A 72,089-nucleotide genomic window follows, 5' to 3' on the forward strand; every position below is an offset into this window, starting at 1 on the left:
TGTCTACCTACTCCTTAGCAACGTGTTCTTGCTCAACACAATCCTTCTTTGTGGCCTCCTTATTTTTCTGCGTAGCCAGGTTATGCGCAACCTTCTTAGCTGCCTCCTTCCTTTTTTGTGCAGAAGAACTTTGTGCACCTATGATTGGTCCTGCAACTAAGTATGACGGGGTGCACGAATCTGCAAGCCATCTCGCTACCACCTCCTGCACATCCTTTTCCATCACCAAATATGGAAAGTAGTGCCATTTCTACTTTGGATCCTTCCGCGCTTGGATGTATACTCTGTGGAAGTCATCCGTGAATGTTGCATAGGTTGACAATTGTCTGAACAAGGTTAAGTACAACCTTGGATGCTGGTTAATGGCCATGTAGAGATTCGTTTCCATAAGGACCCAAAATATCTTTGTTTATGTAATTCGTGCGGGATCCTTTGTAGCCCATAAGGAGGCGAATTGTGCTACCTCTAGCAATCCTTCCTCCAGTGGAGAAAATTAGTTGTCCTTCAGCAATTCCCATGCAACAAGTACAATTGAAAGAAACAACCAAGCATAGTGGAATGACTTGGTTTCATCCTAGGCCTCTCGACAACTCACTAGGAACTCATGATAGAGGTATCTTAACCAATTAAATTGTAAACCCTTCGCACACTATGTAGCCAGGGAACCTACTGGAGTCGGTACTTCATCCGCACAACATTTCCTCATTACCTTCCCTACTAAAAGTTGGGTAGCCAATTGAACTACTAGTTCTATGATAGACATAATTGAATACCCTTTCTCCCCAGTCTTTCCTCCAAACTCATTAGCGGGGTTTAGGCCTCCATATGACATGTGCGTGATTCTATGAATTAACATGTTTGTAATGGGTATAGGCCCTCCTAGCCATAGAAAGCCATCGTGCACCAATGTGAGCAGCTGGTGCACACAGATTGTGTTAATGGGGGTGCGGTGATAATGTGGCACCCATAGAAAATTGAGCAACCTTGATTGCTCGACATCATGGACCCATTCCTCTGTTTGCAGCACTGTAACATCTGTTTCTTCATAATAAACCCTCCTCATATATTTGTTCGTTGCTAAGTGTGGGAACTTAGCATGATCTGTGAGGTCCCAATCCTCCTTTTTCAATAGTGGGATCCACATGAGATGAGGACCTTCAAATGAGACCTGTTCAGGTAGGAGAGGCATGGAAATGATAAACTTTTCAGAATCTAGGTCCTTCATGACCTTTGTTTTTCCCTTCTATGAAGGGATATACTAAGGGAGCCTTGTTATGGGCTCCACTCATTTACCGTCAATTTCTTCTATTCCCTGGCCTTCTTCAACCTCTAGCTCCACTACTTTCGCTGGCTTCTTATATTTCTTCTATGTTTGTGTTGCGGTATGCTTCCTTGGGGAGGCACATACCTGCATCAACTTTTTCTTCTTCTCCTTTGTTGCAGGTTGCTTCTCTTTCATGGCAAGTTGTTTTTCTTTTACCATGGTCTGTTTCAGCCTAGGCGACTCGAAACCCTAGGCACTATAGGCATAACTTCTACTCTTGATACTTCTAGTCCTCGAGTGTCGAATACAACTACTTCCAAACTCATGGCTTCAACAGGGTTGGTGGTAGTTGTTAGAGTCAGTCTTGTCAGTCCTCCGTCAGAGATCAAAACTCTTTCTGCATTTCATTTTTAGGTGTCTCACTCCATTCACTCAGCTGAATTCTACTAGGGGCATGCCATAATCTGATGGAAAAGGTTTTGTTAGTCAGTTCCCCTCATGTCTGGCACCTGCTGGCTCAAGTCTTTTGTCAAGGTTCACTAAAGTCCATGACAGTCAATGTTCAATCTTTAAATGGACGAGAGTCATCTTCAGTCATTAGGTCTAGGGATCAGATAAATTGGTCTTCAAACATGTCCAATAAAACCATGCAGGCTAGAGGGAGGTCCTTACAAAGTTATGATTCAGAGATTTTCATCGTCATGTTGACAGATTACGACTGTTCTTCAAAACTCTGTTTTTAAGAAAAGTCAAACAGTGTGTCATTTGTGATAATTTTCAAAAAAATCTCCAATTGATTTCTTCAGGTGCAGTCATGGTTTCCTTGGCCAAATGCCATGTCATGCGACCCCTACAAAAGTGCCAAAAAATTTCATCATTTTAGCTAAAAATTCAAAGGGAAAAGTGAAATTCAGTGTTGCATTAAATCAGTGAAAAGTGTTAAAACAAAACATTATCAAAATGGGTTTTGGAGAAGCAAAAATCAAACCCATGACTTAAAATCTTTTATATACAAGTTTCCACAAGAAACAAAGTCATTGTGAACACCAAGGAAGAGAGAAACATTGCAAAGTGAGTGTGAGAGTGCAAGCGTGCATTTGGAGTGAGTTTGGAGTCGTTTTTAGGAGCGCGGCGCACACACAGAGGTGTGCGGCGCACATAGGGAGCATGGCGCACACACAAAGGGGCGCAGCGCACAGAGCGAGTGTGACGCACACACAGAAGGGCGCGGCGCACATAGGGAGCGCGGCGCAAAGAGCGCAACCTCGCAATGTAAAGTTAACACGGGCGCGATGCATATACTGAGCGCGGCGCACTGGGTTTGTTGCGCAGCGCACACCGACAGAGGCTCGAATTTGTGCCAAACTTGCAACCAATCATTTTGAAACCCTTCAAATTGATAGGTAGGCTCTATATCTTGGCTTACTCATCAAATTTTATGGAATGTAGTGATGGTTCATGGCCGTTTAGAGTTGCAATAAAACGCCTAAAACCTACCACTAGAAAACATCAAAGCCATTGTTGCTAGGGTTGCAAACTTGTGGTATTGATGCCAAGGCTCCTCTTTCACCTCTCATTTTTTCACTCCTTTCCATTGTTCCCTTCCCCCTATCCCATTTTTCCCTATTTTCCCTACCCTAAAACATTACTAAACCCATATTCCCTATCCCTCCACTCATTGGTCAATGTAAACCCCAAAACCCTACCCTATAAAATCCCCAAACCCTACTACGTATCCATAAACAAAATTTCCCCCCATAACCCCTATTCCCATCATATTATTCCCCTTCCTAACACTCCCTTTTTGCATTGTTCCCCTTGGTGGTAGATCTCACAACAACACCTAGTTTCATACCATCATCAAAGGGCAGTCCAAGCATAGTACACATACAACATTCATGGCATCTGAGCATTCATCGGAGTATGAGATGGAAACACAAAGTGATTCATCCTCGGAAGAACAGGCTCCCCGGAGACATCACAAAAGTGGCAAACATGTTAGGGATGAGCCAACGGCCCTCACTGAATTGCAGGCCTACCCTCTTGCTTTGTCATGTTTCCAGCATCTATCATGTTTTGAGTTTTGTCAAAGGGTGGCTAATGTTCGAGTTCATCATGAGTTGGCCCATCTTTTTGTGCTTCACCTACATGGAGATCACTCTATCTTGTCCGGGGTCACCTTCACACTGACACCCGAAACTATCTCATTAGCAACCGGCATACCGAATATTGGAGAACCATGGCACAAGAAACAGAAGGTTGATCGGCAGCATTATGAGCCTTACATTAAGCCCACTTTCTTGAGGCAGCTCACAAGAGTCTTTCCATTTCGATATTTGAAAGATGAATATGCTCCACTCATGAAGTTGATCATGAAGTACTTCAGCTGTGAGGGGAGGTTCTCTCATCTATATGCCTATCACATCAGGTTGCTTATGCACTTTACCAGGGTACGGATGATGAACATCCCATATTCCATTTGCAGGAACATAGAGAGGATGAACACCTTCATGCAGCACAAGACCCCTCAGCAGCAACTTAACAATGTTTATCACTTTTCTCTTATTAAGATTTTGGTGGTTCATCAGCTGGGATTGCAGGGCATTACTTGGGGTGATTTCATCTCCCGTGACCTCTTCAAAACTTCACAGGCATTATCATAGGTTAAGCATGAGGGTGAACCTTCTCGTCAGTATGAGCGCCATGAGACTGCTAGTGTGTCGGTTTTCATCACATATCAGAAAGGCACCAGACATTTATTTGCAGCGGCAAAGCGAGTGTTATCTCCACCCGGGGTGGAAGGGGCCTTGCTTCCTCCATCAGCATCACAGGAACAGGACAAAGGAAAGGAGCCAATGCAATATGAGGGGCCTTTAGGTGAGCCATTAGGTGAACGAGAGATCGAATTCGTTCTCCTTCATTATGATGATATAGATACAGAACCGACAAGTGCACAACTTAAGAGATCATCCAGGAGCAGCAAGCAAATATTCAAGCCTTGTCCCTTGATTTGGAAAGAGACAAATGGAACATGAAATATCTAGAGTAGAGGAACAAACATCTGGAGGATCAGCAAGTAATCATGGAGCTACAAAACATTCGTGAGCATCGCCAAACTGCACAAAGGAGAAGAGTTGAGCTCACGTCATTGGAGCAAGAGATTAATGAGGATTGGGAGGCCAATCTCGAGAGAGTTAATGTGCACTTGGAGAGGCTACTGGACAAGGCCAAAAAGGACCATGCATTGCTAAGACACATGGCTTTCCACTACTTGGCGCGAAACAAAGTGTGCAAGGCCCGAATCCGGAATTTGAAGGCGAAATTGAGGAAGGCCATCAAGAAGCAAAAGACGCAAAGGGAGCTCGATCGACTTCATATATTGGCCGAAGACTCTTTGACCTATCATAACACTTGATAAGGAAGCTCAAACCCAAATTTCAAGAAATTTGGGGCATTTTTGGTGTTTTTGGAAATTTTTGTGCAAAAAACAGAGTTTTTCTCCCTGTGCGTGCGCCACTGGCGCGGCGCTTAGGATTGGGACCTCCAAATCACAAATGGTTTGCATTTTTGGATTTAGCATGAAAAATTATGACTGCTGGTGCATGGACAAGAAGTTTTGGCAAGTTTTGAGTCCCCAGGAGGTCAAAAAAACTCAAAAAATGACCTCTCTACCCCTATTTTGACACACATGAAGCAGTCTTGGGAGAATGAAGTTTTGGAGAGGCAAATGAGCACCAAATTCAGAAATTCCACTTGGGTTGGAAAGTAGACAGGTAGGGCTTTCCAGAAAGCACACTTGGGCACAATTTCGACTCCAACAGGTACCTCAAAATCACCTCCAAAGTGGCACGGTGCATATAGATTTTGGCGCGATGCACAGGGACCCAAAGGCCAAAATCACTTCCGCTCCACGACATGTTGATTCACGACTTTCTCCAAGTGGGCCCGGTCATTTACACTATATTTTTCTCAGAAACTAAGGCAATGTTTAAAAAGTATTTTCACTAAAGGTGGCCTCCTATCCAAGTGGCAAAGGAAGGCGAGCAGTCACCCAAGCCATTTGTAATTTCTGTAACACTGAACCTATAACTAATGGTTGGCTTTCAGAGAATTAATGAAAGATTGCAGCTCTGGTTCATGAGATTCCTATGACATGAGTTTAGCAAATGTATCTTCTTTATGTTTCATATGTATTTCCTTATGTTTCACATTTTCATTCATATTCATTTCCAGTGAAAGCTTTCTAAGTAAAAAGGTAGAATTCAGTGTACTGCTCTGCCTTGGGATAGTTTTCACGTTCTATGTTTTCTTATGTTGAAAAGGATTCATGTATTTATGCCCTTTTCACACTCTCAAACAATCTCTCCACTCCATATTATTTCGAATCTAATTGCTAGACTTTCCGCCTGTCTTGCCTCACGAAATAATCTGTCTTTGAGTTAAATTCTCTGCTCATTCTATTCCTTGGCCCCCACACATCCTAGAAAACTCAGTCATTTTTCAAAATACCTCTGTCATATTTATTTACCTAGCCTAAAATTAGTATTCATTTTTGAGTCATCTGAGACCCTATTGTTTATTTTCCTGATTGTGACTCGGAGAGAGCCCTCTCCTGTTCTGGTAGGGCTACCTACCGGACTGAGCGTGGTTTGTGGTTACCCTGAATTTTTCCTTCCTTTAGCCTAAGGCAAATTTAGTTGCTAACATAGTGGCGACCTTACTGGGGACCGAGATTCTTTGTTTGTTAGTCTTCTCCGTTGCATAAACGACAGGCTTAACCTATGAACACCCCATACTTCTGATAATTCTAAGCTTCCGAATGATAAGTTTAGGATTTGATAGGCTGAGTAAGTTGTTCATGTCCTTCTGATTTTTTCGAAAATAGCACATTGGCTTCGAGACGATATACCAGAGCCAATCCAGATCCAGATCCTCCTCATATCTACGAAAACCCCAATTTGATTCCAAGACTCCTTCATCAAGAGAGCTCTATAACTCCCGTGTTCAAATTCCATTCATGTCCTGACATTTTTGAGTATCTTGAAGAACTTGAGTTTGATGAGTGGTTTGAAATATCATTGTTCAAGACCAAATTCGAAAGGGCTGTTGAGTATACTATCCCCAAATCCATAGTTCCTTGTAGACCTAGAAACTGAAAGGGCTAACCAGTCAATTGACAACTATATTGCGACACCGCTTCAAACTCAAATTATTAATTCCCTACAAACTGCACACACTCATCCAACACCTCCAAGACCAAATCCACCAAGAGTGATGGCTGCTCGTTTTGCACCTCTTATGCTGCCTCAAGTTCTAGATGATATTCCTGCAGATTATCAAAGCAAAATCCCTTTGTTTGATGGTGCCCCTCACAGCGTTAGCGCTCAGCAACATGTGGACAGAATCGCAGATTTCTATGACCTTCATGAGATCGATGCAGAAAATGTAGCAATGAGACTCTTTGTTCAGACATTTGCAGGTGAAGTTAGGAAATGGTTCAGAGGTTTTCCGGTTGCATGTATCGCCACCTTGGCCAAACTACAGAGACAATTTTTAGACTGCTGGGAAGTGAAAAAAAATCCTCTTCAAATTCTTGCTGAGTATGAGCAGATCAAACGAAACACTGGTGAGTCGGTCCAAGACTACTGTATTAGATTCAATTCCGTTTATAATGAAATTCCTGATCATCTAAGGGCACCTGTGGGACTAGCCATGATAAAATTTCCGGATGGCTTTGATGCTGACATGGCTTATCAACTGAGAGAGAGAGAGCCGGCCACAATGGAAGACATGCAGAAAATCGCGGTCAGCGTTGAAGCAAATCTGCTGTCCAAAAGAGCTAGAGCAAAAGCTAAAAAGAAGGTCATAGTCAAGGAAGAGTCTTCCTCGATGGATCAGTTACTCAAGAAGGTAGAGCAGATGCTTGAAAGGGTGAAACTCGAAAAACTTGAGCCACAGGTTAGAAATCCTAACTTCCATGGCTAGCAACAACCATAATATAGGATAAGGCAGAGAGATCAATGAACCCAAGATCAAACAGCACAGCAGCCAGTACAAACACCTCTTCAGCAAAATTTTGTGAATGGACCAGATTCTGATCAGGAAGGGAAGGTAATAGGGGAAGAGAACCACTTCTTTACTCCGAATGATTTGCCTACTTACATTACTGAAGAGGAGGAGTATGCGGAAAGTTCAGCTGCACACAAAGATGCAGATTTCATTCTAGCAAGTGACACAGTTTTGGAAGAAGAATCAGAGGAGTATCAAAGAGGCTATATGAATGCTCTGTCCACTCAGCAACAACAATATTCACTTAGAAACAGGGATGTGCAAGTTAACCCAATTCAGAAGAGGAATAAAGTTTTAGCATCAAAGAATGATTCTTCAGTTGCACAAAAGAAAGGCAAAGAGGCACTTGGACCTGACAGTAGTAATTCACCATCAGCAAAAAAATCAAATCAGCAAATTGTATTGAGAGGAAAGGAAAAGAAAGAAGCCCCAGTCAAAGAGGTAGAAAATACTTCCGCTTTTAGTTTAGAGAATGAAATTTCTAAATTGAAGGTATCCATTCCCTTGACTGAAATAATGAATAACAACAGTTATAGAGGGCAAGTTTCTAAAATTTTCAACTGTGATCCAATGTCTGATATGGTGAATGTCGAAGATGATCAAACCCGAAATGATCTTTGGACCAGCATTGAATGGTGAGTCTCCAGACAATGATGTGCCACCTTTTTATATCAGTTTAAGATTGCATGATTTTGTGTTACACAATGCCATGTTCGATTCCGGAGCTTCTCACAATCTCATGCCCAAGGCCATCATGGATAAGCTGGGTCTAGACGTCACCTCGAAATACCATGATCTCTATTCATTTGATTCCAGCAGAGTAATATGTATCGGGCTCATCAAAGACTTGGTTGTAAGTCTGGATCAAATCCCAGTGAAGAATGTTTTGATGGATATTGTGGTAGTGGATATTCCTCCCAGGTTTGGTATGCTTCTTTCTAGGTCTTGGGCAGCGAAATTGAAAGGGACACTACAACTAGATTTCTCCTATGCAACAATTCCTGTGATTTCTCCTATGCAACAATTCCTGTGTTTGGCCAGATGAGAAAACTGTATCGGGAACAAAAAATGAAATACATGATTACAAGCAAGGAGAAACCCATTAATCATCCAATTAATTATGTACATACAGATCTAGAGTCTTTTGTTTTGTATTCAGATAGTTTTAATGATGTAGATAGTCAGTTAGTTGAAGCAGAAAGTATTCCAGAAATAGTAGAAAATTTCAGAGAAGTTTTGAAGAAAGAAGTACAAGAGTAGCAAAATATCGTTGAGAAATCAGCTGAAGGTAGTGGACAACAAGTAGGAAAAACAGAGCCAGCAGAATTTCAGCACTTGGGAGAAGAGGAAGAAGGTTTGTGGACCATGGATTTCGATGGAGCAGTGGGAAATGATGGTGCTGAAATTGGAATTTGGGTACGCAGTCCTTTCTCTACCCCGAACAAAGTGCCTAATAATGTGCGGGTATGTTCTTACAAATTAGCTTTTGATTGTTCGAACAATGAAGCTGAGTATGAAGCTTTGATTGCTGGCCTTAAAATTCTAAGAAAGCTGAATGCTAAGAGGATTGCAGTATATGGCGACTCCGAATTGGTGATTAAGGAGGTCAGAGTCGAATATCAAGAAAAGCATCCTCGGATGCGGGCTTACCGGAATGTAGTCCTACACATCCTGAAATTATTTTCAGAATATACCTTGACATGTGTGCCTCGGGTTCAAAATAGCATTGCTAATGTTCTTGCTAAGGCAGCGAGTAGTTTGAAGATTCCAATGAGCTCCAGTAATAAATTCGAAATCCATGTCAAGCATCGTCCGACTGTCCCCGACAATCAGAGGTATTGGCAAGTTTTCCAAGATGATGAGGAGATTGATGATTTTCTGCAAAACAAAGGTAAGTTCAAAGAGACCTCAATTGATGAAGAAAATGATGATGACAAAGATGAGGTGTAGATCAATCAAATGGACGTATTGTAGCTGAAGGATAACATCATCCCTAAAGGCTTGATACCTTTAGAAGAACTCTTTGATCAAGATGACGTAGCCCGCAAACCAACAGAGAAGGGTGTTGAAGAGGTCAATATCGGAACAACTGTTAATCCTAAAAGGGTAAAACTGTCTAAAGCATTGCCACAAAAGATGAAAACCAAATATATCAATTTGTTGTCCTCATTTGCTGACTTGTTTTCTTGGGATTATTCTGACTTGAAGACATACGATACTAATATCATTCAACACACTATACCCATTAAGCCTAATTAGAAACCTTTTAGACAGAAGTTGAGAAGAATAAATCCAAAACTGCTGCCATCAATTGAAAAGGAGATAAACAGGTTGTACAAATCAGGAATCATCATTCCCATAAGATTTTCAGATTGGATCTCTAATTTGGTGCCCGTGCAGAAGAAGACAAGTCAGATTCGCTTGTGCATCGATTTTAGGAATCTCAATAAAGTTTCATTGAAAGATAACTACCCACTGCCCAAAATGGATCATATACTTCAGCGAGTAGTTGGAGCATCTCGTATGTCACTACTTGATGGTTATTCTGGATATAACCAAATTTCAGTCCATGAAGATGACTGAGACAAGACAACATTCACTACTCCATGGGGAACTTTTCATTACGCTAAAATGCCTTTCGGTTTGAAGAACGCGGGTGCCACCTTTCAGCAGGAAATGGACTTGGCTTTCACAAATGAGAAGGATGTCTTTTTGGTTGTATACCTTGATGATCTGACGGTGTTTTCCAAATCTGATGAAGAACACATGTATCATCTGAAAACTGTCTTTCAAAAGTGCAGAAAATATGGTCTATCGCTGAATCTGAAAAAGAGCTTGTTTGCCATGGAGGAGGGCAAACTACTTGGGCACATCATCTCAAAAGACGGTATTTGTATTGATCTTGCACGTGTACAAGAAATTCAACAAATCGATCTGCCCCGGAATAAGAAGGAGATTCAATCTTTCAATGGTAAGATGAATTTTATACGCCGCTTTGTACCTAATCTTGCTGAACACTTAAGAGAGATTACCAACATGCTTAAAAAGGACAGCCAAGTGAAGTGGACGGAAGAGGCGGTCAAATATTTCAACTTAGTCAAATTGGCTCTTTCCTCAGCTCCAGTTCTAATCAGCCCGGAATACACTCAGGATTTTATATTGTTTTCATTCGCTTCGGAGCATACTATGGCAGCGGTGTTGATGCAGAAAAGAGATGATCATGAAAGACCAATTGCTTTCTTCAGCCGAGCTATAAGAGATGCAGCCTTAAAGTACAACATCATTGAAAAGCAAGCCCTTGCACTTGTGAAAGCATTGAAAGATTTTCGGGTATACATTCTGCATTCTCATATTTTGGCTTATGTTCCTAATGCTACTGTCAAGGATATTTTAGTGTAGACAGATCCGGAAGGAGGACGAGGCAAGAGAATTGCAGCTTTGTTGGAATATGATGTGGAAATAAAGCCCAAAAAGCTTGTTAAAGGATAGGGATTGGCAAAGTTAATGGCCGAATCAAACTTGCACGCATTAGACATAAATTTGATCGCTACTATGTCCAATGAGAATGAGGAAGGTTCATCAATTCAGGTATCTGAAATGTTTTCTCTTTCTCCGTGGTATTCAAATATCATATATGTGCCTCAAAATTTGTCACCACCATCCGGCATGACTAGAAACAAAGCTATAACTCTCATATTAAAGGCTGCCAAGTTTTGCACTCTAAATTCTGCACTTTATTGGAAAGATCTCGGTGGTGTTCTTTTGAATTGTTTGGTGGAAGAAGAAGAAAAGCAGGTCATGGAGGATTTCCACAAAGGGGATTGTGGTGGTCACCTTTTTTGGAAAACAACAACAAATAAAGTTTTGAGAGTAGGATACTATTGGCCAACATTGTTTGTTGATGTATATAAGGTTGTCAAGCGCTGTCATAAATGCCAGATTTTTGAAGGAAGGCAGAAATTACAGCCTTTGCCGCTTAAGCCCATTGAGGTGAGTGCCCCTTTTCAACAATGGTGGTTGGATTTCATTGGTGAAATTCATCCTGCTTCATCTGGTCAGCATCGATGGGTTCTCACGGCAACATATTGCTTCATGAAATGGATCGAAGCAATTCCCACCAGACAAGCTACAGATACGGTAATTATTTCATTCCTTGAAAATAACATCTTGTCTCGCTTTGGTTTCCTGAATAAATTAATCACTAATAACGCAACAGATTTCAAATCGAAAAGGATGGTAGATTTCTGTCATAAATATCACATAATTTTGGGTCACTCAACTGCCTATCATCCGCAAGGCAATGGATTGGCGAAGTCCTCTAACAAATATTTGGTCAATATCATTAAGAAGCTGCTGGAAATCAACAAGAAGAGATGGCATAAGAAGTTGGTAAATGCACTTTGGGCAGATCGGGCAAGTCAGAAGAAATCCATTGGTATGTCCCCCTTTGAGCTTGTGTATGGAGTTGATGCCTTGTTTCCTACCTCTCTTGTAGCCCCGATGGTCAAACTCCTTCAGGAAGCCGGTAGTGAAGATGATCTTATGTAGAGAAGATTGAATCATATGATCCATTTGCAGTAGACCAGAGAAGAAGTCTTCCAAAACACATCCAAGTTGTAGGAGAAAATTAAGAAAATTTATGACAAAAAAGCAAAGGCGGACAAGTTTCAGCTAGATGATGTAGTACTGAACTGGGATGCTAGGAATGAGGAAAAGGGTAAGCACGGTAAATTCGAGAATCTCTGGAAAGGTCCCTTCAAGATTGCAGCACATCGGGGTCAGAATGCCTTTCTTCTGAAGGAAATGAACAGGGAATATTGTCCAGGAGGGCCAATCAATGGTCGGCTGCTCAAGTGGTACCACTTCTGAGTTGTTTCTACTACCTCCATTGTCACTGTAAATACCATTTTATTTCAGTTTTGGTTTGAGTTTGTCTAGTTAGACTTTGAGTCATTTTAAGTCCAAATTTGAGTCAGTCTGAATCAAGTTTCAGTCAATAAATGAGTCAAGAGTTGCATGTCATTTGTCGAAATGATGACTCCATAGCCCAATGGATGAAGGCACTGTTTGCTCTCCCAAAGATCTGCCATTCTTGGCACCTCCAAGGACCTACCATCCACATTGGAGCTAATGTTAGATTCGGTCTTGTCAGTCCTTTGTCAGAGATCAAAACTCTTTCTGCATTTCATTTTTAGGTGTCTCTCTCCATTCACTTAGCTGCATTTCACTAGGGGCATGCCATAATCTGATGGAAAAGGTCTTGTTAGTCAGTTCCCCTCATGTCTGGCACCTGCTAGCTCAAGTCTTTTGTCAAGGTTCACTAAAGTCCATGAAAGTCAATGTTCGATCTTTTAATGGACGAGATCCATTTTCAGTCATTAGGTCTACGGATCGGATAAATTGGTCTTCAAAAATGTCCAATAAAGCCATGCAGGCCAGAGGGAGGCCCTTACAAAGTTATGATTAAGAGATTTTCATGGTCATGTTGACAGATTACCACTGTTCTTCAAAACTCTGTTTTGAAGAAAAGTCAAACAGTGTGTCATTTGTGATAATTTTCAAAAAAGTCTCCGGTTGATTTCTTCAGCTGCAGTCATGGTTTCCTTGGCCAAATGCCATGTCGTGCAACCCCTGCAAAAGTGCTAAAAAATTTCATCATTTTAGCTAAAAATTCAAAGGGAAAAGTGAAATTCAGTGTTGCATCAGTGAAAAGTGTCAAAACAAGACATTATCAAAATGGGTTTTGGAGAAGCAAAAATCAAACCCATGACTTCAAAGCCTTTATATACAAGTCTCCACAAGAAACAAAGTCATTGTGAACACCAAGGAAGAGAGAAACATTGCAAAGTGAGTGTGAGAGTGCAAGCACATGTTTGGAGTGAGTTTGGAGTCGTTTTTAGGAGCGCGACGCACACACAGAGGGCACGGTGCACATAGGGAGCGCGGCGCACAGAGCGCGACCCCACAGTGTAGAGTTAACATGGGCACGATGCATATACCGAGTGTGGCGCACTGCGTTTGTTGCGCGGCGCACACCCACAGAGGCTCGAATTTGTGCCAAACTTGCAACCAATCATTTTGAAACCCTTTAAATTGATAGGTAGGCTCTATATCTTGGCTTACTCATCAAATTTTATGGAATGTAGTGATGGTTCATGGCCGTTTAGAGTTGCAATAAAAATTCCTAAAACCTACCACTAGAAAAAATCAAAGCCATTGTTGCTAGGTTTGCAAACTTGTGGTATTGATGCCAAGGCTCCTCTTTCACCTCTCATTTTTTCACTCCTTTCCATTGTTCCCTATTTTCCCTACCTAAAACATTACTAAACCCATATTCCCTATCCCTCCACTCATTGGTCAATGTAAACCCCAAAACCCTACCCTATAAAATCCCCAAACCCTACTACATATCCCTCAGAAAAATTCCCCCCCATAACCCCTATTCCCATCATATTATTCCCCTTCCTAACACTCCCTTTTTTCATTGTTCCCCTTGGTGGTAGATCTCACAACAACACCTAGTTTCATACCATCATCAAAGGGCAGTCCAAGCACAATACACATACAGCAGTCATGGCATCTGAGCATTCATCAGAGTATGATATGGAAACACAAAGTGATTCATCCTCGGAAGAACAGGCTCCCCGAAGATATCACAAAAGTAGAAAACATGTTAGGGATGAGCCAACCACCCTCACTGAATTACAGGCCTGCCCTCTTGCTATGTCATGTTTCCAACATCTATCATGTTTTGAGTTTTGTCAAAGGGTGGCTAATGTTCGAGTTCATCATGGGTTGGCCCGTCTTTTTGTGCTTCACCTACATGGAGATCACTCTATCTTGGTCGGGGTCACCTTCACACTGACACCCGAAACTGTCTCATTAGCAACCGGCATACCGAATGTTGGAGAACCATGTCACAAGAAACAGAAGGTTGATTGGCAGCATTATGAGCCTTACATTAAGGCCGCTTTCTTGAGGCATCTCACAAGAGTCTTTCCATTCCGATATTTGAAAGATGAATATGCTCCACTCATGAAGTTGATCATGAAGTACTTCAGCTGTGAGGGGAGGTTCTCTCGTCTATATGCCTATCACATCAGGTTGCTCAAGCACTTTACCAGGGTACGGATAATGAACATCCCATATTTCATTTGTAGGAACATAGAGAGGATGAACACCTTCATGTAGCACAAGACTCCTCAGTAGCAACTTAACAGTGTTTATCACTTTGCTCTTATTAAGATTTTGGTGGTTCATCAGATGGGATTGCAGGGCATTACTTGGGGTGATTTCATCTCCCGTGACCTCTTCAGCACTTCACAAGTATTATCAGAGGTTAAGCATGAGGGTGAACCTTCTCGTCGGTATGAGCGCCATGAGATTGCTACTGTGCTGGTTTTCATCACATATCAGAAAGGCATTAGACGTTTGTTTGCAGCGGCAAAGCGAGTGTTATCTCCACCCGGGGTGGAAGGGGCCTCGCTTCCTCCATCAGCATCACAGGAATAGAACAAAGACAAGGAGCCAATGCAGGATGAGGGGCCTTCAGGTGAGCCATCAGGTGAACAAGAGACCGAATTTTTTCTCCTTCATGATGATGATACAGATACAGAACCGACAAGTGCACAGCCTAAAGAGATCATCCAGGAGCAGCAAGCAGAGATTCAAGCCTTGTCCCTTGATTTGGAAAGAGCCAACTGGAACATGAAATATCTAGAGTAGAGGAACAAACATCTGGAGGATCAGCAAGCGATCATGGACCTACAAAACATTCGTGAGAATCGCCAAACTACACAAAGGAGAAGAGTTGAGCTCACGTCATTGGAGCAAGAGATTAATGAGGATCGGGAAGCCAATCTCGAGAGAATTAACATGCACTTGGAGAGGCTGATGGACAAGGCCAACAAGGACCATACATTTCTGAGACACATGGATTTCCACTACATGGCGCGAAACAAAGTGTGCAAGGCCCGAATCAGGAATTTGAAGGCGAAATTGAGGAAGGCAATCAAGAAGCAAAAGAGGCAAAGGGAGCTCAATCAACTTGAGATATTGGCCGAAGCCTCTTTGGCCCAAAATAACACTTGATAAGGAAGCTCTAGCCCAAATTTCAAGAAATTTGGGGCATTTTTGGTGTTTTTGGAATTTTTTGTGCAAAAAACAGGGTTTTTCTCCCTGTGTGCCGCGCCACTGGCGCGACGCTTAGGATTGGGAGCTCCAAATGACAAATGGTTTACATTTTTGGATTCAACATGAAAAAGTATGATTGCTGGTGCATGGAAAAGAAGTTTGGGCAAGTTTTGGGTCCCCAGGAGGTCAAAAACACTCAAAAAATGACCACTTTGTCCCTATTTTGACACACAGGAAGCAGTCTTGGGAAAATGTAGTTTGGAGGGGAAAATGAGCACCAAATTCAGAAATTTCACTTGGGTTGGAAAGTAGACAGGTAGGGCTTTCCAAAAAGCACACTTGGGAACAATTTGGACTCCACCAGGTACCTCAAAGTTACCTCCAAAGTTGCGCGGCGCATATAGCTTTTGGCGTGGTGCACAGGGACCCAAAGGCCAAAATCACTTCCGCTCCGCAACATTTTGATTCGCGACTTTCTCCAAGTGGGCCCACTCATTTACACTATATTTTTCTCGGAAACTAAGGAAATGTTTAAAAAGTATTTTCACTAAAGGTGGGCTCCTATCCAAGTGGCAAAGGAAGGCGAGCAGTCACCCAAGCCATTTGTCATTTCTGTAACACTGCACCTATAACTAATGGTTGGCTTTCCATTTCTAGTTTGTAATCATTTGAAAAACTCCCCAACTGTGGGTCATTCTATTTCCCAATGGCATAGTCTATTTATTGTATGCAACACTATTTGCAAAGGGTTGGAATTTCTGGGAAACTGTGGGAGAGACACCTAGTCACTCACTGTACATTTTGATAGAGAATTAATGAAAGATTGCAACTCTGGTTCATGAGATTCCTGTGGCGTGTGTTTAGAAAATGTATCTTCTTTATGTTTCATATGTATTTTGTTATGTTTCATATTTTCATTCATATTCATTTCCAGTGAAAGCTTTCTAAGTAAAAAGGTAGAATTCAGTGTACTGCTTTGCCTTGGGATAGTTTTCACGTTCCATGTTTTCTTCTGTTGAAAAGGAATCATTTATTTATGCCCTTTTCACACTCTCAAACAATCTCTCAAATCCATATTATTTCGAATCTAATTTCTAGACTTTCCGCCTGTCTTGCCTCACGAAATAATCTGCGTCTTTGAGTTAAATTCTCTGATCATGCTATTCCTTGGCACCCACACATCCCAGAAAACTCAGTCATTTTTCAAAATACTTCTGTCATATTTATTTACTAGCCTAAAATCAGTATTCATTTTTGAGTCATCTCAGACCTTATTTTTTATTTTCCTGAGAGTGACCCGGAGAGAGCCCTCTCCTATTCTTGTAGGGCTAGCTACCAGCCTGAGCGTGGTTTGTGGTTACCCTGAATTTTGCCTTCCTTTAGCCTAAGGCAAATTTAGGTTCTAAGTAATCCTCTCCATAAGAAACTCGTGGGCTTCAAGAAAAATGTTAGTGTGTGCTAAGAATTATTCCCAAAATGCTTGGCTCATAGGTGACAGACAACAAAATTCAGCAACAACTGTGAGAGCGCAAAGTGTTCTCTGCTGGACCATTATAGGGGGTTTTGAATTCAAATATGACCGGTCCCCCCAATTTCTGATAATAAATGTTGTTTTTGCAGTAGATCTTCAAATATTTTTTCCTTAAATTCTGCTATCCCGCTCCTCTTAACCATATTCTAGCCGTCATGTCATGAACAATGACTCCAACAGTCACTTTTCTGATGTGCTATGTGGCACCACCCTCCATGGCGCAACTTCCTGCGTTCAACTGCATAGGTTGCAACTTGGTCACTTTCCATGCACCCTACTCATTGTGTTGTCCTCTAAACTGGACAATGTAGTTTATAGTCCCACGCTCCCTTGCAACTACCTAGAGCACTAACACTATCCTGCCACCATATAGTCATTGTGCAAGATCCCCTATATACAAATTCAATTGGCTCCCATTCACTCTTCCCTGAAAAGGTTCTCCATTTAGCTTTGCGAGATGAAGTGTGCTTCCATCTGTAATTTCTTTGATAATATATGGACCTAGCCAATGCATCTGGAATTTACCTGGAAATTTGGTGAATTTATTATCGTATAACAAGACAAGATTATTTACCTTGAACATGCGAAGCTTGATGTGGTGACCGTGCCATGTGTTTTCATGTTCCTTCTATACTTGTTGATGAAATCCTACCAAAAGTTGATCCTCTTCAAGCTCCATGAGTTGTGCAAGCCATTCCTCCAAGGCCTTGCAATCTGCCATACCTGTGAGAGTTGTTATGCACACACTAGGCATAATATACTCCATCGGCATTACAACTTCTACACCATATAACAATCTGAGAGGCGTTTTCCCTGTCAGCTTCTTATAAGTAGTTTGATAAGGCCATAACACTACAGGTATGTGCACATCCTAGTCATTTTGTTGCACATTGTAAATCTTCATCAGTGCGTTCTCCAAAACCTTGTTGAAGGCTTCAACAATTCCATTGACTTGTGGGTGATACAGTGTACTCTTCTGATGGTAGACCTAGAATTCTTCATTTCAGGCACTGATCATCTCATTTAGAAAGTGTGTACCCCTGTCACTCATCAACACTTTCGGGCAGCTGAAACGAGTTAAGACATATTCAAAAAACAAAATTTCTGCCATAGCCCTCGTACATTCCTTAACCGGTTGTGATTTTTACCATATGGTTAGATATTCCTTCCCTTGATGATATAGTGCACACCAATTTTCTTTCCCGGGGGCTAAATTGGCCCAAAAAAATCAATTGCCCATTTCTCAAATGGCTACAAAGTTACTTGAGGATGTAGTTGAAATTTATCCCTTCGTGATGGTCTGCCCATTCTCTGACATGCATCGCATGCCTTACAATATGCCTCGGAATCCCTGTGCCGCATTGGCCACCATAGACCTGTGTGGAAAATATTATGCATAGTTGCCTTTCCTACATAATGACCTCCCACAGCCCCTCCATGAGCTTTAGTGAGAATGAAATCCCTCTCAAAATCTGGCACATGTCTTCGCAATATTTCATCAGCACCCATCTTATACAAATGTCCCGCAATAACTGAAAAATATGTCGCACACTACTAGTTCCTTCTTTTGCTGACTTGTATGCCCTTCCGGTGCCATCCCTGTAGTCAAGAAGTGAATAATATATGCAAACATATTATCTACTATGCACACCGCAAAGAGTTGCGCATCTAACAACCCTTCCTCCATATTATTGGGCTCTTTGCGAGTTTCAATCTATAACAGATGATCAGGTCTTGCATTTAACCTCCCTGGCTTTACAATTACTTCAAATTCATACTCCTGGAATAGTAGCAACCATCTGTAGGTCTTCCTCCCCAACACAGGCTTATTGACCAGGTATTTCAAGGTAGAATGACCTGTGTACATTTTGAAATTCCCTCCTAATAGATAGTGCCTGAATTCTACAACATGTACACCATGGCCAATCCTTCGCGCTTAGTCGTTGAGTAATTATTCTCGACCTTCGATAATTTCTTACTCGCGAAGCCTATAGGATGGTCCATTTCTCCTTCACCAACTTGCATTAACACTTCACCCAACACAATGCAAGAGGCATCCACATGTACGTGAAACTCCTTTTTCAAATCAAGGAATACCAAGATCAAAGTGGTGACCATATTTTCTTTCAATACATCTAAGTTGTGCTGACATTATTCGTCCCAGCATAATGTTGCGTCCTTCTTCAGCAGTTTCTTCATCGGCACAATAATTTTAGCATATGCTTCAATACATATTCTATAATACCTTGTATGTCCCAATTTCATGTGCAACTGCTTAACATTCCTCAAGGCCTCCAGATTCACTATCACCACAATCTTTGTAGGTTCCACCATCACCCCTTGCTTGCACACCACATGACCCAAAAAGATCCCAAAGGGAACACAAAAGATCCATTTCTTTGAATTCAGCACAATCTGGTATCTATGACACGTATCCAACATCAGGCGCAGACTGGCTACATTGTGTTTTACTAATCTGAACATCGTCCAGTCATCAAAGTACACTTCCAAGAATTTATGAATGAAATCCTTGAACGCTACGACGACTACGCAAGAAAATATCACAGGCACATTCTTGAGTCCAAATCGCATCACAGTGTACTGAAAACAACCCCATTCCATCGTGAATGTCATTTTTCTCCTATCCTTTGGCGTGATCTTAATCTGATGATACCCACAAAACCCATCAGTGAAGGAATAGGCTTCCTGCCCTCCAACATTGTCTAATACTTCGTCGGTAAATGACATTGGGAATGGGCTATGGACACATGCATCATTAAGCTTCTGTAGATCCACACAAATCCTTATCTCACCCTTCTGGTTCTTTTCCTGAACCACCACCGGGCTCACCCAATCATATTCTTTGACCAGTTCTATGATGTCCACCTCCAACATCTTATCCAACTCTAGGCGAACCTTTTCCTTGTATTTAGGATTAAGGCAATACAACCTCTATTTAATAGGATTTGCATCTCGCTTCAGAGTGATCTTCATAATGCCAAAATCTCCAATTATGCCCTTTAAATCCAAAAACTTGGTAGGGAAGAGATCCTTATATTCGTGGAGTAACTCAACGATTTTATCCACAGTAGCATCATCCCAATAGTCTCCAATATTTGCAAACTTCAGTTCTGCTTCAATACCAATGTTTACTTGCTTTGTCTTCAATGGTGCGGTGATGTCCAAGTTGTCTATTTATGGAACTTCATATTCATGATTCCCTTCTTCCCCTGGAATATTAATGTTTCTTGGATCTTCATCCTCCTCTTTAGTGGTCACATTATAGCATTCCAGTGCATGGCAAAGTTGGGTGCTCCAGTCTGGTTGGACCCATTCCATACGCTCTTGTGGCATTCAAAAGATAACTACCTTAATCTCCTATGGATCTTCATTGATTCTTGTGAAGCCATCTTTAGAGATGAAGTTCAATATGAACCCTTCACTCAATACATCCCACTCTACAGTGCCATGGCAGAGCTTCGTTTCCATATACCAGTTCATGGGAATTGTATCTAAAGTATGGAAAAATATGTGTACCCACTCTGGTTGTGGCTTTGTTCCCCATGCTTTAGTCAATTTTGCTAAATGATTGCATGGATCATCCTTCCTGTTATATCTCTCAGTCAATCGAGTGTTAGGACGCCGAAACCATAACCTCATCATTCTTCTGTGATCTCGCCATCCATCAAAACTATCTTTATGTGTATCCCACCATCATGCATGCGTAGCACATAAGGTCATGTCTAAAGCTTGGAAGTGGTGATCCTTAGGGACTTCATGCTCAAATGCATCCATAAACTTATCTACATCAGTTAAACCATCATAATAGGGTAGTTTCCTTACCTCTTACGCAACACAGCACAACAAATTTGTCATCGTATTCCATTGCAATGTAGATACTTTGTGCAAACAATTATGCTAATGCTCCAACTATTCATCTAAATCAAAAGTGTAGGAACTCTCCTGGTCCCATGCAATCCATCCATCTACCGTCAAATTGATCCAATCCTAGTCTCGCGCTGTTATTTTGTAGATTTGATCCAGTTCATCATCACTTTCTTCAAGATCGTGGACTAGTTCAATATAGTACCCCCCTTCTACTGGGTCTAATGGTACTACAACTTGAAGTGATTTCCTTTCAAATGGCATGGTCCTCTTCTTCAAATTGATGACTCCATTCATATCAATTGCCCATTCAATCCTAGTAGCACAGGGTATGGGTTACTGTCATCGACAATCTGTATAACGTCAAAGTCAACCATCATGCTCGCACCTTCTATATCAATGGTTACTGCATATAATCATCCCATAGGGATGATTTTCTATTGGTTTGCCATTCTGAGCTGAATCAGACACCACTGCAGCACAGGTCTCCCTGTTCTTTCCCATGTTTATTTTTGCAAAACGTTCGCATCAGACCCCAAGTCAAAGATGACCTGGTCCATCTCATAATCACTTATTTGTGTGGTGAGCCTCATCTCGTGCTCCATTATTGCCTTATATTTTCCAATATTTATGACCACCTGATGTCCATCAGGGACCTTCTCTTTGTTGGTGCATTTTTTTATCAACTCCTACAGGCATTCTACATCTTTTTTATCACACAACAATTTTATGCAGGTCTCCAAAAATGTAGTAAGCACAGAGGGGTCAACCTTTGGAGGTGCACTGATTTCGTGCACCTTGTCCTGACTTCCTGAGGTGGATGCCTCAATGAATATTTTCTTTTCCTCCATAAATGTTTCCTTTGTGCGATTCAGATCAAAACCCACTTCATTTTCTAGGGTCTTGTGGACCCATCCATCCTCTTCGGGTTTTTTACCTTTATCATCGCCATTTGTTATTCCACTTCTTAGCATATATTCACGCTCTGATCTGGCTTACTGGGCTCAACTCTCATCATCTGTAAGTTCTGCATAGGCTGCTGAGGTTGCACTTTCTTCTCTTGCATTTTAGCTATCAACACTAGTCATTCTTCTATAATATGGTCAAAATGGGTACAGTATTGACATGACGGGCATGTCTGATTTTGACACTCCCATGCATAGTTTCCTAGCTATCCACAGTTGTAGCAGATGACCTGACCATGGCCTCTACCCGACCCTCCTCCTCCTCGGCCCCATCCTCTTCCTTGATAACCTCTGTGTGTTCCTCTGGTGCCCTGTTCTAGAGGTCAAGTTTCATCTTGCATCTGGTATCTAGGTGTCCTCTCCATCATCAACTCATAACTGCGATAGTGGCACTCATAGTGGCCCACCGATTTGAAGAAGTTACAAAACAACTGTTGGGGTGTCTGTTTAGTCAATTTAGTGTTATCTAAATTGCTAGTATTTATTGTCAACCCGAGGCTCGTAAGCTGATGAAGTGAAGGTGTACTATATGTACTTAAGTATCCTCTTAGAGTTTTTCTTATCGTTGGGGTGTTGTTGCGGTTTAATTATGTTCCTAAATGGAATGAGAATTTATAAACAAGTGAGTGATGGTGTGTGTGTAGAGTGAATTCTAAATGAGTGGAAGTGTGTGTTGAGTGATTTCTAACTATTTGCTTGAAAGGAAATGCTTGGAATGAATAAATGAAATTGAAATGACTTGAAATAAACTTGAAAGCAAATGACCACTACCAATGGCACTAGACACCGTTCAAGTTGCTGCTAATAAAAGGAAAAAGAGTCACTTTTAAAACCCAAGAATGAAGATTATCTCTCTCTAACTCAATGCCTCAAAGCACATGTACTGTGTAAAGCACGGAAAGAAAGTAGCTTAAGTGGAATTATAAAAGTGAGAAAAATATGCTTGAAAGACTAATGATAATAATTTGCTATTTCTAATACTCCACTTCAGCCATATGTACTATGGGAAGCATGATTAGAAAGTAGTGAGGAAATAGTCTAGGAAACACTTTAAAATCAAAACTTTTACTTTAAAGACTAGTGGTAATGATTTACTCTTTCTAACTCAATACTTCAAAGCACATGTACTGTGTAAAGTAAGGAAAGAAAGTAGCTTAAGAACAGTCCAAAAAGCACCCAAACAAGCTGCAAGTTAGTGATATTTTGATCTTAAAAGATAGTAGTTTATGATGAAGATCATTCATGTATGTTAACAGCTCTTTGAGAAATAAGATTAAAAACTAACTATAAAGACAAAGGCAGCACTTGAATTGTCAACTTCAAATACCATTAGCTGTAAAGCAAACACAACACATATAAAAATAAATCCCGGGCTAAAAGAAACCTGCAAAGAAATAACACTGATCAGCTGAAAATAAAGGAAAACAAGTAAATAAAACTATACATGCTTAAGGAAACAAATGAGAAAATAATGAAATGCTGCACATGAAATACTTTACAAAGGCTGAGATGAGCAGGGGCCCTCTGTTCATTCAGCCACAAGAGAACTCAAAGATCTGGAAACTTCAAAACAGTGCTATATTGATTTCTCCATTTGCAAAAAGTTTACAAAACAAAGTGCTGGAATAGCACTAGAAAACAGAGTTCACAAACGCTTCTAAATTCAACACGAGTGCAGCAAAATACAACTAATCAAAAGTTCTTTGGGCGTACGCAGACGCATCAATTTATAGGAGCTTCTAAGTTATCCTACGCGTACAACTAGTTAACAGAAAAACAATAAAACAGTATGCGTATTAATGGTCCTTGGACACATCACGGTTGCGTGGACGAGTTCAGTGGTTCTTGTCGACATGGATAATAAATCCCCTGTTGGATTGCGTCCTCTGCCACCCGTAGATCATAGACAGATCACCATTTAAGGTGCCATGACCAAACAGCTCTCAAACACCGTTTAAACCACCTTGAGTTGACCGTGGCTAAACCAGCTTTGACCATGGGTGAAAGTGACGTGGATGGCTGGAACAAAGGGACAGGAACCTCGAGCACACTGATACCTGAGTGCCCATGTGGCCCGTCTAGCAAACTGACACGTGGATCATAGTGTTTAACAAAAAGGCTGCAGGATCTTCAGATAGCTGCGGGATTCCTGCAAGTAAGTCAAAAACTAAACAAATAGTCATCCATTAGCAAAACTTGCTTGATCATGCTTATTGACATTGAATGTAATGATCTGAGAGGTTTTATGGTGAAAATGAGGCAAAAGTGAAGGAAAGATAAGGAAAAGTGGAGGAAAATGGTAGACAACTGGGTGTAAAATAGAGGTTCTACATACCCCCACTCCGAGGGTATTGCATGTCCTCATGCAATGAAAACACAATTCGGTCCATCTGCTGGGATGCCTCAGCTAGGACATCCAACCTCCTTCTCTTCCTTTGTGTAGAAACATTAACCTTTGGCCTTTTGAACATGCATCTGAATTTCAAATTAATTAAGGCTCTGTTCAGCCTTCTGCATCTCTTCTTGAGTCTGCTATGTTTCTTCTGCCACATGCTCATGTGAAGATAGGTATTATCTTGGATTGCCTTGGCAATATCAGCTTGCTGCTTCATTTCTTCATTTCTCTGTTTAATGTGACGGTTCAGCACTTCCAGTTCATAGATTTCTTGTCTAAGTAAATCTATTTGCTGCTCATGAGGTATGACATTACTTGGGCCAGCAGTGTTTTGCTCCAATGTCTCATAATAGTTGTACACCTCTTGTTGAACTGGGTCAACAATTGGTGACCTCCTTGGACTATATTCATGCTCAATTTCAGTTTCAAACTCCGGCTGAAATGGACTGTCTTCTCTTGGAGGAGTAGCTGCCTCACGTGATGATGGACTATCCTCAAGGTCTGCTTGTGTAGCACCCTTCTCAGGTGTGCTAAGATCAACGAAGAGTGTCCTCGTGGCTTTCCTTTTATTCTGCAATCTACTACTCCTTCTTACAGTGGCAGCACTATGTGTTTCTTTTTGTGCCTTTTCCTTTGGTTTTTGAGCTTTTACTTTCTCAGAGAGGGCAGTTTTCTCATGGAGTTTAGTTATCCTCTGTGCTAAAGGCTGGTTATCTCTTTCTTCACCACTAGAATGCCCTGGGGTCTGGTCAGTTTCTCGGACTATGGATTTCCCCTTATCTTGTTTTTGTTTCTTTTTGTCCTCTCTTTTCTTTTTGGCAGCTTCCTTAGCAAGTTCAGCGAGGGTTTCCGAGATGACCTCTTGAGCACTGTCTTTAGTGGGTTCAATCTCAGGTTCAGGATGATGGACTTCTATTTCTTCTACAGTTTGTCCTTCTAAGACATCAGTCTCAGAGATACTTTCCCTTCTCTTCCTTCTGCCCTTTCTAGGTATAGAAGACTCTCCAGGCTCTGCAAAATGATTCCTTACAAGGAATTTTTCCCATGTGTCTTGTTTTTCTTTTAACTGTTCTTCTATCAATAACTTTACAAGACCATGGTGACAGAGGTAAGCTTCTACATTTCATGGATTTCGTTGAGCCATGGAACACATTTTCCTAAGGCTTTGAAATAGGAAATAAGGAAGGTTTATATCATGTTCTCCTTGAAACTGCAGCATAATTTTACCATGATAGACATACAACACTCCAAATCTCCCTTCACAGGTGAAAAACTTTTGTACTAATAACAATAGAATTTTCCATTCTTCTTTAACATGGGAAATTGGGATGCCTTTGGTAAAAACACTTGTGTCCATACCTGGGTTTTTAAAAATCCGCTTCCATTGTTGATCCTGGACTGCCCGGTTTTTGAACCAACGTTCACCGGTTTGTGGAAGAGAGGTAGCCCTTGCTATGCATCCTTCGCTGACTGTAACTGTTAAATCTCCCACCTTTGCCTGGCTGTCCTTATCCGTAAACGATCTTGCAAAGGCTTTGGTTACTTCCTTATGGTAGCCCTTAAACTTTCTGATACATTGTAACCAATTGGCTTTTTGTAGTGCCTCCTCAACCTGTGGATATGCCTCCAAGAATTTCGAACCTTCCGGTTCAGCCCTCAGAAGCTTTCCCATCGACTCTTCAGCTTTGTTTAAATACAAATTTGATGGTGACCTTACACAGTAACTCCGTAACTTCACACAGTAACTTCTCGGTCTCTGTTCAGACTCTGTGGAACAGAGGGTATACGGTGCATAAACAGTCTCAGACACCGGGAATTCACGGCTTGAATTTAGAGTTAAGCGGTGGAATTAGCGTGGACACGGTAAAAACAGTGGCTAACAATCGTAATACGACTGTATTACAGGTTTACGGCTATACGGCAGAGGGAAAACAGAGGATGGTTTATGGAGGTAATCGTAGTGAGTGAAAACGAAACAAGGGAGATAATGGAGAGGAATAGGGTGTTATAAACATAGAGGGTTTTGAAATGACGAACGGAACGGCTACATTCTCCAATTTCGGATGTGGAGTGACACATGGCTGCGGGACGAGAGCTGAGAGACGTAATGCGGTAGGTTACGTCATTAGGGTACAAGACCTTAATGACCGAAACAGCCACATGTAATTTCAAAAATCGTGGTTATTATGAGCTGGTAGACGTGGAGGATTCAGAGATTTGTAGTCGCATGGGAAAAAGAAAATGGGTAATCATTACGTTTAGTGGCCAACAAAACATAACCCAGAAAGTTCGCATAATGAAACAACCATAGGTTTAGAGTTTTGAACATACCTCGGATCACATTCGATTTGGCTTCTGATGATTTACTAACCTTTTGTTAACTTTATTGCTAGCACATGATCTTTTCTCCTTGTCTTTGATGATTTTGAACTGTAAATATTTTCTTCAGACAAACTGTGTTTCTTGTGCAGATACAGAAGGCTGCAGGATTGTCAAATGGCTGCAGAAACTGTAATGAAGTCTTCTAGCTGCATAAAATACTTTAGTTGCCTAAAAGAAAACTTTATTAATGAAGTGAAATGGAATGAATGAATGAATGAATGAGTGAAAAGCAGTGAGGTGAAGTGAAGATGGTAAGATGAAAGAAAATGGTGAGATGAAATAAATGAAATGGAAATGAAAGAAAGAGAGAGATTTTTTTTTGGAAAACATGAGGTGTCAGGTGACCCTGATTTTCACCTTATGTTCTCTGCATGAGACTGCCAATCAGAGATTGGTTTTCAGGTTCATACATTTATTCATTTTTCTCTTTTTTTTTTTCTTTTTTTTTTTTTTTTTTTTTTTTTTTATTGAAATTGAAATTGAAAGAAACAGAGATTAGGCTGATGGAGGAGAAGAATTCTTCTCCACCAACCTCATTTCAGAATCGCCTTGGAATAATTTAACAAACTCCTCTCTTGAGAGTGGCTTGTGATAGACTTTTAACCGGTGGCCATTCACAATAAAGGGAGTTTGAAGTTCATCAATAGTCTTCACTCTAACTGCTCCATTGTTAAAGACTTCATCAATCTCATATGGCCCAAGCCAATGAGTTTGAAATTTTCCTTTGAAGTCCTTAAATTTTGAATCAAACAATAGTGCCCAATCACCCTTTTGAAACTTCTTTTCTTTGATATGTCGATCATGCCATTTGCTTCTTTGGTGCTGAACTAGATCGGTTCTTAGAATTGCATCTTGTCTCATTTCATCTAGTTCATTTAACTGGTCCATTCTGTGCTTCTGGGCTTCTGTTAAGCTCATCCCCAATTGAACTGCTGTCTTGAAGGTCTTGATTTGGAACTCAATGGGGAACAGGACTTCCTTCCCATAAACAAGTTCATAGGGAGAATGTCCTGTAGTGTTCCTCCATGTAGTTCTATAGGCCCATAAGGCTTCAGGAAGCCTTTCTGCCCAATCTCTTCTATGAAGATGAACAGTCTTTGTGATGATGCTTTCAAGAACTTTATTTGTAGATTCTACTTGACCATTCGCTTGCGGATGGTATGGAGTAGATGTTCTATGCTTAATCTTATATTCCTCCATCAGCTTTTCCACCATCCTTGATGTAAACTGGCTTCCCTGATCTGTTACAATTTCTCTTGGGACACCAAAACGAGTGAAAATATCCTTGAAAAGAAATTGAACAACTGAATTTTCAGTAGCAGAAGTTAATGCTATAGCTTCTACCCACTTGGTAACATAATCAGTACAAACCAGTATATATCTATTTTGCTTGGATGGCGGATTAATTGGTCCAACAAAATCTAGAGCCCATTTCTCGAAAGGTTCGATGCATACCTGTGGCTGTAGTGGCATTTCATTTGAAAGAGTTGGTCTCCCAGTTCTCTGACAACTGTCACACCTTTTAACATATTGCTTTGCATCCTTAAAGAGAGAAGGCCAATAATATCCTGATGAAAGGATTTTATAGGCAGTCCTCTTATCAGAAAAATGTCCGCCACAAGGTTCATCATGACATGCTTTAAGGATGTCAGGCATCTCATCCTCTCGTACACATCTTCTGATCATCAAATCTGGCCCTGTTCTGAACAATTCATTAGAAATCCAAGAATAAAGTGAACTATCCTGAATGATTTTCCTTTTCTCATTAGGAAATAAATGTAAAGGTAATTTTCCAGTAACTAAATAATTAGCAATATCAGCATACCAAGGAGTCTTGGTAGTTACTGCAAACAAATACTCATCTGGAAATTTGTCCTCTACCGGAGAGTCCTCATTAGTGTTTTGGATTCTGGACAAGAAGTCAGCTACTGTGTTCTGCTTACCTGGTCGATCTAACACAGTTATGTTGAATTCTTGTAAAAGCAAAAGCCATCTTGTAACTCTACCATTAGTGACTGGTTTGTTCATGAGGTATCTAATGGCGGAGTGATCAGTGTGGACAAAGGTTTCATAGCCGGTTATATAGTGTCTAAACTTGTTTATAGCATGAACAACGGCTAGAAACTCCTTTTCAGTAACAGTATAATTTAACTCAGTAGGAGTCAAATTCTTACTCGTATAATAAATGGCATAAGGGATCAAATCCTTTTGTCCCAAAACAGCTCCTAAAGCTGTATCTGAAGCATCAGTAGAAATGTGGAAAGGGAGTTTCCAATTTGGACCCCTTAAAATGGGTGCTTCAGATATTCTAGACTTTAAAGCTTCAAAGGCAGATTGACATTCAGGATCCCACTTAAATTCACAATCTTTGGTAAGTAATTTGAAAAGAGGGGATGCTATCTTTGTGAAGTTTTCAATAAATCTTCTGTAATAACCAGTAAACCCAAGAAAACTTCTAACATCTCTTTGGCAATTTGGAACAGGTAACTTAGAGATGACTTCTACTTTAGATCTATCAACTTTGATTCCATCTCCTGAAATATGATGTCCTAAAACAATCCCTTCAGTAAACATCATAAAACACTTTTCATGACTTAAAGAAAGATTTGTTTCCTTACATCTTACCAGTACTTTTTCCAAATTTGCCAAAGCTTCTTCAAATGTATTACCATAGACTGTGAAATCGTCCATGTAAACCTCTACACAATCATGAATCAGATCTGAGAAAATTCCTAGTACAGCCCTTTGAAATGTGGCTGGTGCATTGCATAAACCAAAAGGGAGTACTCGATAGGCAAAAGTCCCCCAAGGACAAGTAAAGGTGGTTTTGTCTTGATCTTCAGGTGCTACCTGAATCTGATTGTAACCACTAAAACCATCCAAGAATGAGAAATATTTTTTACCTGCTAAAGTGTCTAATACCTGATCAATAAAAGGTAGAGGAAAATGATCCTTTAAGGTTGCCTTGTTCAATTCTCGATAGTCAATGCAAACTCTCCATTTACCATTCTTTTTGGGCACTATAACCAAGGGAGAAACCCATTGGCTATCTGAAATGGGGTAAATGAAGTTTACCTTGAGCAATTTCTGAAGTTCTTCTTTCACAATTTCCCTAAGATTTGGATTCATCCGTCTTTGTGGCTGCCTAATAGGTCTGCTGTTTTCTTCAATGTAAATATGATGAATACAAGTCTTAGGGTCGATTCCTTTCATGTCGGTATATTCCCATGCAAAGGCAGTGGAATGTTTTTGCAACAGTTTAGTTAATTCTTCTTGTTGTAGTCTTTCCAAGTTTTTGTTAATGTTTAATGTTTTTTCTGGAAAGATTTCAACTGTAGAACTACCAAACTCTTCCATTGAGAAGAGAGACATTTGTCTAGAGGAGAGATATTCAATATCTGCATCTAACTGGAATTGTGAAGAGTCATATTCTAAAGGTGCCTCAAAATTTTCTAATGTATTTAGAATTTGACTGTCCTCACTGATTTCAGAGATGGTTAGAACAGGTTGAAGAGTTTCCTCATCATTAATCCACTCATCTTCTCCTATTTCTGTTATTGCCTTTGCGGGAGGATACAAGTTGAATTTCTTGGTAGAATTACCATCTGATATATACATGTCTCCCGACCTACAACTTATGAAAGCATCAGCTGTGGCCAGCCAAGGTCTTCCTAAAATAAGAGGATGTCCTCCTAGATTGTTCTTGGGAGTTAAAATCATAAAATCAACTGGATACTCCCAAGAGTCTAGTGAGACTGGAATGTCTTCCAATACACCATCAGGTTTAATGATTGATCTGTCTGCAAGTTGCAGCAAAGTAGGTGTAAAGAGAAGATTAGGAAGTTTTAACTGATCCATGGTCTGTCTACTCATAATGTTGATAGCGGCTCCTAAGTCAATCAAAGTATTTGGGATTTCAACCCCATTAATATGAGTTTTAACAATAGGGCTACCGGGATCTACATATTTTTGCATGGTAATTTTACCCATCATAATGTCTGCAATTTTTCCAACTAGATGTATCCTTTTTGTGTCTCTGGTTCTTTTTATCGTTTTTTTCAAACTCATCTCCTTTATTGTCTTTGCTAGAATGGGAATCTCCTTAATGGCTGTTAACAAGGGGATCTTGATACAGACATTTTTTAATTCATCTAGAAAGCTATAGTCAGGCAACCAAATCTGCTTCTCCACTCCTTTATCAATTTGCAATCTTTCAGGAAAAGGAGGAATAGCTGAAGATGTAGGTTGCTCTACTAAGGGAGTTGATTCTTTTTCTTTTTCTTTAATGCTTGGGTTTTGAAGGGATACTTCAGAACCTTTATTGGCTTTGAGAGATTCTTCCTCAGAGATGCTTGGTTGTTGAGTACTTGTAGAAGGTTGGTCTAAGATTCTACCTGATCTGAGTTGGACCTCATTGAGAGGGACAACCATATAGGTAGGGAATGGTTGACCTTCCATAAGTGGTTGACCTTCCATCACATAAGCATTTTGAGGATTCCTATTATTGGGGTTTGGTTGAGGTTGAGAGGGAAGTTGATTTGGCCTCTGCTGAGATTGTAACAAGAGTTGAGAATTTTGATTTTGTGGAGGAGGTTGTTGTTGAGGGAATGGTAATGACAATTGTTGACCTTGATTTGGAAGTTGGGGAGCTTGCTGATTCTGAAAGGATTGAGGATATTGATAGAATTGGGCAAATCTCCCATAAGGATTTTGCATTTGCATGCTTTGCAACCATGCTTGGAAAGGATTTTGTGGTTGTGACCAAGGTTGTTGCCAAGGATTCCAATTTGGTGGGGGCTGGAAATTCATAGAGTTGTTAAACCCTTGATTTTGCTGCCCCTGCCAAGGTTTCCTTGCAACAAAACAAAGAGATTCAAGCGTACTTGGATCTTCTTGAAAGACTGCTTTGAGGCCAGGGATTGAAGGACATTCCTTGGTCTCATGGGTTTCTGAGCAAATTACACAGGTTTCCACAACTTGTGCTTCCAAGGGACATTCCCTTAAAGCATGCTTCTTTCTACACTTCGGGCAAAAAATGGTCATGGCCTCGGCTTCTGCCTTTTGTTTATTCTGAATCTTAAGGGTATCAATTTGTTCACTAAGACTCCCTAAGATGTCAGTTTTAAATTCATCTAGCATATTACCGATTTCAGCCCTACTCACTGATCCTGTTGCAGATTTATTTGCCCTAAGGAGAGAAGGATCTCTAGGCCCTTTTTGAGTTTTTGATTTGCCTCTTGAGAGATGGGTACATAGTTCTGCTATATCACTGAGAGGAAGTTGAGAAATATCCCCTTTCCCCATCATGTTTAAGATATCTATCCACTCATCCCTAATGGCTTTTAATAAGAGGGCTTTTAAGGTCTCTTCATCCAAGGTGCTCATTTTTGCTCTTTTTAAATTATATTGAAATCTCTCAAGTAAATCTTCTAAGCTCTCATCTTCTTTTTGCATCATTTTAAAAACTTCACCCTTATGATCAGTAGGCATACAATAGTCCAAATACCTATCCAAAAAGGTTTGTTTCATTTCATCCCAGGTCCTAATGGACTGAGTAACTAATCCCATGAACCATTTCAAAGCTTGATCTTTTAATGTTGATGGGAACAGTTTGAGTTTCTGAGTATCATCCAGATAGTCATAAGTTCGACACACAACTTCAAATTCAAACAAGAATGTTTCAGGGTCCTCAGTTCTTAATCCATGAAAATTTGGGAGAACAGATGGTGATATGTTTTTCATAGTGGCTCGGGAGTCCTCATCAACAATGGGAAACCCAAATGTGTTATCCCCATCTCTATTTCCTCCAATGGGGCCTCTACCTCCTCCATTGTTATTGTTATTTCCTCCTCCTCCTCTACCTCTACCTCTACCGCCTCCTTCTTCCTCTGCCATGATGATTCTCCTAGGGATTTCAAAATCTTCTGGTTCTTCTACAAGGGGTGAATGAGAAGAGATTTCTCCTTCCTCTTCAGGTGAGTCTATTTCCTCAATTACAATTGGTTGTCTGGTAGGAGAAAGAGAAGAGTCTCTTCCTAGTTCGAACTCAATAGAAGGTATAGGAGAGTCAACTCTTGGTTCTTGAATTTCAGGACTAGGAGTTTCGGTTGGAGATAAGGGAGGTATCTCTTGTTTATCTCTTGAAGCAGATGGACTTGTAAAAATTGAACTTCGAGCTCTAGCTAAAAACCTTCCCCTAGAATCTCTAGCTCTATGCATGTCATTTTTATTTTATCCTCAAGTTAAGTTAAATAGTTCTTTTTCTGATCTTCCAGTTCACTCTAGGTGCAAGAAGAGAGCATACTTAAGAAACTATTAGATTAATAACTTTCTCCTTTCTGATCCTCCAGATCACTTCAAAGTGCAAGAGGAGAGCATACTTAGATAGGTTATTAACTTCTTTTCTTGAAGTTGTTGTTTTTTTTTTTATATTTTTTTTTCTTCTAAGAATATGGCTACTTAATTTCACTTCCCCGGCAACGGCGCCAAAATGTTTAGTCAATTTAGTGTTATCTAAATTGCTAGTATTTATTGTCAACCCGGGGCTCGTAAGCTGATGAAGTGAAGGTGTACTATATGTACTTAAGTATCCTCTTAGAGTTTTTCTTATCGTTGGGGGTGTTGTTGCGGTTTAATTATGTTCCTAAATGGAATGAGAATTTATAAACAAGTGAGTGATGGTGTGTGTGTAGAGTGAATTCTAAATGAGTGGAAGTGTGTGTTGAGTGATTTCTAACTATTTGCTTGAAAGGAAATGCTTGGAATGAATAAATGAAATTGAAATGACTTGAAATAAACTTGAAAGCAAATGACCACTACCAATGGCACTAGACACCGTTCAAGTTGCTGCTAATAAAAGGAAAAAGAGTCACTTTTAAAACCCAAGAATGAAGATTATCTCTCTCTAACTCAATGCCTCAAAGCACATGTACTGTGTAAAGCACAGAAAGAAAGTAGCTTAAGTGGAATTATAAAAGTGAGAAAAATATGCTTGAAAGACTAATGATAATAATTTGCTATTTCTAATACTCCACTTCAGCCATATGTACTATGGGAAGCATGATTAGAAAGTAGTGAGGAAATAGTCTAGGAAACACTTTAAAATCAAAACTTTTACTTTAAAGACTAGTGGTAATGATTTACTCTTTCTAACTCAATACTTCAAAGCACATGTACTGTGTAAAGTAAGGAAAGAAAGTAGCTTAAGAACAGTCCAAAAAGCACCCAAACAAGCTGCAAGTTAGTGATATTTTGATCTTAAAAGATAGTAGTTTATGATGAAGATCATTCATGTATGTTAACAGCTCTTTGAGAAATAAGATTAAAAACTAACTATAAAGACAAAGGCAGCACTTGAATTGTCAACTTCAAATACCATTAGCTGTAAAGCAAACACAACACATATAAAAATAAATCCCGGGCTAAAAGAAACCTGCAAAGAAATAACACTGATCAGCTGAAAATAAAGGAAAACAAGTAAATAAAACTATACATGCTTAAGGAAACAAATGAGAAAATAATGAAATGCTGCACATGAAATACTTTACAAAGGCTGAGATGAGCAGGGGCCCTCTGTTCATTCAGCCACAAGAGAACTCAAAGATCTGGAAACTTCAAAACAGTGCTATATTGATTTCTCCATTTGCAAAAAGTTTACAAAACAGAGTGCTGGAATAGCACTAGAAAACAGAGTTCACAAACGCTTCTAAATTCAACACGAGTGCAGCAAAATACAACTAATCAAAATTTCTTTGGGCGTACGCAGACGCATCAATTTATAGGAGCTTCTAAGTTATCCTACGCGTACAACTAGTTAACAGAAAAACAATAAAACAGTATGCGTATTAATGGTCCTTGGACACATCACGGTTGCGTGGACGAGTTCAGTGGTTCTTGTCGACATGGATAATAAATCCCCTGTTGGATTGCGTCCTCTGCCACCCGTAGATCATAGACAGATCACCATTTAAGGTGCCGTGACCAAACAGCTCTCAAACACCGTTTAAACCACCTTGAGTTGACCGTGGCTAAACCAGCTTTGACCATGGGTGAAAGTGACGTGGATGGCTGGAACAAAGGGACAGGAACCTCGAGCACACTGATACCTGAGTGCCCATGTGGCCCATCTAGCAAACTGACACGTGGATCATAGTGTTTAACAAAAAGGCTGCAGGATCTTCAGATAGCTGCGGGATTCCTGCAAGTAAGTCAAAAACTAAACAAATAGTCATCCATTAGCAAAACTTGCTTGATCATGCTTATTGACACTGAATGTAATGATCTGAGAGGTTTTATGGTGAAAATGAGGCAAAAGTGAAGGAAAGATAAGGAAAAGTGGAGGAAAATGGTAGACAACTGGGTGTAAAATAGAGGTTCTACAGTGTCTGGATGAACTTTTGAAGTAAATGACAATTATTCATCACATGCTGTCAAGCAACTTGACAAATAGCGCACCATAAGGCAGCCCCCACGCTTAGTCCTGCTAGGGCTTCTGGCTTTAGGGGAATTAGTCCCCCTCCTGTAATATAATTTCTCTAATATAATTTGAGTACATGGGATAGTGGTCTTTATTGTTCCCCTGGATTTTTCACTTCAGACACCAGACTCTTGCATGCACTTTTAGTTTAGTCTCCTTGTCTTTGTTCAAACCTTTTATTTCTAGGTGTAGGTTTTGCAACTGGGAGTGGATTTGCTATACCCCTAAGGTCACATCCTGAATATGTGTTGCATGCAACCTCATCGCAATTTCCAAGGCTTCTGCGTGTGTTCCTATCTTCTATTGCGATAGAGAAATTATCAAGTGGGGTAGCAACGAAGCTATAAACCATTCGTGATGCTAACTATCTATGAGTTGCATGTTAGCTTCTCGAATATGACACATCAATATTTGATCCAATTCCCAAGGCATATCATCAACCCTCATCATAATTTCCTTGAATCCAATTAATGACTATTAGTTAGACTTAGGTTTACTAAATTCCTTATTTAAATATTCCTTAGTCTCTGCTGGTGATGCAAGAGGATTATCATAACAATACTTGATATACCAAGTTAGCGCATGATCCGACAGAGCAATAACTAATTGTGCCTTCTTTATATTGTCATTAGTAATCTGTTGTGTAGTCCAAACAAGATTTGCAACAAACCATAACTTATTTGTATCTTCACTCCCTATGCCATTGAAAATCAACAACTTCATCGTGTTCGCCATGTTGAATGGTGGTGGTGGGGGTGGCGGTGTGGGCGAAGGTGTATGCAGTGGAGGTGGAGGTGGAGGCAAAGTGGATGGATGATGTGTTCATGGAAAACCCTACATTATTAGCTAGACAATACTTCTTTGTGAAGCCTACACCACTACTTTTTCATCACTTGAAGGAATTCCGATTAATGGACTATATTCAGGAACTGATCTCTCTTGATCTCTAAAGAGTCTTCCGCTTCGCGTAGCTATGAACAATAAGGCAATGGAATAACCTGTTTTCACATAACAACATTTTAATCCAAGTATTCAATGATCTTAAATACTTACCTCATGGTCCTTTGAAAAATCTTCACTCTACTTCATTGTAGTTGGCTAAGGTATCAATTACGAATTTTGTAACAAATCCTCCTAGAATTCGATCGAGCCAATGATCAACAATGTGCGCGATCTTGCTTTTAGAAGCTTCTAATCGTCGTACTAGTTTTGGAGTCCACACTATAGGACTATCAAGCTTCCACCTTCCTTAGCTCTCTGTCAATTTAGCCAACCATTGATACATCTCAATGGTGAAGGTGCAAAAGAATATCTCGTGTATCTCTGTATACAAATACATGTTCAACCATTTTTCTCTTGACAAGCGCAAATTCCTATTTTCTTGTGCCGCGAACTCATGAATCTTCTGATCCAACTACTTTTCAATTTCCTTCTTGGTTAGATTCCAATGATGTGACTTCACACATCTCTTCAAGTAGATCCCGATCTCGGCAACAGAACCATTTGTTGGCTTACGAGGTCCTCACCTAGGTTTAGAGCTAGTTGTGCCAACCAAAAAATCCCTACACTACTGGCCCTTTCGGAAACAACCCGCATTGTGCAAGCTGTAGCCTCACCCAAAGTAATATGGGGGGATGCAAGAACCAAGTTTCTGCATCTAGATACTAGTGTGATGTCTTTCAGTTCCTTAGATATGCCTTCACGCAGATCAATACTCTCCTAGGGCTCACTACTGCAACTCTGTCAAAATGGTATTTAGACCTTCGTGAAGGTCTACGATTAGTCTTTGCAGACCTTTAACAATCAATCTATCTACTTACGCGCATCAAAAAGTAGTCCTGAATTAGGGTTTGCTCTGATTTACTTAAGTTATTAGTAAACATCAGAGTCTTCACAAAAATACATAAATTGATTTGTGTACATCATTAATAGTTATTACACATAATTGTGTAACATTCAATCAATAATCCATAAAATAGATTATTCATAGACAACATATATCATTAATGGAAAAAGAGATAAAATAGATATACAAAAGAATTCTTCAGTAACTATCTTTATTGATCTTGAATTAAGGATTACAGACTCAAAACTACCCTACGCACTCAACTACAGGGGTCCGTGTACTCAGTTACGGACTCTACTTAGGCCTCTGCACACTTAGCTGCAGAGCCTTTCTTCTCCTATCTGACACACTTCTCTTCACTATCACTTCTCAGCCATCATCTATATCACATGCCTTAGACTCTCTAAGACACATGTATTTATAGCCTTTTGCATACAATACCATGTTCTGTGGACGATTGGTGGATCTCAAAACTGACTCAATCTTTACATAAAACAAGGGGGTAAACCACTTTGAATCCTAATAATCTATGCACTCCTCATCCACAAATCATGGAGACTTTACTTTAATTACAAAAATGTATCAAAAATTGGGTTATCTTAACCCCAAAACTGACCTACGGGACCCCATCCCAACTTCTTTAGGGAAGAAGCAGAAGAATGCGTCGGTCTCATCTATGTACAAAAATCCCTACAACCACTGCTCCTTGGATAATTTAGGGCTCCTATTTTTCTGAGCCATGAATGCGTGTGATTTCCAATCAATCCACTTATCAAGCTCTTTCTTCATAGGAAACTGTTTATCACACATCTCTCATATTGATCCCGGTCCCAGCAATGGAACCATTTGTTGGCTTAAAAGGGCCTAACCCAGGTTCAGACTTGTTTGTGCCAACCAGAAAAACCCTAATTGCTAGCCCTTTTGGGAACAACTGTTGGGTAGCGGAGGCCCCACGTAACAGTTTTGGGGCTCAAAGCCCACAATTTTGGGTAAAAGTATGGCAAAGGCTTTGCGAGGTTCACAGAGTGTGAACTGTAATGAGTCAAGTCAAAGGGTTGTCCGCCCAAAAATAATGTAAGAAAATAGAAAGTGAGTCGGACTGCCGATGGTCCGCGGACCATGGAAATGTATAAATAGAGCAAGTCTCTATGGTTAGAAGTTAGTTTTTTGGTTTTGATCTTGAATGTTATGGATTTATGAAGGCTATATCCTCTCTGTGTCTGTAAGTCTGAGTCAAGGGTGTTGGTAGATAGATAGAGGCTCTTCAGTTGTGTGCGCAGAGGCTTGGTAGAGTCCGTAGCTGTGTGCACGGACCCGTGCAGTTGAGTGCACAGTGCGGATCTGGTTGTATTGATAGAAGATAAATAAAGATAATAATTTTTGAATCATTATGTGCTTTATCGCGAATCTATATGTTGCTTATGTTATAAATTTATGCACTGTCTTTAAGAATTATGATTGTGCGCACTGGGTTTTATTGTTAAATGTTTGCTTAAAGACTGTAAGAAGAAGATAAGATCTATAATAAATTCATTAATAAGAAAGCGCATCTGTGTGGATCTACACGAGAGCCGGGTAGCAGTACAGAGTGGCACGAGGCCGCAGAACAGTTCGCGACCCCTCCAGACCACATCAAGACATCCAAAGGGTGCGGAAACCTAGTTCCAACACCCTCCCCTACTACCTTGGGTGAGACTTTAGTCCATGCTCTATAGACTATTGCCGAAAGGGCCGGTAGTGTGGGATTTGTTTGGCTAATAACTCTTCCGAACTTGGGTTAGGCCCCAACAAGCCAACAAATGGTTCTGTTGTCGTGATTGGGATCTGCTTAAGGGATGTTTGATGTTGGAACACTAGAACCCTACGAAGAGAGAACTTGAAGATTGGTTGGATCAGCAGCTTCATGAGTTCGTGGTACAGGAAAACAGAAATCCATGGATATCTGAGGAAAGGTGGCTGGATTGCTACTTATACACAGAGATCCACGAGATCTTCTTCGCATCCTTCTCGACAGAACTATATGAAAGGACTGCGGGGTAAGTACATCAAATCATTGAATTCTTGGATTAAAATTTTGTTATGTGAAAAACGGTTGATGCGCATCCATTGATGCCTGGGGTAACGAGGAGTGGAAGAGGCTACCGAGGGACCAAAGGATTAGAAAATAGTCCTCTGATTTCAATTTTGCAAGAAAGCAAGGAGGAGCTCACAGGGTTCTCTCTGAGAAGTGCAGTCTGATTGATAAAGCGGCACATTCCACTGATACCACCATCGTCCACGCCATCACCTATTTCACCTACATCAAATCCATCTTCACCTACCCCACCTCCGTGACCACCAAGGGTTGGAATGGCGAGTGCGATCAAGTTTCTGGTATTTAGAGGTGTCAAAAATGAGGAACCAGATTAGTTTTAGTTTCTGGTAAAGGCTGTATGGGAAGCCCAAGGTGTAACGGATGATAACATAAAAAGGCTACTCTGGTAAGTGCACTATATGACCGCGCATTGACGTGGTATATAAAGTACTAGAGCGATCACTCGAATGCAGGAATAGCGGTGATCTAGGATGCATTAAACAAAGAATTTAGCTGGCCAAAATTAGAAATATAGTTGATCATCGGGTTCAAGGAGATCATGATGCTACCTGGTGAAACCCCATGGGATCTGGATCAGAGATTGAAGAGTACAATCTGCGAGGCTAACATGACGCTGATGGATGCATAGCACTGCGCGTGGTTTGTGGTGTCTTTGACACCACATCTGAGGATGGCGCTGTCACAACAAAAGATCTCAACCCAAGCTAAAGCATTAGAGACAGCCATGAGGTTGCATGAAACTCCAATATACGATCCAAGGTTGGGATTTCAACAAATCCATGCACAACTACAAAACCTATGCTTAGAGATGCAAAGTTTGAAACAAGATGAGGCACCCTGGTCAGAGGCACGTGAAGAGGTGTGGTGCATAAAATGTAAGGCCTAGGGCCATGATAAGGATCATTTCCCAATGTTCATGAATTATCTGGTGGGGGGGACCAATTCTATTGTGACCAGAGGCACAAGGGGGGCCAAGGTCGGCGCCTACACTCTAGTGCATGATCTGTCAGGTGGGAGGAAAGCATGCCATGGACAATTGTCATCTATTGCAGAAACTAATAAAACCCCCTTAGCAGCTATTTTTCAATTTTTGTAGATTGATGGGAAATGATGAATGAAATTGTTGATGGATCGGAAATCTGCATACAGGATGCAGACTGAGGTACGAGGTCATGATCCAGTTGTAGCAATAGCGCATGGTGGATACTAGGGACGCGGATGGGGATGAGGAGGAATGGGACCTAGACGAGGGCGTGGACAATTAATTTTCTACAATTGTGGAGGACTGGGGCACTACGCGCATGATTGCATGAACCTGACCAGAACATGTTTCCCGTACTGTTACCAATTTGACCATGAAGCAGTAGATTTCCCCACACTAATTGAAGAAATGTGCAAAAAAGGGGTGCTTCAGACTACTCCCACCCAGAACGTCCAAGATGAAGGCTGACCCGCTCGAAGAGGACCCTAACGTGAACATGGTGCTTAGAATTGGTGCCACTACAGGAGAAGATAAGGGGAAGCAACCTGAGGAGGATACATGGGTTCGCAAGGCCCCTATAAAGCAACCTGAGTTTGATTTGGAATGCATGAAGGAAACATTTATTGAGGCTAAGAAGAGCTTCACGGAGGCTTCTACTTTAGGTATCAAGGATCAAGCTGAGATGGAAATGGATCCTTCTATGTTAACTATATTTTTAGAGACATGCATGAAGCTACTATGAGACAATAAAGTAGTTAAGGGATTGCAAGAGTTGATAAATAGGTGCACAGGGTCGGCTGAACCATGCATGGTCTAGAAACTAGGCAAGCATGCTTTGAGCACTGGGTAGGAAATGTCGTTAAGTGCCCAAATTGGTGACTGTGAGATGGATCAGGTTGTTCTAGATTTGGGGTCAGATGCGAATGTGCTACCTAAATAGACCTGGGAGCGTATGGGCAGGCCCGCACTACAATGGTCTCCTATTCAATTACAGATGGCAAACCAACATAAGATCTTGCCTATGGGGAGACTGCAAGGAGTCACAGTAGATATTGAAGGTGCGAGCACACAAACATATTTTGAGGTAATAGAAATTGTGGATGATAGTAACCCATATCCTGCATTGTTAGGGATAGACTAGGCCATGGATATGAATGGGGTCATCAACCTAAAGCGACGAAAAATGATATTCGAGAAAAAGTCTCTCCATGTAGTGGTTTTGCTGGACCCAGCCGAAGGGGCGCGCTACACTAAGCCTGTGCACGATGTGGACAGTGACGATGAACTAGATTATATTTACCAGATCACAGCGCAAGATTAGGATTGGGTGAATTCAACAGCGGGTGGATGAATATCATGGGAAAGGGATAGTTCCTGTACATTGGACTTAGATGAAGAGATTGAGCGATGGCAGAATTGACTACATGAGGTAACAACACTAAATTGTAATATGATGGTTAGATCACTACGCCGTGTAACAATAGAAGCAAGGGAGCTGCCAACAAATGGGGATGCAATGAAAGCGCAAGAACTTATCGACCACTACAAAATGGCAAGATTGGAACAGAAGCAGTGGGGTGCACAAACAGGGGTGCTGGGCGCCACAACTGCACTAAGGTGAAATACACGCCAAAAGATTAGAAGAAAGTGGCACGAATGTAGAATAAAGGCACACATATGGTTTTAAGGACAAAGCGGGGTGAGCGTCCATCAGTGACGTAGGGTGTAGGTGGATGTGGTGCAAATGCCTAAACGATTAAAAATCAAATATCTAAATTCAATGTAGTGATGCAGGCTGCCAACTGTTCATGACAAAACCAGCAGGAAAATAGGGGGGAGAAAGAATAGTGTCCACCTAATAAGACGACCCACTAGGAATCTGCGGATACCAAGGGTTCGATGGGCCTATGAGACCATTAGTAGAAGAAGGGGGAGAATGTGATTTTATCAGTGGTAAGACAAGAGAGAACCAAGAATGAGTGCGATAGCAACAAGCTTCGCAAAATCGATGAAGAATGGGCATGGCTAAGAAGGAAAAGCGTGAGGTTGGAGGAAGAAATCAGCAAAATGCAAATTGGCGTCACACAAGTAGGCCGCGTGAATCTGCAAATAAGGAAGCCATTCCTATCCAGGTCTACCGCAGTACTAGAACGAGTTGCGATCCTGCTATCATGGCTGCGACCACACCAACAATGGAGGGTACCATATACACAGTGAACAAGGGACTAACAGATGTGAAAGCACTCAAAAGGTGCCCACAGCCCAGGCTAGGAAGGAAGCTGAAATCTTGCACCTGGGGTGTGACCACCTGACTAGCTGTGGAAAGCACAGTCTCAATGGCCCAAGCAGTTGTTTTGGCCAGATAAATCAATCTTGCGGACAAGACCGATCTCCCTAGTATCACAAGATAATCTAGCAACAAACAGACAAATAAATCTATCTTTCTCTAGACATATGCAATTTACAAATAAAGACTATAGAGGTGTTACGATCCTACCTTAGATCCAATGCTTGTTCATTGTAGTCATCCCTCGATCATCCGAAAGAGTTATCCTTTAAAGACCTGCAAACACAAACAAGCAAACATCAAATAGCACCTGCATAGCAAATATCATAAATCATGTCTATTATGGTGATCAAGGAATCCATAAAATAAACCATAAATGAACAGCTTATTGAGAAAAACAAACTTATTTGTATTAACTTTGAAGTAGAAGAACCTTACAACCTTTTCAGCCTTGATGTTGAACAAGCTCTTCCTGGGGTCCGAAATAAGAATTTCCTTTACTTTGACAAGCCTTGCACTCTTCCAAATGAGATCTTAGAGGTATGTAATCTCTCCTCATAAAAGCTCAACTAAGAAGACTAAGTTCTAGCAGCATTTCACCTCAAAAATATTCATCTTTCAACCTCCCAAGTAACCAACCCAATGCTTCATTTTATAGTGTAGAGGAGGAGGTTACAAGTCCACCTATGAAGGGATAGAGTCCTTCTTCAAAGGGATAAGCTCCTCACATCAAGGGGTTAGCTCCTTAAGGTATGGGATGCATGAACCTTAAGAGAGTGAACTTGCCACCTCAAGATTCCTTCTAGAAGCTTCTAGAAATGATTGAAAGTGAGTTTTTTTAGAATATACTCACGCCTTTTAACTTTTACAGGGGTCCACACCCATAGCACAGAGACAGAGCGGTCAGGTGCGCAGGAGACATGACCATTAGGTGCGGGACCACAGGTAATGCAAAGAGAAAGTGTGGAATCAGAGTTTTAGAGACTTTTGAGGGCATTCTCTTATTTTCAAGGCTTGATATGAGGAACTGAGGCTTAAGACTTGTAAAGGAGGAAAGTATGAGTGATAATGGACTCACACAGATTGCTGAATTCCAAGGTGACAATTTTTAGTGCAACAGATTTCCCCCTAAAGTGCGAAGTCTGTAATAGATGAAGATAGAGTTTGTCATCTATGAAGAGTGAAGTACTTTATCATTTCAAGGATCATCCTGCAGACACCCCAGTCAGAACCTGTAAAAACATTTAATGCGAAATATATATATGTAGACATATCATCACTGAGGTAGGAATTCCCATACTCAGATCAAAATTGACTAGAAAACTAACTAAACTGTTCTGATACAGGAATGATTTTGTAATACATCAAGAATATAGACTTGTGTAAACAAAATATGGATGCAGCCATCTCTTTTAGTCCACAGTATAATGAGTAGCAAAATTCCTCGCAGCCTGGATGGTAGAAACTAGATCTAGGTTCTTGATTTCTGCTTCTCGAGCTAGTACGATTCTATCCATGTGAATGAATGTGTTGAAGTTGAACATGGTAGAAACCACTTGATTACCAATCAATGATGTGAACTATTAACAAGTGCGAGAGAAACCACCAGTAATGTCAATGGCTCTCAAAGTACCCAGTACAATCTATGAAATGTGATAAATGAGCTGAGGTTGAACATGTCATAGAATCATTTGATCGAAGGTCAATGATGCAACCTATCATCGAAGGTGAGAAAACTGCCATTAGGGCATGCAGTTTTTAAGGTACTGATGATTTCTAGATCAACTTCCTAGATAATGAACTGATGTCCATAGAAAGTGATCTGTCATAGACAAGCCCATAACACGAAATCATAGATCAAGTTTTGAAGAAATATATTGGCAAGGACTGACTCAGGGATGGTAAAAAATGGATGACAGATATTTTTTCAAACGAAATGGTTTATTTGAACTGACCTCTTGAGCACATAACGACACTGCAGATGGTTTGGTGACAATTGACCCAAAGCTAATACCTAAAAACTGACTGAAGACTTTCAATATGGTTTGATTAACTGTTAGGCAAAGGATTTCCCAACCTAGGTGAACAAAAGTGTCATGTTCAAGAGTGGTTAATGACTTTTCTAAAACACAAAGTGTAACAAACAGGTTCATTTTTCTCTCCTCTCCCAAACCATTTCTAGCAAGTACATCTTTATTTTTGACAAGCTTGAGGAGGATAACATTTGTTTGTTTATAAGCTCATCCTTCAGATGAGTCCAACTTAGTTTAAAAATTGAACCCTAAGAAGGAGTGGTTCATTCCCGTTTAAAATTGAACAGGTCCTTTACTGTTAAATTTTAACGAGTCCAGTATAGGAAAAAATCAGTGTTTTTCAATTTTAGGGAGTCAGAAGAAAAACTTTAGAAAACTCCATGGGTGTCCTTTTTCGTAAATTTGTGTCCCTCAAGCCCGAAAAAGTATAAAATAATACTTGAGAGAACTGCTTGACCATTACGATCAAGGAGTACTTTTCATAATTAGTGACTCCGATCCCAAAAAGTAAAAAAGTGATCGAAGACACGTCGTTTCACAACCAGTATCGAACTTGAAATGACAAAAGTCTGGCGATCTTTTCATGTTTATACGGTCAAAAAAGAGCTATAAGTGGACCACCCTTTTAATTCCGTTTAACGAGTTAAAAGGGAAAAACTCGGCAATCTTTTCATATTTTACAAGTCAGAAAAGAGCTTAAAGAGGACTCCAATGTTTCGCTTTTTCGTAAATTTTTTAAAGAGTCCGAAAAAGTGATAAAAATATACTCTTTGTTGAAAAATGATTCATTTTCCTTGAAAAATCAAATATTCTGCACAAAAACTCAAAACATTACTCATACCTGTTTAAGATAAATAAAAATGTATTTAAAAAGTTACCTTTTTAAAGTGAAAAATAAATAAATTAAAAATTCATTTATTCAAAAAATCTTATAAAAAGGGCTTTTCTAAGTTCATTTTTACCATTTGATTTCAGAGTGAGAAGTGAGAGCTTTTGGGTAAAAAAGTTCCTGTGAAGATTCTAGAAAATCCGTCTGTTGGAATCGAAAACCGTCAGCTCCAGGTAATCCACATCTTCTTTATCTTGCATTTCAACCATTTACATTTCATTTTTAGGCTTACATTTTGATTTTTGAAGGAGAATTTAGTTTAGAAAATCACTCGCGGGGGTCCGCAGGTGCAACACGCAGCCCCTGCGGACCCTGACTTTTTTCTACAAAGAAAACATTCATGGGTCCACACCTGTTGCTTACCACGTGTGCAGACCTACGCACTATCTGTAAGCAGTGGGTGTGGACCTCGTGAAATGGATTTGAAAAACCTAAAATTCTCCAATCGTGCCCAAACGTTTTTGAACTAAATTGTTCTAATATGTATTTTTTGCATTATAAAACACTCAAAATGCTTATTTGGTGGGAATGCAAACATGAGGATGTGGATCTTGCCGCAATAAATCATCCACCTACATTAAATGCATTGAGAGCATGCAGATTGTTTAAGTTCTGGGCCATACCAGGCATGAGGGCCCAAGTAGACTTCTTGCAATGGCTGGTAGACAGGTGGAACATACAGGACCAGTGTTTCGTGATTGGTGGCCACCGGCTCGAAATCGAGCTAGAGGACATATATTTTTTGACTGGTTTTCCCAAGAGAGGTGAACAATTATCTCTTTTCGGGACTAGGCCAGGTGGCCAGTCTGTCGCTAGTCTCCGATTGGAGTTTTGCAATGATCAAACAAAGGACAAACGAATTGATATTAAAACGATCGACCGTCCTAAACTTAAGGTTATTGCATTTACTATCACCAGACTATGCGGGAGTGCAGAATTGCATGTGGCTACTGGATCCCAGATGTAGATGGCTATAGACTATTATCGAGGCACCATATTCAACTGGTGCGAGGCTGTGCTGGCAAATGTGAAAGGCCAACTTACCAGAGCAAAGAACGGACAACTGAAAAACTTTGGATATGGTTTTATCATCTTCAGCTTTGCTCTAGAGAGGATCCCTATGCTAGCCCCGCAGAATATTCTTGTTAATGATGGTCTTCCTCGAGAGCCTAGGATAATGCATTGGGTTGCTTTGATGGCTCGTCATGCTTAGGAGGGTTCAGAGGTTGTTCAATTTCCGCTTGAGTATTTTCATTGAACAACCAACTTTTTGTGATTCAGGATTTTCCATACGCTGGGATGGATTATCATGGTGACCTAGACATGATTCTTCCACCAAGAGAGCAGTGGGATGATCCAGGTAAAATCATTTTCAACACTTTCTAAGTTCTATTTTTTTTTTAACTTTTTAAATTGTCCAAAACTGATAATCAAAAGTTCAAATGCAGATGTGGGTCCAGGACGACCAGTCGCTCTCCAGCCTTTCGAGAGGAGACACCCAGCTGCAGTAGCACCAGCCCCACAGGACTAATCAGCAGAGATCCTGGCCGATTTGGAGAATCATCTAAAGCACTTGATAGTAGATATTCTAGAGACTGGCATAGAAGATATTCCACTTAGGTTACAGAGATATGTGATTGGGGTCCCAGGACCTTTTAGGAGATTCCTTTGTAGGGTGGCCCGTGCAGTGGTTTCTTATCGTGATCATCACTAAGGATAGGATGATCAATTTTGTAGACTCAAACGACATTTTTGTCTTTTTGTATTATCATTTTTTGCCGATCATAAGGTGTTTTTCAACCTATGATCGAAGACTATGTATATTTTGACACACTTCTTCTACGCTATGATATATCATTATTACCGGCTTATCTTGTGTAACATGTTATTGAATGTTTTTAAATTTACTGTTTTGATTATTGCAAAGGTCTATTTATCATACAAGAAGCAACTGCATCTGCTAATGTATTTAAATGTCTTGGAATATGTTGATATTTAATGTAATCAAATTCACATTCCAAGATATGAACTCTCAAAAATAATCTTAATAACATTGGATTTCTAATGACATAAACTCTATTAAGCTATAATACAATGAGTTCAAAATCTAACCTAACAATCAAACTCCGAATCCCAAATGAGATGGATTCAGATAATAACTCAATCACTGCACTATACTTTGCAATGTTATTTGTTGTTTGACCGAGGCTTACCCCATGCATAGATACTAACTCATCAAAGGGTGAATAGATAACCCAGGCTGCAGAAGAAATGTTCCATGTATTACGACAAGCACCATCAGCAAAACCAATGTATGTTTGAAGAGATGTCAACATCTGCAATATCAAGAGTAAAATCAAGATAAGTAGGAATAGTGATAAAAACACTCTCTAAACTAGGCACACTTTTCTAATATAAAACACACCAGCTGTAAAGAAACTATTCTAACAAAAAATCTCCACCAAGAATTTAAGCATAATATCTCTTTAGATAAAGCCCATTTCTGGGTTTACCCAAAGAGACACCATCAAAATCTACCAATTCATAGGCCCCTTTTGCCAGCTTTTGCTTAACAATATAAGGACCATGCCACATAGGTACAAATTTTCCATCCCCTAGCTTATTGTTTGCTTGATCATATAGTAAAACTAGGTCTCCTTTTGAAAAATTATGAGGTGTAACATTTCGGTCGTACTGAGCTTTTATCTGTTTTGCATGAGTCTCGTTTGCTATTGCAACAGTGCGTCAATTCTCATCTAGCTGAGCTAAGTACAAGAAACGTTTCTCCTCTTCAGAAGTGGCTGGGAGTAATTCTATGGCTAATTGCAATGACGAGATTTCACATTCAATAGGTAACACTACTTCCAAACTGTAGACCAGTTGAAAAGAAGTGAAACCAGTTGATGTTTTTACTGAGGTCCGATATGCCCAAAGCACTGAAAATAACATGTTATGCCAATTCGATTTATGAATACCAATGATTCATTGGATCATAGTGACTAAAACTTTATTGATAGCTTCAACCAGACCATTACCCTGTGGGTAATACGGAGTAGAACTATCGTGACGCAGGCCAAGTTGATCTGTCAGTTCAGTCATCATGATGTTTCGAAAATGACTTCCATGATTGGTAATAATAGCTTCAGGAACACCAAATCTAGCAATTATATGATTGAATATGAAAGTTGCAGCAGTCTTGCTGTCTGTTGAAAATGTAGGCATCGCCTCGGCCCACTTAGTAAAATAATCTACCACTAGGATAATATACGCATGCCCCCCAACCGAGTGAGGGTTACATGTAATAAATTCAATACCCCACTTTGTGAAAGGATTGACAGCAATTATAGGGTGGAAAGGAGTGGGTGGAGCACACATCTTACGATAAAAAATTTGACAATTGTGGCATTTTCGGACTGCATAGATATAATCTTTGAATAAGGATGGCCAGAAATAACCAGCGCGCAATATCTTTTGGGCAGTGGCATACCCAGACATATGACCGCCACAGGCTCCACAGTGACAGTCATTCAGAACCTTTTTAGCTTATTCATGAGTTAGACAACGTCAGAAAATAGAATCTGCCCCACAACGATAGAGTGTATCACCAATAATATTGTATTGTTGGGATTGGAAACGTATTTTCTGTCGTTGAGATCATGAAATTTCAGGCCAAAAAGATTGGGTTTGGAGATAAACAATAATATCTCCATACCAAGGATCAAGAGTACTGATAAGAAACAAGGATTCATCCATAATGAGCTATTCTGCCACAGTTTCAGTATCAGTACGCGGGAAATCACACATCAGTTTGGCAAAAACCAAAGATTTCTTTGCCTTGGATTTTTCAAATTCCAAGTCAAATTCCTACAAGATAACTATCCATTTGGAATACTTGCCCCCTAGCAATTGTTTGGTCAAGATATAAATCATAGGGTTACAATCAAAAATTACCATGGTTTTGCATAATAAGATATAGTGACGAAATCTTTTGACATCTTGGACAGCTGCCAATGCCAATTTCTCCACATGCGAATATTTAAGCTCAGTCAGATGCAAAGTTCAACTGTGATAGTAAAACACATGTTCGTTGTTGAATTCATCTTCCTGAACTAAAACCTTCCCAATAGTGGAATGAGAAGTGGCAAGATATAAAAAGTAATCCTGGTTGTAATTGGGAGGATACAGTAACGACACATGGGTTAATGCGTGTTTAAGTGCAACAAAAGATTTGTCAGCTATCTCATCCCAAAAGAATGGAGTATTTTGTTTCAACAACCTGGTAAAGCCTTTCGTTATCTCGCTGTAGTTAGGAATGAAACGATGTAAAAAGTTTGCTTTCCCTTGCAAACTTTGGAGTTGGCGAAGAGTCAAAGGAGGAGGTAGATTAACGATAGCTTCAACCTTCGAGGGATTGACACGAATGCCAACTTTTGAAATGACAAATCCCAGTAAACGACCTGTTTCTACACAGAAAACACATTTGTGTGGATTCAGCCTAATTCGATAATGCCTACATCTCATAAAGATAGCTCGTAAATGAGTGAGATGATCGGCCCTACACAATGAATGGGCAGGTAAATCATCGAGATAAGGCTGCACAATATGCTTGATGTCATGAAATGCATAAGACATAGCCCTTTGAAAATTTGCTCCAGTGTTCTTCAATACAAAAGGTAATTTGCAATAAGCAAATGTTCCCCATGGACAAATGAAAGTTGTTTTAGGTTGATCAGCAGGGAGTATGTTGATTTGATTATAACTAGAAAAACCATCCATGAAGGAGAACATTTCATTGCCAGCAAAATCATCAATAATTTGATCGATATAGGGGGTTGGATAGTTGTATTTAGGACAAGCTCGATTAATATCCCTATAATCGATACATATTCTTATTGTTCCTTGCTTTTTATTAACAGTAACAATATTCAATACCCAATCAGTTAAAGGAACTGGATAAATGAAATTTACACGAAGTAATTTCTCAACTTCAGCTTTGATAGCAGTGGATTTTCTTGGATGTATCTAATGTAAACGCTACCGGACGGGTTTAGAATCTGGGTAAGTTTTAATTTCATGAAAAACTATCGATGGGTCGATTCCTGGCATTTCTTCATATGACCAGGCAAAAACGTCGCGAAATTCTTGAAATAGGGCTTTATAAGTTTGGATTTCATCGTCTGTACAAGAAGCACCTATATGAATGTTTTCAATAATTCCGGGCTTAACTGAAATGTCAATAGGAACCGTTCGAGAGATATTTTCCAAATTTAACTTAGAATTATAATGTTGCAATGGATTTTGCGGTATTTGACATAATCAGTAGTAAAAATGGATGAAAAAACATTTTCAAAATGATCATGCTCAGGTAAAAATGAAGATCGATGATGAAGATCTTCCCATGGTAAATCATCAACAGACAAAGTTCACAAATTTTCTCATCAGTATGAATAGGATCAGAAAATGTTGTTGAAGCTGAGGTTGATATCAAAAGTGATTCCCCATGGACCACATTCATTGGATCAGTTTTAGTTGAATAAGAGTCAAAAAATGACTGTACAATCTGATATGTAATTTCAAAGGGACTCAAAGGCATCGTGTCACCAATTGAATCCACCTTAGAATTGGAAGGTACGATCCAAGGATCAAATAAAGCAATAGTGTTCGTTGAAATCATATGAATAGTTGCAATAGAAGGTGATACGTTAGGAGTAGGGAAGGAAAAAGTTCCTAGTAAACCAGAATCTTTAATCAAACCTACACCAACATCCTTGTAAGGGATAGTTGTTTTACCGACGTGTTGAATACTATTCGTAGAGGCTGGGTTGGATGAGAAATAAGTCAGTTGGTTTATCGTAACGATCTTTCTGTTATGAGGAAACTTGATAATCCGAAAGACCGATGAAACAATAACAGTCATAGCATAAGACCAACTGCGACCCAGGAGAAGGTTGTAATCTAGAGGGGCATCAACCACTTCCACATCTAGATTTATGGTTTTTCCTTCAACCCCTATAGGTAAATCCTACAAAATACCAAAAGGATGGAACCCTCGGCCATCGAAAGCCTTTAGAATCGTCAGAGACTGATTGAATGTGGGAGAACCAAGCGATCTCCAACACTGGATCGACATAATACATGTAGAGGCTCCTTCACTAATTACAGTTCGAAAGCAAGGTCTATTTTTGACTAACACTGGAATTTGGAAAGCCATTTGATGAGGTAAGCAGGGTGTACTATTCTCTAAATCGAAGATTATTAGGTTCGAATCCTGAATATCGACAACTTCGATAGCAGAAAATAGTAATTTACATTGTGCTGGACACGATTGTAGCACTTCCAAAGCCGACATTGCTGAAGGGGAAATAGCTAAGTCTTCAACAATGTTATATTTCTGAGCAACTCTTGCATGTGGATTGAAAGCTGATTTCCAAAGTATACCTTAAGTAGGCAGTTTGATTACTAAGTCAGGGTTGGGTTTCTCGATTTGTAGTGGATCGGAACCAGGAGGATTTGTAGTTCATGTGTTTGAATTAGAAGATTCTGCTTCTTTACCACGAACAAGATTTTTACTACTACGATAATCTTGCGATCGCGTCACAATCCTGACATGAGACATCATCATAATGGGTTCTTCTGAGGCATTCAAGGAATAACCTATCATCTTACTATCTTGATTAGGAAATGGATCCATCAAGACAGTAGGCGTTTGAGAGCCTTTAATGATTTTCAAAATCTCTGCTCGATGTGGGCAGTTTTTGGTAAAATGATCCCCGTCGCAAATGAAACAACAATAGTGAGGTTTACGTTTTTTTTCAGTAGATTCATTTTTATCTATTCTCTCTTTTGAGTTTTGTTTTTTTTTCTTCTTCCCTTTCTTTTTATTACTGGTTTTTGATTTGGCTATAGATGATTCTACGACATGAATATCGGTAGGAATTTCAACAGAAGAATCTCCTGTCAAGGAATCAGGTAAAGTTATAATAGGAGAAAAATTATTTGAATATTTCTTCCAGCTTTTAGTACTAACTGAACCAATCATATTGTCAGTGGCATGAGACCTTAAAGGAGCTGCAGTTATTTGACCATGTTTTGGAAGATTAGGGATTTTTTCATGTAAAGTACTTGACTGCGTATAGACGAGGTCAAGGTACTGAGCCTGAGCAATGAATTTCTCTTCAATAACAACTCCTACCTTAGCTACATCTTCAGTGATTTTAGGTAACAATGATTTAACGAACCATTCTGCTAAAATTTGATCCAGAATAAAAACTTTCACCAAACGCCTTCTACATCGCCATTCATGAATATTATAAGAAATATATGTGAATGTGGATTGTTTTAGTGAATTTAACAGTTCTGTGCCATTGTCATATCTGACGGGAAACCAAAAATGAGTTAAGACAGAAGTGGCTAATTGACTGAAATTATAAAAAGAGCCTCGTGGTAACTCAATGTACCATTTGGAAGCAAGACCAATTATAGTTCGTTGAAAAAGACGTAATCAAATTGAATCATCAATGATGGAATTAGATGGACACCAGAGGTGATAAGTCATAACATGATTTGATGGATCCTCTCCTGACTTACCCTCGAATTTCAGGATATCACTGGGCAACTTACTAGGCATTGGCAGCCAATACGGAAGATAGTAAATCGGATCATTCGTAAGGCACGACAAATCAGGTAAATCCAAAGTTGCAATAAATGGTAACTGGTTAGGGTCACGAAAACCTTGGGTAACAAGACCAGCCCCAGGAGGAGGATATCTAGGATAATATGGGATTGGATTTGCATTAGGAATTTTATAACCTCCTAGGAAACCAGGATTAACTAGACCAAACTGGGGTTATTGAGGCTGTTGATAAGTATAGCTAGCATACGGTTGATACTGATAAACTGGATTTTTTACAGTAGGACCGAATTGATACTATCCCTGGTACGTTTGATAAGTAAATTGCGGTTGACTTGTGACAACCGTACTTGAACCAGCTTGTCCTGCAGGCATCTGGACCGAAGTCTGAACTATAGGTCCTGACTGTGGTAAAGAGGCTTGAAGAGTTTGCATTGATGCAGGAATAGTAGAAACCAGAGCTACAGATACTCCAAAAATAGGTGTGGTAGGTTGAACAGAAGCTGCAGTAGCTGCAGCAGTAGTTTGAGGTGGAGTCTGAGGTGAGCTAGGCACAGGCTGTTGAGCTAAACCAGGTGTAGAGGTTTGAATAGTAGGCTGGATAGGTTGCTGGGTTGAACCAGAAACCAAAGGCTATCTAGGTTGATTAATTAACTGCACATTAGGTTGCAAAGTCTGTTGAGTTTGAGACAAATCCCACACCATGTTCGTTCCGGGGTATGGACCCATAAAAGGTTGTGCATATGGAGGACCATAACCTGGTTGAACGTAGGGCTGATAATTAAGCGGTACATTTCCAGCTCCTTGTAAAAACGATTGACCAGAAGGTGGTTGGAAACCTTGAGTTGGGTATTGACTTTGAGGTTGATAACCTCGAGGCACGTACTGAAACTAGGGTTGACCTTGAGGTATATATTGAAACTAGGGTTGACCTTGAGGTATGTACTGAGTCTGGCATTGACCTTGAGGTATGTATTATCCTTGAGGTTGCCCCCCAGGCGGTAACTGGCTACCTTGAGGTTGCCTCCCAGGCAGTAAATGACTACCTTGAGGTTGCCCCCCAGGTGGTAACTGACTACCTTGAGGTTGCCCTCCAGGCGGTAATTGACTACCTTGGGGTTGCCCCCCAGGCAGTAACTGACTACCTTGAGGTTGAGGATTTGGAATGCTACCAGACATCATAAGGATTTCTTCTGCATTCAAAAATCGAGTTCCATTATTACCAGTTGATAACTCATGTTTGATTGGTTGAGGAGATGCTCCTGAAAAAGTACCAGTGAGTGACTGGTACCCCGAAGGAACAGAAGGACCACCATATAAAATTTTTCTGGTGTTTGGGAAAACATAGATGACTGTCTTGACATATTCAATGGAGGATAATAACCTCTTGGTGTAGGATTAAACGGTATTCGAGGTGGTGAAAAAATAAGACTCGGGTTTTCTAAAAATTTTGTCAATGATACGTACCAAGAATCACTCCTAAAAGGACTGTAGAATATTGATTCATGCTACCTAAGCTCTAAAGTTGGTTGATTTTTGGGAATAATTACGTCTTCGTTCGGACTGACAAGTTCTTCAATAGCAATGAGGCCAGAAGGAAGATTTTGGGTAATTATATTTCCTACCCTGGGCGAACCAGGACCACTAGAGGTTGGAGAAGTGAATCTTGAAGTTGGAGTAGCAGGTTCAGTTTCAGGCTTTGAAATGTCAGGTTCTTCAGCTAATTCACTTGTAGGAGAAATACTACCAATAACTTCGGAAAATGAAATTGGCTCTTGAATGTACTCTGTTGTTTGTATTTGATAATCAGGGTGAACAATTAAAGATGACTCTCCGGCTTTTGGTGATCCAACTCTACTGTCACTAGGTGATACAAGAGCTCATAGCCCTTCAAGCTGACTTGGTGTGTACTCAGGAGCTTTCCCCTGAAGTCTACGAGATTGTCTCGGTAATTCAGCCACGATTAAATATTTAATTAATCACACGCAAACAAAGAAAATTTCAATAAATCCACCTAAAGTCTCTAAAGAAACAAACAATCTGAATCACACGCCTAAAAAATCTAAGAGTTCAAACCACACACAAACAGTAACTTCCCGTACTAAAAACACTAGTTGGTGATGAAATCCAACATCGTAGAATTTTAATATAGAAAGGGTGGTTGGAACAGTTACCATGACAACCTGCTTAATGAAACAAACTGGCACAAGTTACTTCACAAAACCATCTCGAGTGAAGAGAACCCCCCGGAGAGTCCAAGTGAGTCTAGTTGACGTATGTTCCAGGTACAGTGAGACTCATCCTTCATCGTCACCTTAGGAAATAATCTTAAGTTTATGGACACTAAGGTTACCAACAACAACAAATACAACTGGGGGAACAGTCTATGATCCGAAATATGCGCAAGGGCAGAGTAACAAAGATCAATCCCCTTGAAGGCTCATTGACATGATCAATCTGAGGTTTACCAACAAGTGACCCTAGGCTCCTTGACAATGGTTAATCTGAGGTTTACCATTTATAATATGCGCAAATATTCTATCTTTCCCAATGAAACAAACTTGATTGTCTCAAAGGTTCAGACATGATCTCGTGATTGACTCCTTTAAGAGAAGCTTCCTAGAATGTATCAATTACAATTGGATTTATTTCCTACCACGAGATATAGATACTTATTTGTTTTAACTATCTTGAAGAGTTAACTACTCCCTACTCCAAGATACTAGCCTAAGCTATATTGGTGATAAGAGCCCTAGAAATAAAAAAGATTACTAGATCAATTTTAATTAAGCGTTTCTTTTTTGGGTTGTTCTTTAATTCAATAGGTATGGAAATGAAACTTTGATGGTGTGAATACTCGACTCTAAAAACACTAAAAACTGCACCTAAAATGATGAGCAATTCGTTTTTCTTTCAATGAAAATCTAGCTAAAAGAAAGAGTTTAAGAATGCAACTCTTTGAAAAACCATTCTTTCTTTCAACATGTAAATGCAAAGAAAATATTTTTGTCTTTTTCAATAAGAACTCAAAATGAGACTACTAATTAATGCTCACAATAAATCCCTTTCCTTTTTCAAAACTCGAAACTACAAAAAACAATTTTCTTCATAAGAGATCTACAAGTTCTAAAAAACACTCAAAACTACAAAAACTAATCTTGAGATCTAAAAACCTTTAAAACCTAATTGAATAAAAGCTTCAAATATTTTTTAGGAGGTTCTACTTAGTTGTTTAGTAAACTAAGGATTCATTTGTTTAGAATAACAAATCAATGAAAAAACATCCAAATATGTTTTCTTTTATAAAAATGAAATTCAAAACTTATAACAAAGCTTCAAAGATTTGCAAGGAGAAAACTAAATCTATTTCTCACAAAGGATAGATTTCATAACCAAGTCAAACTCATCAAGAAGATGAAAGGACACCAGGGGAATCTAAGGTTTCTCAAGCTTTTGATCTTTGAGTCACTACAGAGACCAAGTGAAAACCACTCCAGGAATATAAAACTTCTAGAAAATCATTTAAAACAAAAATACCATCGGAACTCACTCACAAGAGATTTTTGACAGAACAAATGCAGATCTGGGTAGACACTAAAGGCCTTAAATGAAACCTAAACTTAACTAGAAGAAAACATTTTAGGTTTTTCAAAAAAATTTACAGGGTCTGCAAGATTCTAGTAGAACCAGGTGCAGTAACGCTCTATTTACTAAAAGAAAAGTGCAATGATGCCCACATTGTCTGTAAAGAGAAAGTTTGGTCCCCTAAAAACTTCGAAAAAAACAAAAAATAATCTAGATTCTAAAAACTACCCAAGCTAACATTCATCAATCAAAAACCAGAAATGAAAACAAGTTTCTTGAGTTAAAGACAAAGGAAAACCAAAAACCAGATTCAGATTCCCCAATGGAGTCGCCAATTTGTTGGACGGATAAATCGATCTTGTGAACAAGACTGATCTCCCAGTATCACAAGATAATCTAGCAACAAACAGACAAATAAATCTATCTTTCTCTAGAAATATGCAATTTACAAATAAATACTATAGAGGTGTTACGATCCTACCTTATATCCAACGCTTGTTCGTTGTAGTCATCCCTCGATCGTCTGAAAGAGTTATCCTTTAAATACCTGCAAACACAAACAAGAAAACATCAAATAGCACCTACATAGAAAATATCATAAATTATGTCTATTATGGTGATCAAGGAATCCATAAAATAAACCATAAATGAACAACTTATTGAGAAAAAAAACTTATTTGTATTAAATTTGAAGTAGAAGAACCTTACAACCTTTTCAGCCTTGATGTTGAACAAGCTCTTCCTGGGGTTCAAAATAGGAATTTCCTTTACTTTGACAAGCATTGCACTCTTCCAAATGAGATCTTAGAGGTATGTAATCTCTCCTCATAAAATCTCAACTAAGAAGACTAAGTTCCAACAACATTTCACCTCAAAAATATTCAGCTTTCAACCTCCCAAGTAACCAGCCCAATGCTTCATTTTATAGTGCAGAGGAGGAGGTTACAGGTCCACCTATGAAGGGATAAGCTCCTCACATCAAGGGGTTAGCTCCTTAAGGTATGGGATGCATGAACCTTAAGAGAGTGAACTTGCCACCTCAAGATTCCTTCGAGAAGCTTCTAGAAATGACTGAAAGTGAGTTTTTTACAATATACTTGCACCTTTTAACTTTTACAGGGTCTGCACCCATAACACAGAGATAGAGTGGTCAGGTGCACAGGAGACATGACCATTAGGTGTGGGACCGCAAGTAATGCAAAGAAAAAGTGCGGAACTATAGTTTTAGAGACTTTTGAGGGCTTTCTCTTATTTTCAAGGCTTGATATGAGGAATTGAGGCTTAAGACTTGCAAAGGAGGAAAGTATGAGTGATAATGGACTCACACAGATTGCAGAATGCCAAGGTGACAATTTTTAGTGCAACAAGTTGAAAGAAGGCAAGGGACTATAAACATGTCTGCGAAAGGCCTGCACGGAAAGAAGGGTTTGTGTAGGGCCAGTTAGTCAGCAAGATCGCGGTCACGCATAAGGGGCTGTGCTACCACGTGGGAAGGTTGGGAGGTGACCATTAACGTCACTATTCATGAGAAAGAGTTTGAATTATGGCAGATAGGAGAAGGCAATAGGTCATTAAGGTAGGAGTTCCGAGATAGATATGAAAAGGTCCGCCACCAAGAAGATAGTAATGAGTTAAAAAGTGGAGGGAAGGGTTACATTCAAACTCACACATTCCTAAAAAAACCCTGGGACAACAATGGGATATTTGAGATTTGAGCCGGTACAAAACCGTAAACACCCAGTGATCAAGCCTCCCATGAGTACCATGGCTAGAACCTGAGCGAGGTTCGCAGAAGAATTGCATCCAACCTAGGAGGACTTGGAAGAAGTGGTTGCTACCCCCGAGGTTCCAAATTCCCCAAGCACACTGCAATCTCGGAAAGAGAAGTATACTATGGGGCTAGTTCGGGTATCATCGAGATTTAGTAAATTGTCAGTGGCAGAAAAGAGCAAAGCAATATACAATGAAATCGACGAGGATGAGGAAGATTTGCAGGCCCCGATCGCTCAAATTGAAGCACAGGATGAGAAGTAGAGGATGTGGTCCAAATTCCTTAGCTACCACCATATATCTCTCCATGGAATGGGATGGCCAAGGTACCGAAGGAATTGGATGCCGCAAAGAATACGCTCCACACCCCACTTCTCCTGAATGAGATAAGGTTTAATGGTCTACCGCTGGGCCAAGTATCGAGTATCAAGTTTGAAGCTTGGGATCTTGTGAACAGCGAGAAGTTCCCTCAATTGGACAAAGAGAAATTACTACAGCGGAAGTGGTTACGGGGTGTGGAGAAGGCAGGATTACTAAATCTGAAGTTTATACCCCACTATCACCACGAGGCCATCACCATTTTTGTTATCTGACAGTTACTATGTCTAGTACATGGTGGGTATCTCTGGTTGGAGGAACCAATTCCCATCACGGCTAATTTAGTACACTGAATTACCCATCTACTTACTAAAGGGAATGACCCCCAAGACATAGCCAGCACAAGTAGTGATGGGGGTCTCACTGAAGCAATGAAGGCTAAATATAATTCGAAAAAGCGGAAGAGCAGGTATGCCATAGCAAGCATCAAAGGCCAAGGGCTGCGAGTCGCCACCTAGCTACTAGCCAGTAAACTCATGAGGAAATGTCATTCAAATGAGATGCCAACCCCTATCATTGCGCTTGCGGAGTAGTGTGCAGAAGGGGTTCAGTTCAATTGGGCATAGTTTCTATGCAATGAGTTTTTGACAAATTGTAAGGAAGCATAGGAGAAAGGTAAGACTTTCCATTATGCATGGTTGCTACTATCTATCCTTCTGGTTGTAGTAGAACTACCGCAAGGTGGCCAGTTTCCCAGCATTGAGCAGAAGCTACCTGAAGCAGTGTGGTATAACTCGCTCTGGGCTACAAAGGACGCGCACGAGGGTTCGTGACATCAAGGTATTTTGGATATTCATGGAGGCGAGTATCCAGACATGGATCGCTTGCAGATCGTGGTTATCCCTGATAGTATAAAACAATTTGCAGAGCATGACTGAGTTGAAAGCGGACATACATAACCTATATATCCGGGTGCGGAAGTATCCAAAACTAACATGGGTAAAGCTTCCGTTCATTGCAACAGACAATGCAAATTACAAGGTACTGGCAGCATGGCCTCCTAAGTGGCATGCCCTAGACGTGGCTGCGCTAGAAAGGATGGCAGTACAACAGTGAAAGAAGGAAATCTAGCTGTGACTCACTAAACTTGCAGAAAGGACACATCAGGGACAAAAGACAACTTCACAGCATGAGGCGATCAAGGAAGTAATAGCCGAAGAGATTACAGAATATCAGGAAATATCCTATGAACAGGACATGCCGAGGGAAATAGAGACACAAGAACTCATGGACCCTCCCACAAAATCAACCTAATCTAAGAGGCCGTGCATCAAGGAATCGCTACATACACGCAAAAAGTAAAAAACATCAAAGACTTTGGAGATAGAGTTTCTTGATAGCAGCAAATTGGTGCGCAATGTCACTATAGGTGCATTAGAGGAGTTGATGATAGAGCAGACAACTGTGTTGGGGGAGCTCAGAGCACAGTTGAAGGAATTACAGGTGTGACCCCTCAGAGGGATGATACCAAACCTAACAAAGGACACAGCCACAACCGAGTAGATGGTGCGCACCCACAGAATAAACACTTTAGTGCTGCCAGCAGGCACTGTCCTAGTAGAAGCCAAAGGTGAGATGCGAAGTTGGGGGTTGAATTTGGCTGCCCTTCCTAGAGAAACCCTATACCAATTGCAGCATGGGGTAACTGTTGAGCTTCGTTCCTGTTGGAGAGGTAAATCCCCTCTACGGATAGAGGCGATCCCTACTAGCCTAGAATGGGTCTAGCAACAATCAATCAATGCTACTGTGCAAGTTCCTAATTGCAATTAAAAGAGAGGCAAAGAACACCTACTTGGATTCCAACGCTATTTTTTGATGAAGAGATGCCGCTCTCGCTCCTTCGCTCTGGCTGGTCACGATCCTCCACGATCTCCGCGAATAGATACCTGCACACACGAAGAGAAAGACAAACACAAGCGTGAAATCTAATAAAAGCAATTATACATCAGTCAGAAAGGATGTAATTCACATTAACCATTACAAAGACAAATGAGAATGGAACCATAACAGTAATAATCTATTATCAAATCAATAACAGAGAAAGGTACAACCAATGTTCTGACGCTGAGTCCTTCTCTTGAGGGTCCAGCCAGCAAGTCTCTTAAGCATTCACCCTTGGAGGTAGATTCTCCCAACACAAAAGCTCTCTCTCACAAAAGCAATACTCACAACCTTCCTTAAGCTTCCTCTAGCAAAACCACACTTGTCACACCAACTACCTACTAACAGCAGCAATCCAAGCTCTATGAATTCCACACTATCCAAAACTAGCTACTCATGGTAATGGTGGAGGTTTAAATAGAGAAGGAGTCTCCATGAATGGTGGGAGGACAAGCTTATCTTCAAGGAAGGTGGTTCCAAATGACGAACAAACATGCCATAGAAGGGAGGGCGATACTCACAAGGCCAACAACCAAGTCTGGAACCATCTGGAAGGCTGGCTATTGGAACAAATTCGTCCAAACTGGATCAGCGCGGGTGTAACACTGAACTGACGCGCTGACAGTGCATCACAATAACAGTGAAGGCTGTGTCAGCACGGCTTAATAATTTCATAGGATGCGCTGGCGCATAAAATTCGACCAGCGTGGGAAACTCGTGTGCTTCCGCACTGGCAGCGCATCAGTTACACTATCAGCCGCCTGTCAGCGCGGTTATTTTAATAACAGACACGCTGATGCAATAAACTTAGGCAAAGTGGGTCTTTTGGCCAGTTTAGAGAGCATGAGTATGGTGCATTTGATTTCATGGGACAGTAGGGAGACTGACAGGGAGACAGTGACAAAATACTGCGTAACAGATGCCCCCTAAAGCATGAAGCCCGAGAGAGTGGGAGGGGTGAAATGCTTTACAAAACTGCTGAACTGGAACACCACCAGGAAGGACCTGCATGAACGTACAACTGATATCTCGATCACATGTAGTCTAGGCATTGGCGCAGCCATCCAAAAGACATACGAAGAAGGTCTGTGGTATGGACGCAGCCACCCAGCTGAAGAGACCATAAAGATAAGAGGGTATGGTCGCAGCCATCCCAAAGACTTAGGTATGGGCGCAGCCATCCATCAATGAGTCATGTAATAACAATCCACAAAATCGCAGCCTGGTTTGGAACAGACAAAAACCAGGGTCTTGCGCTCCATCCCAACCCGAAAAAAGTACAAGTCCAAGCATGTGAATACATGAGCTGAAGTCGAACATGCATGAACATCGTCTGATTACCAGTCAATGATGGAAACTGTTAACAGACGCGAGAGGTACCACCAATAATGACAATGGTCCTCAAGGTACTTATAGGTATAATCCGCGGCGTGTGAATCAATGAGCTAGTGTCGAACACCCGCAGAATCATCCGATCGGAGGCCAATGATGAAAACCTCACGTCAAACACGAAGAACCTGCCATTGAGGCATGCAGGCTCTAAGGCACCTGAAGGGAGTCTCTAGGTCACTTTCCTGGATAATGAGCTGAAGTCGACAGGAAGTAACCTTGATTGAAGGTGGGCCATGATGTTTCCCACATCATCGACACGAGACAGAGGAGGACAAAAGATTTTATGTGAGACATCAGAGGGAGGTGGTAATCTTGCAGAGGTCAACTTCTCTTGAACATATCGGCGGCACAACAACGGATTTGGCAGTATCCGACATCAAAGGAGTAGAGGTCATGGTGACAATGGCAATGAGCAGATGAGAGGCCAAATAGGATAACCCAAACCCACGGAGGCTAGTGTAAAACAAGATGAGAAATCCCCACCCAGACACGAATGCGGATGAGTGCCATGTTCAAGAGCGACATACTGCCGACACGACCATTATTACAGTTTCATTTTCCCCACCATTTCTGGCAGGTACCCTGGTTACTTTTGGATGACAAGCTTGATGGGGATAGCATATGCTTGGAGAGGCGTCATGTTGACAATGTCCGATGTCATTGAGTTTTAACGAGCCTGACAAAGGAGGAGCTTGGCGTCTTTTCCTGTTTAGAGAGTCTGAAAAGACAGCGGAAAAGGAAACTCCAAGGGGGGTCCTTTTTCGTAAAGTTGTGTCTCTCGAACCCGAAAAAGTATAAAACAATGCTCGAAAGAACCGCCCGACCAGTGTGATCGAGGAGTACTTTTCATGAATAGTAGCTTCGACCCGAAAAAGTAAAAAAGCGGTCGGAAGCACGTCATTTTAGAGCCAATAACGAGTGCGAAACGACAAACACCCGACAATCTTCTTAAGTTAACCGGTCGGAAAAAGAGCTTAAAAACGACCGCCTCTCGTTCCTTTTAACGAGTCGAAAGGAAGCTCGGCCATCTTTCCTAAGTTTATGTCGGAAAAGAGCTTAAAGACGACATTTTTTTGGGACCAAGTGTACGAAGAATCGTTATGACCACGCCGGTTACTAAAACCTGCACAAGAACACCACCCGCATAAACCCGCTCGATATGAATAAAAACATAGAAAAACATGCATAAAGGCATAATATAGCGGCATTAGTGCTAAACCCATGGTAAAAACACGACAAAAACCCACATTGATAAGAAATTATGAATCTTTACCATAAATAGGGGGGTAAAAGTCATATTTTACCATTGTTACCATTTTGAGTTGTGAAGAACGTTGAGGAGCTGCAAGGTTGACGGAGCGATTTCCAGCCCGTACAGACACCATTCATCCGGCAGCTTGTTCCAGGTAGGTTCTCCTCCCCCTGCGCTTTAATTTAAGTCTTTTTGGGAGCAATTCCACGGTGGGAAGTGGCCCTTTGGGCAAATTTTTTGAGCGTTGGTGCGCTCTCGGTTAGCGCGGGTTTCCCGCTCGGGTCCGCGCTGATCGATTTATATTTACACGTACCACCTCATGGGTCAGCGCAGAAAACACGTGTGCTTCCGCGCTGACCCAAGGAAAAAAAAACGGTGCGCCATTATCAGCGCGACTGTTTTGTAAAGATTTGTTTTTTAAGAAATGAACGTACAAATCTCAACGGTTAGCATCCTAATATTTTTTCATGGTCTTGCAGGGCAAAATGTCTTTTGTTTGGCAAGAGAGAGCTCACGATGATGAGGATATAGCCGCTTATGCAATTGCCGAATGCCGAAATGCAATGCGGGCATGCAGGTTCTTGAAATTCTTCCTTACTCTGCGTCAGAGGGTGCAACCTGACTTGCTTGAGCTCTTAATCAAAGCTTGGAACCCAGTGGATGGAAAATTCACGATCCGTGGCCAGGACATTGAGTTTGATTCCACGGATATTTACTTTTTGACTGGATTATCACGCCGGGGCCAGATGCCCATCCTGGAGGGGCAACGACCCAGTGGTGAGACTCTTGACCAGCTGATGGCTCGAGTGTGCCCAAGAGCTGCTAAAACATGGAGCGGGAAGGTTGGTATCCCGACGGTGAACGACATGCCTCTTCGCACCATACTCTTTCTGGTGACACGGGCAGCGGGCTCTTTGGCCAATCATGAGGCCTCAAAGACCCAACTACTACTAGCTCTGGAGTGCTTACAACCCACCATTTTCAACTGGGTAGCAGCTGTGATGACTAGCATGAAGAGGCAACTGAGCAACTGCCGACGTGGAGAGTCGAAGCAGTTTTCATATGGGTCGCTTCTACTTCTGCTCATGCTGGAGCGGGTGCCGGCCCTACAGCTACAAACCATGGCTATGGATCCACCTAGAGGTCCTCGGGAGACGAGGGCCAGCTGTTGGGAGGTGGAGGCCGCCTAGTGGCTTGGGGGGTGTATTTCCGAGAGTGGCTGGATTGGCAGGTTATCATCGTAGAGGACTGGCCATATGCCGGTATGGACTTCCGCAACGATCCTGACATGCCACTACCCTCGGGAGAGCATTGGGACGATGGAGGTATGACACTTGATCTCTTTTTAATATTTTTTAATGTTTTTGATTTTTCATGTACATGTCTTAATAGATGTCACAGTGTGCAGATGTGGGACCCGTGAGACCCATTGGCCTAGCCCCAACGGCACGGAGAGAGGGGTAAGGACTTGGAGCCCTGGCCCTAGTTCCTCCAGGAGTTGACACGACGGAGATTGTAGCTCGCAACCTTGAGGGTTTGCTGGAGGGCGTGCCAGATTACCAGGGGGTCGAGGAGGTCCCCATAGCTCATCAAATCCACACAGTGGGGGTGGAACCCAGGATGCACCGCCTTTTGAGGCAGGTGGCACGGGCAGCTGTATGCTATAGAGAGCATAACCCAGCACAGTAGTCACCTAGGTTTTACTTCCACTGATGTTTTTGAGAGACACCTGTCTCGGATGTACTGAGAACACCGGCTTTACTTCAGACATATACACTTATTTTTGAGCGCCTCAGTGCACCACACGATATATATATATACTGTTTTTGGATGGATCGTTTCACATGTGATGATGTGTTTTTAATATGTTACGCAAATGTGTAATACAAATGTGATCTAATGTATCAGTTGCACAACACGACCCATGTATTTTAATTTTTATGCAAGCTTAAAAACACATATGCAGGCACACATGCAAACTATGCTTGGAAAAGAAATTATTTACATATGCTTATTTTATGGTCTTATTATGTTTTCTATGTCTTCTTGTATGGTGTTTATCTATTACGCAAATGTCTATCCAACACATGGTTTGCTAATGCATCGGTTAACGTATTTAATCGTCTTAGAATGTGTTTATACGTGATATAATCAAAATTCCTTTCTAACAATCTCACACGTAAATACAACCTTAGAATGCGTTGGTCTTTGACGGAATATCGCCTGTTGAGTTGGTGGACGACAAGTTGGGAGTCCAGGTTTACCACCAATGCACGAATGCCAAGATCAACTGCTTCGGCTAGTAATTCAATTACAATGCTGTATTCGGCAACATTGTTGGTGGTACGGCCCAAGCACATGCCTTGAAGATCTAGCAACTCGCCGTGAGGATCGTAGATCGCCCACGCTGCAGAAGACAAATTGCAAGTACTACGGCAGGCGCCATCGGCGAAGCCAACGTAAGGTGTACTAGACATCTGCACAAGAAGCAGAAAACGAAATAAGAGGCAAACACGCCTTCACACCAAAGCAAAACAAGAAATCATGCACACATAACACACTTGCTAAGAACACACGTATGTACAAACTAGGTGCACGAAATCATGCATAATATTTTTTCAAATAGAGCCTGTTGCGGGGCTTGTCGAGAGGATTTCCTTCATAATCGATCAGCTCATATGCCCCCTTTTGCAAAACTCTCTTCACGATGTAGGGGCCTAGCCACATGGATTCGAGTTTTCCTGCCCCCAGCTTATCCTTAGCTTGATCATAGAGCAGTACTAGATCCCCCTCAACAAAGGAACAAGGTTGAATGGTATTGTCGAAGTGAGCCTTAACCCTCTTCTTTTACGCTTCAATAGCTAGAGAGGCTAAGCGACGGGTCTCGTCTAGCCTTTCTAAATAGAGAAGCCGTTCCTCCACCGAAGTGGTGTTGGGAAGCAACTCCACAGCTAACTTTAATGAAGGAATCTCACAGTCAACAGGAAGGGTGGCCTCCAGTCCATAAACAAGTTGAAAAGGAGTGAAACCGGTGGCGTCCTTCACAGAAGTCCAGTAAGCCCACAAAGCGGGGAACAGCATCAGATGCCAGTTAGACTTGTGCGTATTCACGGTACGTTGGAGCATTGTGATCAAAACTTTGTTCACGGCTTCAACTTGGCCGTTAGATTGAGGGTAATACGGCGTCGAGCTATCTTGACGCAAGCCTAGCTGGGTCGTTAGTTCCGTCATCATGTGATAACGAAAATGTTTTCCGTGATCTGTGACGATAGCCTGGGGGACTCCAAACCGAGTAATGACATGATTAAACAAGAACTGCGCCGCTGTGTAACCATCTTCGTTCGGTGTAGGCATCGCTTCGGCCCATTTGGTGAAGTAATCCACAGCGACGATGATATATCCATGCCCCCCGGCCGAACGAGGGTTACAAGACGTATAATCGATGCCCCATTTGGCAAATGGACCTACGGTAACAACAGGGTGCAGTGGTGCAGGAGGTTTACGCATTTTCCGGTGGTAGACCTGACATTCATGACATGCGCGGATGGCAAGAATGCAATCCTTGAAGATAGAAGGCCAGAAATAACCAGCACGGAGAATTTTCTGGGCGGTAGCATATCCGGACATATGGCCGCCACAAGCACCGGAGTGGCAGTCATTCAACACCCGCTTAGCCTCCTCGAGAGTCAAGCATCGGCGGAGAACAGAATCAACGGCGAGGCGGTACAGGGTATCGCCAATAATGCGATAGGGTTGGGATTGGTGACGAATCCTTCGGCGAGCGTCTTTTGAAACATTAGGACGGAAGGAAGACGTCTGCAAATATACTATGATGTCCCCATACCAAGGGTCGAGGGTGCTGATTAGAAACAATGTTTCATCCGGGATATGCTCTTCCGAACGAGAGGGTACAGAAGGGGATGGCAAAGAACAGAGTAATTCTGCAAAGACCAGAGATTTATTAGACTTGGCAGCAGTAAATTCCAAGTCAAACTCTAGTAGGATGACAATCCATTTCGAGTACTTGCCCCCTAGCAGCTGACGCGACAAGATGTAGGTCATTGGGTTGCAGTCGGAAATCATGGTCGTTGTGCGCAATAGGATATAGTGCCGGAATCGTTGGACGGCACAGACAGCTGCCAATGCCAACTTCTCGACATACGCGTAGCGAGTTTCTGTATCCAAGAGATTGCGACTAAGGTAATAGATAACGTGCTCGTTGCCATCATCATCATCCTGCACCAGAACCATGCCGATGGTGGTGTCAGCGGCAGCTAGATAGAGGGAATAATCACGGTGATAGTTCGGAGGTCTTAAGAGTGGAGCCGAGACAAGGAGGTCCTTGAGTCGCTCGAAAGACTCCTGGGCGATGGCATCCCAACGAAAGGGTGTGTCTCGCTTTAATAATCGTGTGAAACCCTTAGCCACCTCGGCATAATTCGGAATAAATCGTCTAAGGAAATTCGCTTTGCCCTGCAAGCTCTGTAATTGCTGCAAAGAGGCAGGGGGAGGAAGATTCAAGATGGCCTCAAATTTGAGGAGATCCACACGGATGCCTTCTCGGGAGATGATGAACCTGAGCAGTCGGCCAGATTCTATGCAGAAGACACACTTATGAGGATTAAGCCTTATGTGGTAGTGTCGACAGCGGAGAAAAATTTCGCGAAGATGAGAGGGATGGTCCTAATGCTTAGCTGAATGAGCCGGTAGGTCATCCAGGTAAGGTTGCACAATGTGACGAATATCATGAAAGGCATAAGACATTGCACGTTGAAATGTAGTGTCGGCATTCTTTAGACCGAAAGGAAGCTTCTTATAGGCGAAGGTGCCCCAAGGACAAATAAAAGCTATCTTATGCTGGTCCGTGGGTGCAATGTTGATCTGGTTGTAGCCAGAGAAGCCGTCCATAAACGAATAAATCTCACTTCCTGCGCACTCATCAATAAGCTGATCGATGAAGGGCGTAGGGAAGTTATCCTTCGGACAGGCACGGTTGATATCACAATAGTCAACACAGACCCGGATAGTGCCCTGCTTTTTATTCACAGGGACTATATTAGACACCCAATCCGTAAGGGGAATGGGGTAAATGAAACCAGCTTTAAGAAGTTTTTCGACTTCGGCCTTGATGGCTGCAGCCTTTCGAGGGTGCACAGGGCGTAAGCGCTGACGAACAGGCTTAGCACCTGGGTATGTAGGTATTTCGTGCACCACTATATTAGGATCGATGCCGGGCATTTCCTCGTAGGACCATGCGAAGACATCACGAAATTCGCGAAATAAAGCAGTATAGAGTTGAACTTCCTCAGGAGTGCAAGTGACTCCGATATGAATGTGCTCAATGATCCCTGGTTTAACGGAGATGTCGATTGGTTGGGTTTGCGTGATATTTCCCATATTGCCCTCTGACACTTGATAAAGCTGAATGGGTGTTTGGAGGGGCGGGGATGGGACACATGAAGCAAACCGCTCGAGACATGCGGTCATTTCCGGATGGGGAGGGAGAAACGAAGAGCGATGGTGGTGATCTGACCAAGGGAGCTCTTCGAGAGACATGGTCTCTATGATGGCATCGTCGGAGGGAAATATTTCCTTCAATGGATCCGACGTAGCCTCATCTCCTAGCCAAGGGAAATGATCATATGAGTCGGGAACACCGCTCGAGAGAGCAGGTTCATCAGGGGGAGCCGATGCAGCGACAATCTCGATGTAGTTGAGTTCGGCAGGACCCAACGGCATCATATCACCCCAAGAGTCTTCCTGATTAGCAAGAGGAAGAACCCATGGATCTGAGCGTACAGAGATCATGTTGATAGGGCCGAGATTCAGAGGTGGGTGGGGAAAGACTCCCATTAAAGTGGGATCTTTGAAGAGTCCAGCACCCACGTTCACGAGTGACTTAGAGGTATGCTCCACGAATGGCACATTACCTTCAGAAGAAGAGGCGAAGAAGGAGAGCTGGTCCACCGTGAAAATATTCCCTTGGTGAGGGAAACGAATGACACGGAACAGGGAGGAAGCCACGGCCTGCATGGCGTATGTCCAGCTCCGTCCGAGGAGGAGGTTGTAGGTCAAATTGGCGTCGACAACTTCGACCTCCACTTCTACGGTCTTTCCTTCCAAAGAGATAGGCAGGCGTTGGAGGATACCGTAAGGACGAGATTCTCTTCCATCGAAAGCTTCTAACGTCGTAGGAGACTGACTCAAAGCAGGAGAACCAATCGCCTTCCAGCAAGCAACAGACATGATGCAGGTTGAGGCACCTTCATCAATAACCGTACGGTGAATCGTTCTGCTATTGATGATGACCTGTATAAGGAAAGCGACCTGGTGAGGCAGTCTCTGTGTAAAACCCTCGAGATCGAAAGAAATCAAATCTGAATCTGTCGGGTCGATGCCACCAATAGCTGATAGCAAGGACATCCTCTGGGAGGGGCAGCTCTGGAGGACTTCTAGAGCGGACATAGCAGACGGAGCCTGAGCTAAGTCTTCAACAATGCTATAGTGCTAGGCAGCACGAGCATTAGGGTTGTAAGATGACTTGCTGAGTACACCTTTTGGAGGGGGTCGGGGGATCATCTCAGTGCTGGGCCTTTCGATGTGGAGAGGACCAGAACTAGACGGAGGAGCGCTGGAGGGAACCTCCGGCTCTTTCCCAGCACGAGATGGATAATCTTTCGCTCGAGTTGAAACATGGATGGGAATCGTGCCAGCCATGAACACTTGAGAACCGAACGAGGAAGAGGATTGAGACAGGTTGTTGTAGGGAAAAGTATCCGATTCGGATGACCCTATCCCACTCTAAGGGTGATAGTACCTCAACAACAACTGTAAACAAAACTACTTAAGGTTTACTTCTTTATGAAAGCAAGAGAGAATGAAGAAATGCACTAACCGTTGCCTTGCGCTTAATATTTGCTCCAATCTCTTCTCTTTGCTGCTTGCTCCTAGCTCTTTGCTCTTTTGCTGGCCCAGCTACAATGAGATCCTGCAAAATAACAAAGAAGGAAACTACAAGAAGCATGCATTCATAACTGATTCAAGGATTAGCATAAATCAAATATACAATCATTACAATACATCATTGAAACAAATGCATATAGAAGAACCTCAATAGCTTTTATTAATGGAAGAAGTAAAGTTCTGAGAAGGTTACAACCATTGAAGGCCCCAATCCAGCAACACCTCCCAGCAGAAATAATTTCTCCTCTTCACCTCCTTCAAGCAATCACCCAATAGTTCTATAGTGAAACCAACAACATATCATTACTTTGCACAAAATTCAGCCTCCAGAGCCCATAGGAGAGAGCTCAATATATAGATGAATTGAGAAAAGATGAGTCAGCTTGCAACTGATGTGTAGCTGCCTTGTGTCCTCTCTCTCTTCAGTTGATCTTCAGTTCTTGAGTCCACTTGGAGAACCTTGCTTCCACTTGGAGAAACAGAGCCTCTGACTCATCACAAGGCGAAATCCCTGATCCAAGTGTCATTTTTGGAAGATTCCAGAGCAATGACTCAGTGTGCCACTTGTCCCATCTCGCTCAGCGCAGGTGGCCTTTGTTCTACCTGCTTTGCAACGCAGGTACACCATGGAGGAGTTGAGTTTCAGCGCAGAAGCCTAGTGGAGCACCTGCTTTGATTTCAGGATTGCTTGTTTTTTAGTGTTTTCAGGTGGAGAACTGATCTGAGAGCTGTTGGTTTGCTGACCTTGTTCCTGTAGGGGTAGGAACATCATGTTTAGGGACTTTGGATCCCTTGGATTATTGACAATTCATGCCTGATGCTGCAAGGCACAAAATTGTCTATAACAGATGCCCCCTAAAGTATGAGGTCGTTTATCGGGTGAAATGCTTTATTAGGAGGATCCGAAGTTCATTCAATCTGCTGAGAAGTGTCTTGTAATAAGATACAATACAATACATTATTTTTCATACTTTTTCATGATCTAGCTGAGGCGGGCATTCCCATGCTCAGCTTTATAAATTCATTTTGGTACATAGAACAGACGATCGTCTGATGGTAGACTGATAATTCTCTGCTGAAATTATCATCCTTTGAGAAGGATGATCATCTGCTGCAATGATGTACACATCAAATGTCTTTATATCCTGAATATATATATCGCAGCCCGGATGGATGGAACTAGATCCGGGGTCTTCAATCTCTTCCGATCTTCACTCGATGTACAAGTCGATCCATGTGAGAATTTCTTGAAGTCGAACATGGAAAGACATCGCTTGATTACCAATCAATGATGTAAACCATTAACAAGCGCGAGAGGAATCACCGATAAGGATGATGACCCTCAAGGTACAACAGTACAATTCACATGGTGGGAATAAAGGACTTGGTGTCGACCACCATGCAAAATCTTCTGGTCGAAGGTCATTGATGTATACCCGTCGCCGGAAGTGAGAAACTTGCCATTGAGACATGCAAGCTTCAAAGTACTGAAGGGGTTGTTCCTAGATCAACTCCTTGGATAATGAGCTGATGTCGACAAGGAGCGATCCGTCAAAGGAGGGCCTTAATGAATCCCACATCAGTGACACGGAACGGAGCTAGTGATTGTGATGAGGTGAAAACAAACTGTGATGTATGATTCAGGGTGGCGGTCATGAAATGGATGAAGGACAATATATGGCAGTGGATGGGACACGGTTGACTCTTTGCAGAACAACATCTCTTGAACATATAACGACACTGATGTGATGGATCAGTAGCATTACCCCAAATGTGGATGGTGTGGCGAGGACCATGGTGATGAGACCGGTGAATGAAACAACCCAACCCGATGTGATACGGAGGACAAAGTGTCATGTTCAAGAGCGACTTGCTACCATTAAAGCTGTGAGGTTCTCCCAATTTTTCCCCAGTCATTGCTGACCAATACCTATTTATTTTTGTCAAGCTTGAGGAGGATAACATATGCTTGTTCTATAACCTGCCCTTCGGGCAAGCCCATCGCT

This window comes from Pinus tabuliformis, chromosome 9 (assembly GCF_031772625.1).
Source record: "Pinus tabuliformis cultivar Carrire ecotype Pingquan chromosome 9, CPIR1, whole genome shotgun sequence".
Classification (NCBI taxonomy): domain Eukaryota; kingdom Viridiplantae; phylum Streptophyta; class Pinopsida; order Pinales; family Pinaceae; genus Pinus; species Pinus tabuliformis.